The sequence below is a fragment of the Lolium perenne genome, chromosome 3, assembly GCF_019359855.2.
Source record: "Lolium perenne isolate Kyuss_39 chromosome 3, Kyuss_2.0, whole genome shotgun sequence".
NCBI classification, from domain to species: Eukaryota; Viridiplantae; Streptophyta; class Magnoliopsida; order Poales; family Poaceae; genus Lolium; species Lolium perenne.
This window is the reverse complement of record NC_067246.2, coordinates 91,305,833-91,377,921: the sequence shown is the minus strand read 5'-3', so window position 1 is coordinate 91,377,921 and position 72,089 is coordinate 91,305,833. Positions and strand designations below refer to the sequence as shown.

The 72,089-nt window shown below is 44.1% G+C and overlaps 2 protein-coding genes and 2 long non-coding RNA genes across 7 annotated transcripts; 1 reads left to right on the top strand and 3 right to left on the bottom strand.

Moving 5' to 3' along the window:
* Positions 1 to 14,691: 14,691 nt before the first annotated feature.
* On the bottom strand, positions 14,692 to 18,609 carry LOC127341938 (GDSL esterase/lipase At5g45910). Its single transcript, XM_051367878.2, has 4 exons — positions 18,209 to 18,609; positions 17,912 to 18,127; positions 17,383 to 17,811; positions 14,692 to 15,106 (listed from the first exon to the last, which is right to left on the bottom strand). Exons 1-4 carry the CDS (start codon positions 18,462 to 18,464, stop codon positions 14,871 to 14,873), a joined length of 1,137 nt encoding a protein of 378 aa, XP_051223838.1. The 5' UTR covers positions 18,465 to 18,609; the 3' UTR covers positions 14,692 to 14,870.
* A 30,448-nt stretch (positions 18,610 to 49,057) lies between these two features.
* On the top strand, positions 49,058 to 52,962 carry LOC127341939 (uncharacterized). Of its 2 annotated transcripts, none has more exons than XR_007876055.2 (3): positions 49,058 to 49,828; positions 51,206 to 51,353; positions 52,398 to 52,962. It is a non-coding gene; the product is annotated as an uncharacterized lncRNA (long non-coding RNA). The 2 variants fall into 2 exon arrangements; XR_007876054.2 differs by having other exon boundaries at positions 49,058 to 49,840.
* A 1,089-nt stretch (positions 52,963 to 54,051) lies between these two features.
* LOC127338293 (uncharacterized) lies at positions 54,052 to 55,705 on the bottom strand. 3 transcript variants are annotated; one of them, XR_007874273.2, is made up of 4 exons: positions 55,284 to 55,705; positions 54,642 to 54,820; positions 54,529 to 54,550; positions 54,052 to 54,302 (listed from the first exon to the last, which is right to left on the bottom strand). It is a non-coding gene; the product is annotated as an uncharacterized lncRNA (long non-coding RNA). The 3 variants fall into 3 exon arrangements; XR_007874274.2 differs by having other exon boundaries at positions 54,052 to 54,550; XR_011754051.1 differs by having other exon boundaries at positions 54,052 to 54,820.
* A 1,444-nt stretch (positions 55,706 to 57,149) lies between these two features.
* Positions 57,150 to 61,130, bottom strand: LOC127339496 (GDSL esterase/lipase At5g45910-like). Its single transcript, XM_051365342.2, has 6 exons — positions 61,096 to 61,130; positions 60,661 to 60,989; positions 60,344 to 60,559; positions 60,089 to 60,237; positions 59,734 to 60,007; positions 57,150 to 57,440 (listed from the first exon to the last, which is right to left on the bottom strand). The coding sequence occupies exons 1-6, from the start codon at positions 61,128 to 61,130 to the stop codon at positions 57,223 to 57,225; spliced, it is 1,221 nt and encodes a 406-aa protein (XP_051221302.1). The 3' UTR covers positions 57,150 to 57,222.
* Between the last annotated feature and the right edge of the window lie 10,959 nt (positions 61,131 to 72,089).

The following is a 72,089-nucleotide window of genomic DNA, read 5'->3' as shown; positions in this document are numbered from 1 at the left end:
TAGATACGTTTGAGACGTATCACACCTCCTCCTCGGTGAAGGGTGATGTGAGGATATCTTTTCTTCATCGGATAACTGAGCAATATCATGAGTGACTTCTTCACTCAAAGAAACGAAACTAGGTGCCGGTGCGCCAAATAGTCGTTTATAGTACTCAGTTATGAAAGTCTTGAGGTTTTCTTGACCCACGATGGTCCCCTTATCTTGTTCAAGTTGGAAGATATGTTTCTTCCTATATTTAGCATTAGCAAATTGGTGAAAATATTCTGTATTATTCCCATCTTCTTGTATATGTTTAATCTTTGCTCGTTGAGCCCACTTGCTAAACATTCATCGGCTTCTTTTTTTGCTGCCCTCTCGGCCGCATTAGGCGGGCATACTTCTGCTTTTAAATCTAATTCATCTATTAGACTAGTCATTCTTTCTTTCTCTTTCTTATAGATGGAACTTTGATTCTTTGCCCAACCTCGCAAAAATTGTCTCAAATGGCGAATTTTATACTGCCATCTTTCGATTGGGGTGGTACCAAGCTGAATGGAATTCTATTCCGTTACCACTAAATCATAAAATCCTTCCTGGCGCATCCAGGAGAGTTCAAATGAGAAGTGGCTTTTGTTACCAAGGTGAGCTGGGCCCCCTGAATCAATAAACAAAGGTGTATGATCAGACCCCGTGCGGGTCATTGCATGCACCGACATTAGTGGAAATTTGTGTTCCCATTCTACGTTGGCTAAAACACGATCAAGTTTTTCGTAGGTTGGAATTTCTCTCCTACTAGCTTAAGTAAACTATCTACCAGAGAGAATAATCTCAGGTAGATCAAGACTCTCGATGATAGCATTAAAAATAGGGATTTCTATTTGCGTGCCCCTGGTTCGTTAGTTGTACTCAGTTTCTCCCAGTCTCTTAACTTTTTCTCAGTTTTCCCCTCCCTCTAGTTTGAAACCCCTCGCATACGCTCGGACGGAAGGGTTGCCGTCTGGTCAGAGGCCTTGACCGTTACCGGTGACGGCTAGGGAGCCGTGGTGGTTGTGAATTGACCGTTGCTTTTGAATGGTGTTGACTGTTGCCCCAATGAGACATGTCGGACTAGAAGAGCTCACACAAAGCTTTCCCCTCCGCCCGAGACTGGAAGAGCTCACACACCGCCACTCCACCGCCACGCCGTCCTGCCTCCTACCTTATGGTGTTGTCTGCCCCCAAGCCGCCCCCGCCCCCACCACCACCCCCGGGAGGCGGAGAAGGCTCCGCCTCCACTAGATCTACCCCTCTCGTGGTAGAGTTTGTACAGTCGTCTTGTGTGCCGATTATGCCCCTCAACCACCGAGAATATTGGGAATCGGAGGGATCTAACACATGGATCCCATTTGGGTAAGCATCGTCTGCCTATGTGAATTAACGTAGGAAGTTTTTGAGCGCGAATAGTTGTTGCTCAACTCACTGCGTTGCTTTTCGAATAGGATTGATCCAACACTGGCTTGTTGGCTGGTGGTTAGGCTGGATACTAACTTTTTGCGTGGTTCTGAACGCAATATGAGCGGATTTTACACCCCATCGGTGGTTGCAACCACCATCTCGTTGAGGGATTTGAAAGAAAACATCTGCGATATGTACCCCTGGGGCCCTCGCGATTCAGTGGATTTCCAATGTTTCAACAATACGGCGGGAAGAAATGTTCCACTAACTTCCGACGAGGATCTGGGAATTATTTTTTTGCTTTGAATGATTCTTGTTGTGTCGGTAAAATTCGTATCCATGTGGACAGGGTCCATGCATCATCTGGTGTTGGGGCATCATCAGGTGGTCGGGCATCATGTCTTTCTACTGTTGCTCCCTCTGCTAATAGTGTGCGCCACCGCGCTCCTTGTAGGTCCACAACAACACCATCTGTCCTCAGTGCTAGTGGTAGCCAGATCGTTCATGCGGTCGATGTGGAGGACGATGCAGATATTGAGGACCAGTTTCCTCAAAATGATGAGGATGAGTTGATGTTTCCTGAATTGGTAGATCGATGCAGTAAGCAGACAATGGAGGATCAATAAATGGAAGATATTGCACAAGGTGCCAGATTTGATGACACTGATGATGAAGAGAAGGATGAGAACAATGACATCCTCGTTTTAGCCAATTATGAAGGTGATGACTTGCCAACAATTGAGTGGAACAGAGAGGATCCTGAGCTTGCAGAAGGCGTCGTATTTCAAACGATGATGGACTGCCGTAATGCAATTACTACATATTGCATTCTCACCAAGAATGATTATGAGGTTATTAAAAGTGAGCCATGTAGGTTCACAGTTAAGTGCCCATACAAGAGGTGTAGGTGGAGGCTGCATGCATCCACAATGCTCAGAAGCACCGTGGTTCATGTACTACACCAACCAGTTGTGTATTTTAGATCACGGTGTAAAATTTGTTAACTGTTACTGGCATCCCTTTATCATTATATTTCAGATAATGAAGAACACGATCGACCATACTTGTCCACCTCGAGCGGGAGAGCCAGAGGAGAAATCAAAGATAGCGAAGACTAAGTGGTTGGCAGATGCAATCATAGATTGGCTGAGAGAAACTCCATGACTTTGTCCAATAGCACTCATATCCAAGATATATGAGAAGTTTGATATAAAAATACCTTACAGGAGGATGTTCTATGCAAAGGAAATGGTTCTTGACAGGATCAATGGTCCATGGAATAAAACTTTCAGTTGCTTTACACTTTCAAAGCTGAAGTGGAAATGGCTAGTCCAGGCAGTGTTGTAGCGATAGACAAGCATACAGTTCCCTACAAATTGAAAAGCGGGAGGATAATGCAGAAGGAATGTTTTAGAAGGGCTTTTGTTTGTTTCAAAGCTTGCTGGAAAGGCTTTCTGGACGGTTGCAGGCCTTATTTGGCCGTGGATGCAACAACTCTTCATGGCAGGTTTGAAGGACAGCTAGTTGCTTCTACTGCAGTTGATGGACATAATTGGATGTTCCCTGTTCCTTATGGAGTTTTGGAGGTTGAAGCAGAGGAAAGTTGGACTTGGTTTCTGCAGAATTTGCGCGACCTTATAGGTCATCCACCAGGACTTGCTATCTACGCAGACGCTTGCAGAGGTTTGGAGAGTGCAGTAGAAGCAGTATTCCCTGGAGTGGAGCATAGGGAATGTATGCGACACTTGGTACAAAATTTTACAAATAAATTCAAGGGTAAAGTTTTTACTGACAACCTATGGCCAGCTTCATACACATGCAACAGTAGGAAGCATCTGTTTCATTTGGATGTGTTGTATAAACAAAAACCTAGGGTGAAGGAGTACTTGGATGACCATCATGGTAGGGTGTGGTCAAGAAGCAAATTCAATGAAATTTGCAAGATAGACTATGTAACAAGTAAACCGAAGAGATGAAGAAGAACAATAAAGAGGGCAAAAGGAAGGTAGACACCGGTAATATCCCTCGTAGGGTTACCCGGAGTAAGGTGGTGGACCCAGCGAGTCACACCAGTAGCAAAAGAAATATTTTATTTTGAACAATTAATTTAAATTTGTATGAACAATTTGTATTGAATTCGAACTAGTGTGACGTTCCCAAGTTTGTATGTTGAATAATCACAATAATGTATGTGTTATTGCAAGTTTTCTATGGTCATGCACCTCGAATAAGTTCATTGCTTAAGCCACATTTATCATTTTCTAAGTGACTAAACTCAAAAAATATAGGTTTGGGTTTAGTTTAATTCAAAATAATTCAAAACATGGTGGAACCTTCCCATGGTGTCTTGTTATGCTACCTACAACCTAGAGAAATAATAATGGAAAAGGAAATATAGATATATGAAGTTTTTCCCAAAACCACTTCCTAGTCCATGAGCTACTAGCTATGAAGATGCAGGGCTTTCTACTCAACACACCTCCAAAATACCCACTACGCTTACAAACTTTGTCCAAATGAGTCCAAATTCATCACACTTGTGTATCTTTCAATTCCAAACAATATCACGTCGGCCAAAATGTACTATATTGTTCAAATAAGACAATCTAACAATTTTTATGCCAAAAGTTTCAATTTCCCATACTCGCTTTATTATTTGGGTGCCCTTGTTTTACTTAGTTTTACTCAGTTTTCCCCCTCCGGGTCCACTTGTTTTACTCAATCCTACTCAGTTTTGCCCTTCCGACAAAAATTTCCTCAATTTTCCCCCTCTTAGTTCTACTCAGTTTTTCTCACTTGTACTCACTGGTTGATCTCTGATTGGTCGAGATGTATGTCACATGGATCTTGGTTGGTTGATAGCTCAACGTACGCTTGCACCGTTGGATCATTCATGATCAGATGGCCTATATATCTCTCTCTACCTTGATGGACGCATACGGAGAGAAGAGCAGAGCACATACCTATCAATCCTGGCAGTCGCATATTCCAGTCGCATCGTCCTCTCTCCTATTCCCTCTCTTACTCTGGCGGTCGCGGGGGCGCGGAACTGCAGCGTGCGTGCGGCGGCGCGGATCTAACTGTGCGGCGGCGTGGATCTAAGAGTGCCTGTGAGGATCTAACCCTAAGAAATAGTTGAAATGTCTCTCTCTGTCTCACTTTCGTTTCTCTTCTCAGATCTATTGCTGATGAAGAACACCAAGACGGCGGCCGTGCCGACAGTGGTCATCGATGCCAAGAACATTGAAGACATTGCCTACAACATCGCTGCGATGGCGGCCGTGCGAATTGATGCCAAGACGATTGAAGCCATCGTATAGAACCGCACTGCGAAGCTGCCGATCTAGCCCTCCTCAGATCTGTCGCTGATGAAGTACACCAAGACGGCAGCGGTTCCAAGAGTGGTTGCAAAGCCGCAGATCCAACCCTCCTCAGATCCGTCGCTGATGAAGTACACCAAGATGGCGCCAGTGCCAAGAGTGGTTGCGAAACCGCCGATCCATCCCTCCTCAGATCCGTCGCTGATGAAGTACAACAAGACGGCGGCGGTGCCAAGAGTGGTTGCAAAACCGCAAATCCAGCCCTCGAACATGTCTGAGTTTGCGGATGGCGCATATGACCACCCCGTAGCCGCCCGTCGTCCCGACCCTTCTAGCCCATCGCTGCGCGGCCGTGTTCGATGCCGCAAATTGGGATAAATTATGATAAATTTGTAATTTTCAATTTCAAATTGGGATAAAATTATTCGAACTACTACCTCCGTCTCAAAAAAAGCTTCTCCACTTTCTCGATGTGTCCATGTACATCCGTATGTATGATTTGAATTCTATCCCAACTTGATATGTATTTGATCCGAGAGGCTGGTACATGCTTTCACTTTTGGGATCCCTTCACTTTTATAAGATGTTCGTGCATGCTAAAATTATCGCGCGCATTACTTAGCACAACTAGGAAATTTTACGCCAAAATACAGTAGTTAGAGCCACACCAAAATACAGTGGTTAGAGCTATCTACTGAATAACAATTCTATACTATCTAAATCATCTACTACAACCACATAACTGCTTGGACAGGGATGACACCTAATAAAACTGTCCAGATAAATCTACTTTTCTCCTCTCCCATCACTTGAAGTTCATGTTCTAGATTTTCTATCACTTGATCAAATACGGCAAGATCTCTCTCAAGTATCAACTTCTCCTTGCGAATAAGCTCTGAATTCTTCTTTTCTTCCTCCATAGTACGCTTCAGCTCGAATATCATCAGGTTTTTACGGGTCAATTCATCATCTAAATTGGCCACCTTCTCAAATCCATCCTCTGGCTACACCACTGGGGTGATTCATCTTGGTATGCAATATTCCATGGATCATCGGCTTGCCTGGCAAACTGTAACAATAATGAAAAAAAGAACAACTGAAATCACTCCAACAGGCCATGGCGACACTTCAAATTCAACGGTAGTACAGATAGCAGAAGCTAGATACCTGCACTTCCGACAAGGTAGGAGAAGTAGAACGTGGCCACGACATCATTGAATCCCCACCCTCGCTGGTGTACCCGCTACGACCAGACATTGAGGACTATTTCGCACCTGCAAACTCCAATAAATTATGGGAACCGAAGCGATTAGAGAGCAGGGGAGGTAGAAGCGGAGGTCTTACCAAGCTATACTACCAAATGGTGCGCGGAACAAATCCTGGTCATCGTGGGCGACGGATCTGCTTGCGGCGGACTTTCCTACGGTGGGTACAATGCGTGCGGACGAAACAAGTGCTGGAGCCGTGGTTGACGTGCAGCGCCGCAGTCCGTCCGACACCGCCGGGGACAGAGCCGGCGGCGCGACGAGGCGCCGGCGATGGCTGCTCCGTCCGAGAGTGGGGAACGAGATGCCAGCGGTTCTCCGATGACTAATGAGATACACAACACTAGGTTCCAGCCATGTTTAGCATAAGATTCACTTTAGATTAAGCTGCGAAAATAGTCACCTGTTGGGTCTAGCTTAAGAAAAATTAATTAGCAAACTTGTTGCTTCTCTCTAACTAAAAGCAGGGATATATGCCTTTTCACTAAGGACAACCCCAGCGGTCATTGGCTGAGGCGGCCCCGTAGAGCGCATCTATATGTTTTTCTCTAAATAAATGCACGATCCCAGCGGTCATTGACTGCGACAGCCCCACATAGCGGCAATATATGTCGTTTCCTAAAAATACACGACCCCATGATGTCTACGCCCCCTCCTTTTCCTGTAGACAGTGTTGGGCCTCCAAGAGCAGAGGTTTGTAGAACAGCAGCAAGTTTCCCTTAAGTGGATCACCCAAGGTTTATCGAACTCAGGGAGGAAGAGGTCAAAGATATCCCTCTCATGCAACCCTGCAACCACAAAGCAAGAAGTCTCTTGTGTCCCCAACACACCTAGTAGGTGCACTAGTTCGGCGAAGAGATAGTGAAATACAGGTGGTATGAATATATATAAGCAGTAGCAACGGCACCAGAAAAGTGCTTTGCCCAGGACAAGAACAAGCAGTAGTAACGCAGCAGTAGTAACGCAAAGAAACAAGAACAAGCAGCGATAGCAGTATTTAGGAACAAGGCCTAGGGATCATACTTTTACTAGTGGACACTCTCAACATTGATCACATAACAGAATAGATAAATGCATACTCTACACTCTCTTTTTGGATGATGAACACATTGCGTAGGATTACACGAACCCTCAATGCCGGAGTTAACAAGCTCCACAATTCAATGTTCATATTTAAATAACCTTAGAGTGCACGACAGATCAACACAACTAAACCAAGTACTAACGTAGCATGCACACTGTCACCTTCATGCTAAGAAAGGAGGCATAGAACACATCGATACTATCATAGCAATAGTTAACTTCGCAATCTACAAGAGATCACAATCATAGCCTACGCCAAGTACTAACACGGATGCACACACTGTCACCATTACACCGTGCAGGAGGAATAAAACTACTTTAATAACATCACTAGAGTAGCACATAGATAAATTGTGACACAAAACATATTGCAATCATAAAGAGATATAAATAAGCACTTCACTATGCCATTCATAACAGTGAATAAGTATTCTGTGAAATATAGCCTAAGAGACCCACACGGTGCACACACTGTCACCTTTACACACGTGGGACAAGGAGTCTCCGGAGATCACATAAGTAAAACTCACTTGACTAGCATAATGACATCTAGATTACAAGCATCATCATATGAATCTCAATCATGTAAGGCAGCTCATGAGATTATTGTATTGAAGTACATAGGAGAGAGATGAACCATATAGCTACCGGTACAGCCCCGAGCCTCGATGGAGAACTACTCCCTCCTCATGGGATACATCAGCGTTGATGGAGATGGCGGTGGTGTCGATGGAGGAGCCTTCCGGGGGCACTTCCCCATCCCGGCGGCGTGCCGGAACAGAGACTCCTGTCCCTCAGATCTTGGCTTCGCGATGGCGGCGGCTCTGGAAGGTTTCTCGTACCGTGGCTTTTCCGTCTCGAGGTTTTAGGTCCAGTGGCTTTATATAGGCGAAGAGGCGGCGTCAGGAGGTCGAAGGGGCGCCGAAACTATAGGGCGGTGCGGCCAGGGCCTGGGCCGCGCCGGCCTATGGTCTGGGGGCCCAGTGCCCCCTCTCTGGCGGCTCTCGGGTGTTCTGGATGCTTCCGGGCAAAATAGGAACCTGGGCGTTGATTTCGTCCAATTCCGAGAATATTTCTTTACTAGGATTTCTGAAACCAAAAACAGCAGAAAACAGCAACTGGCCCTTCGGCGTCTCGTCAATAGGTTAGTTCCAGAAAATGCATAAATATGACATAAAGTATGCATAAAACATGTAGGTATCATCAATAATGTGGCATGGAACATAAGAATTTATCGATACGTCGGAGACATATCAACATCCCCAAGCTTAGTTCCTGCTCGTCCCGAGCAGGTAAACGATAAACAAAGATAATTTCTGGAGTGACATGCCATCATAACTTTGATCATACTATTGTAAACACATGTAATGAATGCAGCGATCAAAACAATGGTAATGACATGAGTAAACAAATGAATCATAAGGCAAAGACTTTTCATGAATTGTACTTCAAGACAAGCATCAATAAGTCTTGCATAAGAGTTAACTCATAAAGCAATAATTCATAGTAAAAGCATTGAAGCAACACAAAGGAAGATTAAGTTTCAGCGGTTGCTTTCAACTTATAACATGTATATCTCATGGATATTGTCAACATAGAGTAATATAACAAATGCAATATGCAAGTATGTAGGAATCAATGCATAGTTCACACAAGTGTTTGCTTCTTGAGGTGGAGAGAAATAGGTGAACTGACTCAACAATAAAAGTAAAAGAATGGTCCTTCAAAGAGGAAAGCATCGATTGCTATATTTGTGCTAGAGCTTTGGTTTTGAAAACAAGAAACAATTTTGTCAACGGTAGTAATAAAGCATATGTATCATGTAAATTATATCTTACAAGTTGCAAGCCTCATGCATAGTATACTAATAGTGCCCGCACCTTGTCCTAATTAGCTTGGACTACCGGATCATCGCAATACACATGTTTTAACCAAGTGTCACAATGGGGTACCTCCATGCCGCCTGTACAAAGGTCTAAGGAGAAAGCTCGCATTTTGGATTTCTCGCTTTTGATTATTCTCAACTTAGACATCCATACCGGGACAACATGGACAACAAATAATGGACTCCTCTTTAATGCATAAGCATGTGGCAACAATTATTATTCTCATATGAGATTGAGGATATATGTCCAAAACTGAAACTTCCACCATGAATCATGGCTTTAGTTAGCGGCCCAATGTTCTTCTCTAACAATATGCATGCTTAACCATAAGGTGGTAGATCTCTCTTACTTCAGACAAGACGGACATGCATAGCAACTCACATGATATTCAACAAAGAATAGTTGATGGCGTCCCCAGAAACATGGTTATCGCACAACAAGCAATTTAATAAGAGATAAAGTGCATAAGTACATATTCAATACCACAATAGTTTTTAAGCTATTTGTCCCATGAGCTATATATTGTAAAGGCGAATGATGGAATTTAAAGGTAGCACTCAAGCAATTTACTTTGGAATGGCGGAGAAATACCATGTAGTAGGTAGGTATGCTGGACACAAATGGCATAGTGGTTGGCTCAAGGATTTTGGATGCATGAGAAGTATTCCCTCTCGATACAAGGTTTAGGCTAGCAAGGTTATTTGAAACAAACACAAGGATGAACCGGTGCAGCAAGACTCACATAAAAGACACATTGTAAACATTATAAGACTCTACACCGTCTTCCTTGTTGTTCAAACTCAATACTAGAAATTATCTAGACTTTAGAGAGACCAAATATGCAAACCAAATTAGCAAGCTCTAGGTGTTTCTTCATTAATGGGTGCAAAGTATATGATGAAAGAGTTTAAACATGAGCACAACAATTGCCAAGTATCAAATTATCCAAGACATTATAGCAATTACTACATGTATCATTTTCCAATTCCAACCATATAACAATTTAACGAAGAAGAAACTTCGCCATGAATACTATGAGCTAAGAACACATGTGTTCATATGAACCAGCGGAGCGTGTCTCTCTCCCACACAAGCATTTATTCAAACAAAAACAAAAACAAAAGCACACAGACGCTCCAAGTAAAGTACATAAGATGTGACCGAATAAAAATATAGTTTCAGGGGAGGAACCTGATAATTTGTCGATGAAGAAGGGGATGCCTTGGGCATCCCCAAGCTTAGACGCTTGAGTCTTCTTGAAATATGCAGGGGTGAACCACCGGGGCATCCCCAAGCTTAGACTTTTCACTCTTCTTGATCATAGTATATCATCCTCCTCTCTTGACCCTTGAAAACTTCCTCCACACCAAACTTAGAACAACTTCATTAGAGGGTTAGTGCACAATCAAAAACTCACATGTTCAGAGGTGACACAATCATTCTTAACGCTTCTGGACATTGCCCAAAGCTACTGGAAGTCAATGGAACAAAGAAATCCATCCCACATAGCAAAAGAAGCAATGCGAAATAAAAGGCAGAATCTGTCAAAACAGAACAGTCCGTAAAGACGAATTTTATTGGGGCACCAGACTTGCTCAAATGAAAATGCTCAAATTGAATGAAAGTTGCGTACATATCTGAGGATAACTCACGTAAATTGGCATAATTTTCTGAGTTACCTACAGAGAATTTTGCCCAGATTCGTGACAGCAAAGAAATCTGTTTCTGCGCAGTAATCCAAATCTAGTATGAACCTTACTATCAACGACTTTACTTGGCACAACCAAACACAAAACTAAGATAAGGAGAGGTTGCTACAGTAGTAAACAACTTCCAAGACACAAATATAAAACAAAGTACTGTAGCAAAATAACACATGGGTTATCTCCCAAGAAGTTCTTTCTTTATAGCCATTAAGATGGGCTCAGCAGTTTTAATTTATCACTCGCAAGAAATAGTAGTTGAAGCAAAAGAGAGCATCAAGAGGCAAATTCAAAACACATTTAAGTCTAATATGCTTCCTATGCAAAGGAATCTTGTAAATAAACAAATTCAAGAAGAGCAAAGTAACAAGCATAGGAAGATAAAACAAGTGTACCTTCAAAAATTTCAGCACATAGAGAGGTGTTTTAGTAACATGAAAATTTCTACTACCATATTTTCCTCTCTCATAATAACTTTCAGTAGCATCATGAGCAAACTCAACAATATAACTATCACATAAAGCATTCTTATCATGAGTCTCATGCATAAAATTATTACTCTCCACATAAGCATAATCAATTTTATTAGTTGTTATGGGAGCAAATTCAACAAAGTAGCTATCATTATTATTCTCATCATCAAATATAGGAGGCATATTGTAATCATAATCAAATTTATCCTCCATAACAGGTGGCAACAAAAGACTACTATCATTATAATCATCATATATAGGAGGTAAAGTATCATCAAAGTAAATTTTCTCCTCAATGCTTGGGGGACTAAAAATATCATGCTCATCAAAGCCAGCTTCCCCAAGCTTAGAATTTTCCATAGCATTAGCAATAATAGTGTTCAAAGCATTCATATTAATAACATTCCCATTAGCATGCATATAAAGTTCCATGGGTTTTTTAATTCTCTCTTCAAACACATCATGTCCTAATTCAAGATAAAGTTCATAAAGATCTCTCATATTTTTGTTGTTTTCCATTATGCCTTACTAGTGTAAACAAGAAACAAAAAGATGCAACTGCAGGATCTAAAGGAAATAGCTTCGAGCACAAACACAATGGTGCCAGAAAAGTACTGTTACCTGGAACCGAAGTATGAGTGCCTTTTACCTTTCCTCCCCGGCAACGGCGCCAGAAAATAGCTTGATGTCTACGCCCCCTCCTTTTCCTGTAGACAGTGTTGGGCCTCCAAGAGCAGAGGTTTGTAGAACAGCAGCAAGTTTCCCTTAAGTGGATCACCCAAGGTTTATCGAACTCAGGGAGGAAGAGGTCAAAGATATCCCTCTCATGCAACCCTGCAACCACAAAGCAAGAAGTCTCTTGTGTCCCCAACACACCTAGTAGGTGCACTAGTTCGGCGAAGAGATAGTGAAATACAGGTGGTATGAATATATATAAGCAGTAGCAACGGCACCAGAAAAGTGCTTTGCCCAGGACAGTAAACAAGCAGTAGTAACGCAGCAGTAGTAACGCAATAAAACAGTAAACAAGCAGCGATAGCAGTATTTAGGAACAAGGCCTAGGGATCATACTTTCACTAGTGGACACTCTCAACATTGATCACATAACAGAATAGATAAATGCATACTCTACACTATCTTGTTGGATGATGAACACATTGCGTAGGATTACACGAACCCTCAATGCCGGAGTTAACAAGCTCCACAATTCAATGTTCATATTTAAATAACCTTAGAGTGCACGACAGATCAACACAACTAAACCAAGTACTAACGTAGCATGCACACTGTCACCTTCATGCTAAGAAAGGAGGCATAGAACACATCGATACTATCATAGCAATAGTTAACTTCGCAATCTACAAGAGATCACAATCATAGCCTACGCCAAGTACTAACACGGATGCACACACTGTCACATTACACCGTGCAGGAGGAATAAAACTACTTTAATAACATCACAAGAGTAGCACATAGATAAATTGTGACACAAAACATATTGCAATCATAAAGAGATATAAATAAGCACTTCACTATGCCATTCAGAACAGTGAATAAGTATTCTGTGAAATATAGCCTAAGAGACCCACACGGTGCACACACTGTCACCTTTACACACGTGGGACAAGGAGTCTCCGGAGATCACATAAGTAAAACTCACTTGACTAGCATAATGACATCTAGATTACAAGCATTATCATATGAATCTCAATCATGTAAGGCAGCTCATGAGATTATTGTATTGAAGTACATAGGAGAGAGATGAACCACATAGCTACCGGTACAGCCCCGAGCCTCAATGGAGAACTACTCCCTCCTCATGGGAGACAGCAGCGTTGATGGAGATGGCGGTGGCGTCGATGGAGGAGCCTTCCGGGGGCACTTCCCCGTCCCGGCGGCGTGCCGGAACAGAGACTCCTGTCCCCCAGATCTTGGCTTCGCGATGGCGGCGTCTCTGGAAGGTTTCTCGTACCGTGGCTTTTCCGTCTCGAGGTTTTAGGTCCAGGGGCTTTATATAGGCGAAGAGGCGGCGTCAGGAGGTCGAAGGGGCGCCGACACTATAGGGCGGCGTGGCCAGGGCCTGGGCCGCGCCGGCCTATGGTCTGGGGGCCCAGTGCCCCCTCTCTGGCGGCTCTCGGGTGTTCTGGATGCTTCCGGGCAAAATAGGAACCTGGGCGTTGATTTCGTCCAATTCCGAGAATATTTCTTTACTAGGATTTCTGAAACCAAAAACAGCAGAAAACAGCAACTGGCCCTTCGGCATCTCGTCAATAGGTTATTTCCAGAAAATGCATAAATATGACATAAAGTATGCATAAAACATGTAAGTATCATCAATAATGTGGCATGGAACATAAGAAATTATCGATACGTCGGAGACGTATCACCCCACTAGTCATTGGCTGTGGCAGCCCTATAGAGCGGCCCCATTTGTCATTGCTAGCACCATGTATACGATCAGGAAATAAAACGGCCCACATATCAGATGGATGGCTGCTCCGACGTGTCTCCTGACCCTACCCGTCAGCACAAGACGGTCAAGGAGGAACTGCCCCTGTGCATCCCCACCCGTCATATTAACGGTCAAGGCCTCTGACCAGACGGCAACCGGCCGTTCCAGCGTCTGCGAGGGGTTTCAAACTAGAGGGAGGGCAAAACTGAGGAAAAGTTAAGCTGCTGGAGAAAACTGAGCACAACTAAGGACCCGAGGGCACGAAAATAGAAATCCTTTAAAAATAAATGGCCAACGAGCATTAAAATTATCATCATTTTTTCCTCTTTCATTCGAATTATATTAAAATCACCACCTACCAACATAGGTAAAGTTTCAAATTTACAAATTCTAATAAGTTCCGCCAGAAAATCAGGTTTAAGTGCTTCCTGGCGGCCCCATACACACCAAAAAGAATCCACTCAAAACCATCTAACTTGGACTTAACAAAAAGCTTAACACAGAAATTCCCTGACTCCACTTTTTTGGATCAAAATGGTCTCCGTATTAATTCCAACTAGGATTCCTCCAGAACTCACATGAGGTGGTAGACAATACCAAAGAAAATCAAGACCTCGAGAGAGGTGTTTCAAAAAGGGCCCGAGAAGTTGGATCTACCAGTCTCTAATAGAATGACAAAATCCAACTTATGTTCCCGAATAGTCTCACTAATAAATAAATGTTTAGCAGGATCCCCTAACCCTTCGGAATTCCACCAAAATGTATCGTAGCATGTAATTTCTCATTGTGTAATTGTGCAATAGTACATGAATTAAAAGTGGCATTAGTGTGCAATTGCACATATGCACGTAATTGTACATCTATGTGTTATTATTACACTTACTTATATGTGTGAAATATTTGAAGTTTATATGTAATTGGGCTTTTGAGCTTGTTATTGGGCTTCTAATTGTCTATCGAAAAAAATCATTAGCCCAAAAGAGGAAGAAAAAAAAAGAGACCGATCGTCTGAGAATTAGATAATTCTCCATTATTTGAGCGCTATTCCGTGAGGTAATCCGCCGCTAAAGATTTATGAACAGACACATGTACATCTCACCCCAATGGGAGGGCACAAACCGAACCAATTAATTAATCTGCACAAGACATGTCTGTTCTTTACTCTTTTCTTTTAACATCATGTTTGTCCTTTGCCTTCTCTTCCTTTTCTCTACATACAGTAACCAATGCCAAGGTATATCATGCAGTAGGCCAAAACAATAACTCTGTACTCTATTGGTGGTTCCGGGTCTCGACGATGGCAGGCTCGGCGAATGGCCCGTAGAGCCAGCCCCTGGCGATGTGGCCGTAAGCCGCCTCCGTGAGGTGGATGCCGTCCCAGCTCCAGTGGTTGGACGGGTCCTCGCATGAGTAGGCGCCGGGCTCGCCGCACTTGGACGTGAGGTTAAAGTTGTACACCCCCACCCCCGGCGCACCGCAGCACGCCCTCGGCTTCTGCTTCAGCATACCTGCACAACATCACACAAGGAAATTAGCAAATGCGCAGTGAAGTCCAAACAAAATTGAGCCATGATTTTGCGATTCAGACTATTCATTGTTGATGAGATTAAGAATGCGTGGAATGTGGTGTTGCATTGTTTTTCTATTCCCATCCTGATTGCCCGGATCACGACTTGCGTCATACATACTTCTGGGTACTCCCCTTTTTGCCTGATCTTGCGTGGCAGATTAGGACAATCAACGGACCAGACAAAGAACATTGCGGAATACGTCTTCGCTTAAAACAGTGGTCAAATTTTGACGGAGATTAACCCATTGGGACTAGATTAAAAACGTGACATCTCAATAATCATGAATAATGTCGTGAGGAATCAGCGCACAGCTTCACACCAGCTACTTCTCCGATCTTTCTCACTTTCTCAGGGATAGAGATCGGCTAGTTGGACTGATTCTAATAATCATGTCCGAGTGGTCGTTTTCTCCCTTAATGAAAACTAGACTGATGTGTACACAAATCCGTGGTCGATCGATCCCATGTACTAGAACAGACGAGCAACTTGGCCGAATAATGCACGACTATGCCTGCCTTATTGGCTTATTATTGCTGCATGATTACTTGGTTAGAAACAGTGCTAAGGGGAGGCTTCCAAATGTGCAGAAAAGCTGCATATGCCAAGTGGGTAACCCCAAAATGATGTACTTCATCCGTCCTAGTTTGTAAGTCACAATTTTTGAATATCTTGGCCCAAGGTACTAGCTGATTGGGTCTCATTTTCTCTCTCTCATTGATGAATGCAGCCTATTTCTCTCCCTCATTTGTGCATGCATTCTCTTTCTCTCCCTCATTGGTGCATGCAATCCCTTTCTCTTCCTCATTAAATAAAATTATGCCTTAGAGGTGGGGGTTATGGGACAAATAGTTTTTGAGGATACTTCTAGTAACTGTACTTCCTAGTAGCTCCTAGTTTAACAAGTGTGCACAAACTTGGAAGTAGTAGTAGAAACTTTATATTTCAATCCAGGGTTGTTGTTGTTGTCATGACACCGGAGTAGTTGTTGTTGTAGTATAGTAATTCAGGGCCTGCCGATTCTATTTCAATTGTTTTATATTTTTCCAAGGACGACTCTTGGCTCTAACAATAAAGCCCTAACATTCCAGTTGTCTCAGTTAAATGCCAAATTGCTGCCCATGTTGTACCACTATCCGAACAGGTCAATGCTACGGATCACATGGAATCAACGATAAGGAACCAATAAGGCTGGAATGCAATTTTAAAAATAGCTGAATTTTAAAAGGAGCCAATGAGCAGCTTAGATATCTCCACCATGTGCGATGCGACAACCCAATGTGATCAAGAGAGCCGGGATAATACCTCCAATAATCTACTACAAGTAACCCTGCCAAGACAGTTCCAAGTCTTCTCGTGCCAATTAATGACATGGTCACAAGGTAATTAATTAATGTGACGGAGGAACTCGATTTTTTTCAAAACTTTGATGACGAAAGAAGAATGGAGGTTCCATTGATCGATTAACTCGTTATGTCATCGATTGTTTCGTTAGGTGTCACATCAACGCATCGTCATGACACACGTACGACTACCTACATATTAGCAGTATCTCTGTAGGATGGAGCACCACTCCTCCACATTTCTTAATCAAGTTGCAATGTTGACGACGGGAGGTAGCTTAGCTACCCCTCATCTAGACAATGACAAGTAGCCAGCGAAGCTTCTTATTAGAAACTTTATCTTGACATCCTATTCACAGGAAGAGTTCAAGGTCTTTGGACAACCTGATCACGAAACCTCATAAGAATAGGAAAGTTCTAGCTAACCACCGAGTTGGAGCGCTCGCCCGGAAATGTATGCATCTGCTCCCGTCACTCCGTTGATTCTTCTGTTCCCATGCTTATGGTGATCACGATTCACGCAACCTCATAAAATAGTTCGGCCGATTATTCGCGTACTTTTGTAGTTTAAAATTCCCTTTGCGAAAATCATGCTCGCCTAGTTGCTCCTACGGATTTCGATGTGTTATTGCACAAAATATAAATAGTTTTGGAAATTTTGTATGGAAACTTCCTTCTGTCCTTTGTTTTAAGTTTCAACCCTTTTTCACTTCCAAAAAAATGTCGGGGACAGGTGGTGGGCCCGTACGTCCACATTCCGTAACGAACCGAACTAACTGCCGAGACGCAAACTGCCGTGGCCGCAGAGCGCGCGCGAGGAGCAGAGACAAACGAAACCGAGAGAGAAGTGAAGGAAGGAGACGGTTGACTTACCCCACTTCTCGGCGTGAAGGACGAACTGGATGGCGGGCGTGTAGTAGTCGGCGTACATGATGCGCACGCCGGCGCCGGCGTGCTTCTCCCGGAGCTGGGCGATCTTGCGCTGCAGCGCGACGTTGTGCACCCAGGAGAGCGTGTTGAGGTCCTTGATGCAGCCGCTCTTGCCGCCGTACCCGTCTGCCTGCTTGCGGAAGATGGAGAGGTACACCGGGAAGCAGCCGATGGGCAGCACCCCCGGCACCACCAGCTCCACCGCCCCCTCCGCGATCAGCTTCTCGATCCCCTCGCCGATGGAGTCCACGATGTCCGGCACGAACTTGTGCACCTCCTCCAGCGGCTGGAACGCGAACAGCGGGGAGTTGTAGTCGTTGCCGCCGAACTCGCCCACGATGAACAGCGACCGTCGGAACAGGTCCTTGCACTCTGCAGATCGAACAGACAGCCGCAATGCATACATGCTGGTCAGTACATTCATACGGCAGAAATTGAGGCTTATGCACGTATCGTTCGATTGATGGCCAACCTTCGGGGGATTTGCAGATTTTAGGCTTCATCTCCTGCAGCCACTTGATCTGGGTGTGCAGGGAGCCGGAGCTCCAGATGGTTTTACCCAGCCCCTTGGCGACGAAGTACTCCCTGTCCAGCGCCGTGGCCCCGGTGATGGCGAAGTTGGCGCCGTAGTGGAAGGTGGCGTTCTTCGCCTTGGACGGCGGCAGCAGCGGCAGACCCAGCTCCTGCGCTGCTCGATCAGAGCAAGAACACGGTTCAGAACAACACGAATGGTGGCAATAACCGACGATGATCCAGCTTAATCACGTACCGATAAAGTCGACGACGAGGCGACCGTCGGAGCATCGCCCGGTGGGGTACCCGAAGTACGTCATGCCGTACGGCAGCTTGGCCGTGGCGAGGTAGTCCGGGATGCCATCAACAACCAGGTTGCCGGCGTCCACGAGGGAGTCGCCGAAGTTGAAGATGGCGGCGTACTTCTTCGCCGCCGCCTGCTGCCGGCCGGCGAGCAGCACGAGGAGCAGGAGAAGGACGCAGGCCGATGATAACTGGCTCCTCCTCGTCATGGTGGCACGCGCGCACCGCCGGCAGTGCTTGCGCGCCCCGCGAGGTTGATGTCACACACGTATCGGAGACTTTGTTCCGATCGAGCGAGCGAGCGAGCTAGCTTGCGTTGCTTTGCTGACCTCGATCGGCTCCGAGAGCTTGTTTAAATCCTCGTGCGGAGCTGGTCTACGGGTACGGTGGTGGTTAAAGTAATGGAAGGATCTCTCTCGCCTTGATCAAGGCGCGAGAGGATTGGCCCTGGTGCTTTGATTGAGTCTTGGTTTCTGGGGAGAGAGTGGGGATAGATGATTTAGTCATGAGCGCGATGGAATAATCTAATCTGTCAAGCCAGCCAGCCAGCTAGAGCGCTAGGTCAATAGTCTCCGAGATGCTCTTAGACTACCCACAATGAGAGTATCATTGGTAGTACTCCCTCCATTTTTCTTTACAGAGCGCATCTCCAAATCCCAGCGTTTTCAGAATGGAAGCCAAATTAGGCACATCTCATTAATTAAGCTAGTAATTGGAGTATCATGCATCTCATGCATGCAAAAAAGCTGATGTGGCAGTGCAATTAAAGATGAGAGAGATGGTTGTAGTATCATAGGTAGATACTGTATCATATTACGTAGTACTAGAAAACTTAATATCAAATAACATCTTATACATAGATTTGCATTGAGATTCTACAAATCAATTAATATAAAAAGACTATGATACTAGTACATGATACTATGCATTGTGGATATAGTAACATGTAAAAGTATAATCCGCGTGATACTTCTATATGATACTATGCATTATGACTAGTCTTAACGGGTTCGGGTTGCTCTTGTGATTAATTGCTAGGTGATTAACTAGACCTGATGTTTGATGTACGTACGGATACATGGATTTATGTGTACTTTGAGATGTACACATGCATCTACTATTCTACTCCCTAGCTCTTTCCTAATATGCAAAGGTAACCCAAAACTTAATCATCCCCTCAGTTCCTAAAAACATGTCCTGAAATCTTTTCAAAAAATAAATATATGGTGTAAAATTTGTCAAAGCTCATAAAAAGAACTATCAATAACTATATATACCACATTATACAACACGAAAAAATATTTCATGGTGTATCTAAGTATATTGGTTTTGTATTGTAAATGCTAATGATTTTAAAAAATGGTCAAACTTTACGTACTTTGACTTTTAAAAAGTTACAAGCCTTCTTTTGAAGAACAGAGATAGTAAGTTGAAACGTTAATTTTACTAATAAAATATTGATCATAAACCACAAAAATTACACCTTAGGTTGGCTTCGGAAATAATTTTAAAGCATCATAAATTTTATAACACATGACTCACGTACATCTTATTAGTCGGATTTCCTTACAACCAAGGAAGAAGGGAGTCAGTTAAAAAAAAAGAAGGGAGTATTTACGAATCTAACTGTCCATCGAGGTGAAAAATGAGGACACTATGTATTGGATTATCATTATATCGAGCAGCATTGCAGGGAGAGATAACGGTTGAAAACAATGAAGAAAGATAATATGGGAACACATGTTTCCAACTCTCAAAAATAAAACGTATTATTTATGTTCATAAGAAGTCTGAGATTTTATTTATCATAAATCATTTGCTTGGTCTTTGGATCAATATCCTACATTCTAATCTTCACCTTGATATATATACAACCTACAGTTAGAAGTTTGCAATAAGAATGTGACTAAAAATGGTTATCACGAACATATATAGATATACAAAAAAGAGCTAATTAATGATTTTGTCTCGTTATTTTGTGAAATAGCATGATGCCCCATGTGTGCTTTTGGTAATTAATGACTATTTCTACAGACTAATGTTTGCATTGATGTTTAGTTGAAGGATTTATCTATAGGCAGTGCTTGAATCGTATATTGGCTTCAAGGTTGAAATAATAATGAAGTGAAGAAGATCAAGCTATGACAAATGTGTTACTAAAGGAGTGATCTGAAGATTGGTCATTAGAGAGTTGAGCCTATGTCAAGTATGTCTCAAAGAAGAAGAAGATTGAACGACCTCTCATGTGTAACTTCAAGACATCAACATAATAAAGAAAGAAAAAAAAAAGTGCACAATCATCCCAAAGACATCATTTATTTGTTTGAAGCTTTCCGTCCTTATGGTGATTACTGATTGATGCATGTAAAATGCATACATGAACTTTGTAGGTTATTGCCACATATTCCCACATATTTTCATCTTATATAATGTTATTTCCATGTTTCATATTGTTTTCGGGAATTTTCTAAACAATCTCTTCTCCTCTGATTTTAACTCTATCTAACAGAAAACACCTTATGTTAGTATTTTTGACTTTTCAGGAGCTACGAGACTCGAAAAGGGCAAGGTCAGGGGCCCTGTTTCGGAATTTTCGAGACGAACAAAATGTGATAAAGTGGGACACCAGGAGGTCAATGGGCTGGAAGAAATGGCATGTGGCGTGATCGGTAAGGGGAAACTCTACCGGAATCGCCTCCGGTGGACTCCACCCACCTCCGGCGTGGTCATCATCATGTTCATCAACACCCTCAACACTATCTTCGTCTACCCTTGTAATCTCATGGCAAACATGATGTGTGAGGCAATATATCATTTTCCCATGATGTATTGTACCTCTATGTATTTGTTTGAGTAGTGACTTGTTCTTGGCAATTGTGAGATAACTTGTTGATGGTTGCATATACGTATTTGTTATCTTCTATGATGATTTCTTATATTGATATATGAGTTCACACATATGTTTGGGAATGCATGAGGTTATCACCGTTTCATAATGATAGGAGGAGGGACAACTGGATCTTGACAGAAACCATGTCCCAGTTCTTAGATATTCATATTATATTAATTCATGGTTAATCAATGGGGGTATAACTATGGAGACCTTTAAACTTACAGCTCTGGTTGGACTTTATTCCTTAATAATTCCCTTGCTTACTATTAATTAGCCTTGGGAACAATCACTAGCGGTGTATTTGCTCATTTATATGGTTACACCTATATATGGCTCCTATCTAGAAGACACACAAAAAATACTATACCGAGCTTCACTAATTGTGACAACCACACAAATGAAATAGTAATTTTTCGGAACACTTACTCCCTTGAGTTACTCCAGTTCACTTTAATTTACTACACTTGTTTTTCTTGCATTAGTTTTACTCCTTGCATTTTATTTTCAGCACTCATAGTTTATAGCAAAAACCACTTCACACACACACACTATAGATCCTAGCATTGCACAGAAGGCCATATAAGTGGGTTATACGGATCTAGAGAATAGATAGTTTAGCTTCAGCTCCTCCTAGGTTCAACACTCATACACTTATCGAACTGTACTTTGGTGATCCTCTGCACTTGAGAGTTATCACTGATATATACAAGATATGACCAAAGAAAAGGCTCTCCCATAGTGGATTATGGGGAGAATTTGGCAAGACTTCACCGAGGAAGCGCAATCAAGAAATGCGGTTCAACTTTAGGATGTCTCTTAATAATATATCTCAATTGGAATGTGCAAGGCAAAGATTTAACCCTGATGGATTTTATATTTTACCGGTCTCATGTTCGTAGTTGGGAGACCAGGTTATAGAATTGATCGTCAGACTATCATGGGGGTGCACGAGTGAGTATTTGGTCGTATCGTTCATAGAGAGATCAAACCTTTTTATCACTGACATCATCTTCTTGGTTCCTATCCATGTGAGGATTTGTATCTTGTGGTTATTATCATGACAAACTCTAGTTCATCAAAAACAGATTTCTTATGAAAAACATGTTTTGTTGTCGACGTTCCAGTTTTTGTAGGTTGTTAGATGAAGGAGGCTCCACGCCTCTAAATTTTTGGTAATTTTTCCCTTCTTGATTCTTAGTATTTCCAATAAAATTGGTTTAATCCTATTCAGAGTTTGGATTCGAAAGATCCTCTAGTTTTGGTTTTAGATGTTTTTAGATTTCTCAGTCAAGAGGCTCCAATGTCCCTAGATCGGAGACTCCTGTGTGCCAACCCCGGAGATTTTGGCCTAAGGAGCCAAAGACTCCAGCCAAAGTCTCCAACCTTGCAGTCTAATTGAAGCACAAAGTTGTCTATCTGTTGCTATTTCGGAGACTTTTGTGTTGGTTTTCTATTTTTTGGGAGGCGCAAAAGATCCCCCTTCTTCCCCAATGGTTGGTTGCTTCTCTCCACTCACTCTCGCCTCCATTGTTGAGCTTGAAGAGCTTTTCCTAACTCTCTATTCCTCCTATGATTCTTCCATCTTTTTGAGGAAAAGATAGAGCAGATCAACCACCAATAAATATATTCTATCAGTGGGGGGAACCTATTGGATCTAGATCTTGGAATCTTTTCTGAATTTCGTCGTTTTGTCTTCCTCTTATATTACTCCATAGCATTTGAGAAGGACTTGAGAACTTCCAGTGTTCTTGTCATTGCATTTGGTGCATCGGTTTAAGTTTTCCATCGAGATTTGGTTGGTCAAAATTCATGAGCTTATTGCTCTCGGGTGCTTTTATCCAGATCTTGTTTCTCTTGGGTTGAGATTACTTGAGAGCCTCCAATTAAGTCGGGAAGATTGCGGCAACCTTGTGGCATTTGTGGTGATTACTTGGAAGCCTCCAATTGAGTTGTGGATATTGCTTCGTGCTTGTGCAAGTTCATTAACCAGCCATAGTATGAATGGGAGGGGCCGACTTGGTGGTCCACTAACGGGAGGACTACTCCTCCTCCCAACCGGAAATGCTTACTCCTCCTCCACCATCGAAGATGGCAGCTCAACACAGAGATAGTGCATCGGCCGACACTTCCAAACGCAACAGATGTGAGCGGTCTCTGAAATGAAACGTGTGGGATGACACACCACTATATTGACATTTATTCCAGCGTGCGATGCCTTTTTCATGCCCCCCAAATATATGTCGTGTGCGATTATCATACAAATTAGACCATACTTTCAGATAATTTCCAAGTTTTACTAACTTTCGAGTTTGCTAGATAATTTCCTCACATTTAGATGAATTAATTTTGATTTATTGAAAATATGGAAATTTTGTGTATGACAGAGTGCTCATGAAAATTAGAAAAAAATCATTTTAAGGTACCCAAATGTTGACTGTATCGTAGATCCACTGATAGTTTTAAAAGATTCAACTTTTAGATATGAATTCTCACGTGGACAAATTTGACCACGTTTTGAAAATATTCTAGGAAAATGAAAAAAAATGAAAAATTTGGGAAAGGAGTCTCTAATATGCACTAGTTTCCATGAACACTGATAAAGTTAAAAGTTGAAAACTTTTGAAAGAACTTGCTTCACAATATGGTCTATGATGTATGAACATTCTTGGCATCTAAGCTAGATGACCAAGGCTTCATGGCCATATCTATGCTATAGATTGTGATAATGTGCCAATATTTGGCACATGAGTCATCTTGGTATGTAAAATAATGTTTCCTAAGGAAGTTATCATGTTTTTATGTACAAGAAAATTATTTTCCAATTTTCAAGTGCCAAAATTGTTTATTTATTAAGAGAGTACACATAATACGGTTCAAAATGAAATAGATCATACTTCATGGATAATTTCTAAATTTTACTACTTTTTGAGTTTTTTTATCTAATTTTCCCACATGTAGATAACTCTATGTCGATTTACCAAAAATATGGCTTTGAACTACAAGTGTGTGATAGACCGCTGGTGAAAATCGGCAAAAAAATAATTTTGTGGTACCCAAGTAGTGAATATATCATAGATCCAATGATAGTTCTAAAAGATTCAACTTCTAGGTATGATTTCTCATGCGAACAAATTTCACTCCTCTTTAAAAACAGTCAAAGAAAATGAAAAAAAAAATGAAAACTCATGTAAGGTCTCCCGTAATGTAAACAACTTTCCATGAATTGTAGGCATATATGAACTTTGATAACTTTGGAAAAAAACTTGCTTCACAATATGGCTTATCATATATAAACATTGTAGGCACTCAAAATACTACCACCCCATTTTTCACACGCATTTGACCATATTTTACAAATAACTAGTCAAGGCTAGTGTGGCGGCAGGCCGAGCCCATCCTACTACCATTGGCGTGTAAATATGTGCTAACCTTATCACCATCCACCTAGGTCTGTAGGAAAGGTGCGACCCGCGCGAACATTAGAGCACTTCCGGGCCAGGACCAATGAAAACTACATAAGCAACAATTTTCATGGAGGGAAGGCCAGAAGAGCGCAGAACTGCCAACGAACGGCAAAGCGTTATACGCATGTAGGAGCGCGGGAGACGCTTGGGTAATATGACGCCACGAGAGTAGACCTTTTATGTCTGGGTGGCTTGTAATCATACCTCTAAAACTCTTCTTATTTGATGAAGTACGACAAAATATTTTTTCTTTTCTTTATAAAAAATTGTACCAAATCTTGCAGCTAATGTTGGAAGAAACCAACATGATGCATTGTTGAGCGAGATACAAACAATAGCCGCCGTGCATGCACATGTTTTTGATTGAACAACGTGGGCAAGGAAAGTATACGCCACCAAACTGGGTCGCCGGGCACCGTGAGTTTTAGCCACTTAGTACAGGCTCATTGACGGTGCTTCTCTCGCGAGGGAAAACCTAGTCAACATGTATGTCACGTTAGACTCAACCAATAGCTAAAATTCTAGTCTTTATACTCAATTGTTCTTAATATTCATTTAACTATCATATTTAAGATCAAGTCATCTGGTTTGGAAGGATGAAAGGAGTTGATGTAGAAAAATAAAATTGCATTAAGAATAATGAGATGCCAGTTTTAAACTAGCTGCACATTTGCTCCATGACTTAAACATTTCAGATATTCAGAAGAATGAAAGGAATTGTCATGGCAATGTTTCAAGTGTTATCATCGGCATAAGGTACCATGCATACATGCTATAACTTATAACATAAGTAGCTGGCATTAAGAATGATCAGATGTCTGAACTAGACCAACCGAATACTTGGTACATGACGTAATCATTTCAGATTTTGAGAAACACAGTAAAGCGCGGATGGAATTGTCATGGGAATAAATTATGAGTCATCACTGTCAGAAGGTACCAAGCATACATGTTATAGTGTATAACATAAGTAAGCTAGCATTAAAAATGACAGATGTCCGTTTTAACCAACGGGGCGTTTTGTGCATGATTTAAGAATTTCAAATTGTCGGAAACAAAATAAAGAATGATGGAGTAGTTGTGGCAAGATTTTAAGTGTTATATCAGGCATAAAGTACAAGTTATAAATTTTAACATTAGTAACTGGACAAAATTACCAAACAAGAACTTAGATTTGAATCTTATCTGACTTTAATTTTCCTAGTGTTAGTGGTTCTAAGAGCGGTTCACATGACCGGGGTAACAAGTGAAAAAAAAAGCATCACCAAGTTATTCTTGTAAAATACAAGACCCAATATGCACACAAACATAGCTTTGCAAGCATGGAGAAAAGAAATGCAGAAAAAAATAGCTATCGAATAATGATTTGGTATAAGATCAACCATATGCATATAGGAAGTAACTAATATGTGGTATATGACCAACCATACGCAAATGCATATAAAGTACCAATAAGCAAGAGTGAGATGGTAGCAACCAGATAATACTTTTAGATCTTATTAATACCAACTAGATGCGATGACATCAAGATGTTTCATGGCATACGAGAGTAGAAAGTAAATATCCGAACAATGATTAAAGAAGTTGACACGATCTAACAGACCAGAGACTTACCACCCTGGGGCGGGGCGGTAGCTAGGAATTTCAGCGTTGGTGAACGTGTGAGATGTTGAAACGGATCCAGTTCAGTAGAAGCGATGTTGGTGAAGTAGATCCCATGCGGTGGATGCGAGCGTTGGTGAAGTATATCCATTTGGTGCGCAGAGGTAATGAAATAGATCGGGTGTTGTGGACGCAGCTGTTGATGAAGTAGACTTGTGTGGTCGACGAGGGTATGGGTTGAGTGGATTTGGTCCATGGACATGATAGGCGGTGAAGAAGTTACAATGTGCAGGAGGAGGCTAGTGGTGAGGTAGATCTGGTGCAATGGATGAGGTGGCGTTGAAGTGGATCCGATGCATGGATAGGAAAGGGTGTGAAGGCTATGAGGGCAGCAGCGAAACGGATCAAACTGGTGGACAAAGGCGGGGGCGGGCCAGATCCGGTGAGGTCGGCTATGAAGCAGAACTAGTACGATGGAGGAAGGATATTTGGGGGGGGGGGGGGGGGGCTGGGGGGCACATTGGTGTTTCTCAAAATTGGGCATGCAATATTTGCATGGATGCGCGGGATTCATTGCCGTGCAATCAAAAAATTAAGTTTAAAGCTACTAGTATATCTATCCAGAACAAGGTTTCTCTAACCTAGGCTAAACTCACCTGGGAACACTGACATAAGTGTCCACCACACATGAACCCACATGTCAGCGACGTAGCCTTCTAGGTCAATTTTCCAAAAACACGGCGTATTTGAACTACAAGTGTATGATAGAATGCTCACAAAAATCGATAAAATCATTTTTAAGATACACAAGTCGTCATTATATTGTAGATTCACTGATGAAAGGATCGTATGCCGCACCTAGAGGGGGGGGGGGGGGGGTGAATAGGTGCTAACCAATTTTTAGTTCTTTTTCAATTTAGGCTTGACACAAAAGGTAAATTCTCTAGATATGCAACTAAGTGAATTTACCTATATGACAAGGCTAACAACTAAGCAAGATATAGCTAAGCAATATAGGAGATAGAATAGGATAGAGGTAACCGAGAGTGGAGCACGCGATGACACGGAGATGATTCCCGTAGTTCCCTTCCTTTGCAAGAAGGTACGTCTACGTTTGGAGGAGTGTGGTTGCTACGAAAGCCAAACCAACAGCCACGAAGGCTTCACTCAGATCTCCGGTGAGCAACGCCACGAAGGCCTAGCTCACTTCCACTAAGGGATTTCCTCGAGGCAGAAACCGGGCCTTTACAAGGTTCTTGGGGCACACATCCACAACCGAATTGGAGGCTCCCAAATCTGTTACAACACAACAATCAACAACAATACATCAACACAAATCAACTAGGGAACCAAATAGGAACACTAGCATGAGATCCCTCAAACAAGAGAGGGGGAAATGAGAATCGCTTCGGTGAGGATGTAGATCGGTGTCTTCTCCTTCGAATCTCCAAAGATCAAGAGCTTTGGTTGGGGGAGGAAGGAGATCTTGCAAATCTTGTGTTTCTTGAGGTGGCTCTAATGGAGGTGGCTTGGCAGATTTCTTGTGCAATGATTGAGCAAGCATCCAAGGTAGAAGAAGGGGGGTATTTATACTCCCCCCAGAAAATGAGCCGTTGCAGCTTCCGGGGGGGCGGATATTCCGGCCTAAGTAAGGGCCGGATAATCCGCCCCCCCCCCCCCCCGGATAATCCGGCCTCTGGGACAAAACCGTGACAAAATCTGGCCAAATGTCCGGCCCCATGCCAGACTTGTTTTTCTTCAGGTCCTTAGCCAAATTCGAGGGGGCCGGATATTTCCAAAATATCCGGCCCGGATATTCCGGCCCTGGTACAAAACCGGGACAATATCCGGGCAAATGTCCGGCCCCTATACTGCGCTGCTTTTCCTCAAAGACTTAGCCAAATTCGAGGGGGCCGGATATTTCCAAAATATCCGGCCCGGATATTCCGGCCCTGGTACAAAACCGGGACAATATCCGGGCAAATGTCCGGCCCCTATACTGCGCTGCTTTTCCTCAAAGACTTAGCCAAAAACTGGGGGCCGGATATTTCCACAATATCCGGCCCGGATAATCCGGCCTGACCAACATTTTGCTGTTTTCTTTTGACAGACCGACCATATCCAACACACAAGAACATGTATCTATGTAATCCCTGTACCACTTAAACAAACATTAGTGTATCACATATATTGACACCAAACACACAAAACATAATGTGAGAGATGTTCTTTCAATCTCCCCCTTTTTGGTGTTTGATGACAATATACGGATTTGCAAGAGAATCACTATAGAGACAAGCATGATGGCAAAACATAGAGGCACTCCCCCTACATGTGTGCATATAAGTAATTTGCATTTGAATACAAATACACAACACATAGGAGCGAAGTGCCTCAACACAAGAGGTATCCAACATGAGCTCTAACAAGAGACATAGACATATATGAAGTTGAGATAGGATGCTAGAAATCATACCCATGTGTAGATATATAATACGGAGATATAGCATCACACATAATGTAATATCCTTGATCTCAACAAATAGAAATCCGAAAACCATAACAATGTCTCACACCACATAGCACATAGTTTTGAACGGCACACAAACAAACCAAATAGTTCAAATAAGAGGGAACACAAGCAATATAAGAATGATAAACGCATATGCTTGTGCCCAAACCATGCAAATCCCCGAGAGTCCTAATAGAACACTTCTCCCCCTTTGGCATCGAGACGCCAAAAAGGGGACAAGCGCGATGCTACACGTCCCATGGGAATCACTCGGAGGCATCTTCATCACCGGACTGGTGTGCCGCTTCCTCATCTTCATCTTCAGTGTCAGTTGCATCCGGAGAGCGGCGAGTGAGGTTGGACCTTTGAAGGCAATCATCAAGATCACTCCATGGAACCTGTGCAGAATGACATCCACTGTAACCTTGGTGAGCTGGAGGCTGAGGCGGGGGGTCCTTGATCACCACTGAGCTTGTGTAGAATAACCTCCTGAGTATGCTTAATCTCAGAACGCTCACGACTGGCCGCATAGTTCTCCTTATGGATCTCAATGTTCATGCAAAGGATGTGACGCTGAAACCAACTAAGCCGGCTCACTTGCTTCCTCATAGCCGGAACGTCAGGATGGCGAGCAGGAGCAAAACCACTAGAACGAGCATCACCCATGAAAGAGTCAGGTGCAGGTATAGCAGAAGAGACTGGCTTAAGTTTGTAAGCCTTCTTGACACCGTGCTTCATCAAAGGGTACCCGCTCAAGTCTTCACCACCCAAAGCCACAGAGTTGTTGATGAGAAGCTGGATGTAGGGAGCATAAGGTATGGTGGTCCGGGAGACCATGGCATCATGGATCTCATGGAAGATGAAGTCCATGACATCAACAGTGTAGTTCCGTTCCTCATTAACATCACGAGCACACTTAAAGCTGAGGTGCATAAGGTCCACAAGGGCTCCCCGGAGAGCATTATTGTTACCACCACTTGGGAAAATGGTTGCCCGAAAGAACCGGAGCAACTGACTGTAGATGGGAAGCAGCCCCTTGGCATAACCAACTTTTCCCGCTGAGGTATAGAGATCCACCAGTGCATTCTTATCTGTCTTCTGTGGTCCATGAAGGCGACGACCCCCTTCTGCAGGAACTCCAAGAATACCGGCAAATCGGCGCAGAGTGGCACTACAGTGAGAGGAGCCAGTCATCCATTCCATAGTGCGTTCCTCATCTTTCTTGATTGCCAAAGTGGCAAAGAATTGCTTCACCAAATCTGGGCTATAGTCACATTGAATCTTCATGATATCAACCAAGCCCAACCTGCCAGCTACCCAGATTGCATCTTCAAAGTGATTGTTGACAGCCAGAATGTCCACATCGATAGCTTGCATGGGTCTCAGATTCTTCATGGGCTCACAGATGTCCCTGTAGATGAAATCCTGCTCCATGCACCAGTATCTCCTGCCCTCAATCTCTTCATCCCTTGGGAGGTCTTCATACCAGTTCTTCATGCGGATAGCGGAATAAGAGATAGGGTCCATGGCCTTGTAGTTCTCCCTCACTTCCTTGTTCTTCCGCCTTGAAGCGACGGACTTGCGAGGTGCATTGGGTGCAAACTCGTCACTTGATCGATCATGCCTAGAGCGTCTCCGACCACCCCGAGAAGCACCACCTGTGAGAAGCAAAGGCGGGTAGCAAAGAGAAGGTAATGCTCATAAGTCATGTAAGATACAGTAATATACTCGAGAAACATACTATAAGTCGGTACAAATCTAGACATGATAGATTGAAGCAAAAACTGCAGCGGCGATGAAGCTCCAGGCCGGATAATCCGGTGTCCCCTGGGGGCCGGATAATCCGGCCCTGTGAAACTTGCAGTTTTCCAATCAAAAGCTTGTCTAAGACTAGATCGGCCTCATAGCATGCAAGAGGAGTACACTACACTTGATTTGGAACAACTAGACACCAATTCCACCAAGAAAATAGCACATATAAAACACAACATCTAGGGTTAGAGATTGTGAATCATACCCACATCCATTGTGGAAACCACTTGGAGGAGAAGGTAGCTAGGGAGGAGATGCACCTGATCCACCCAAGAACTCCGAGAGGGAGTGGACGGAGCGTCTCCGGCGAGGAGGAAGAGGTCCGGCGAACTTGAGAGGAGAGAGAGGAGAGAGAGGCGCGTGGGGGTGGTGTGAACCGTTTGCCCCCCCCGCGGCCTCGTCCTCAACCCTTTCAAGATCTGCCCAGGCCGGATAATCCGGCCCTAGCTTAGGGCGGATAATCCGGCCCGGCCGGATTTTCCGGGGTGTCCTGGGGCCGGATTATCCGGGGTTCTGGAAAATTCCAGAATCACCGGGAATCCGGCCCATCTTTCGTTGGTTATTTGCATGACCCATATGCGATGCAATAATGTATCACGTCACATATAAGGTGCAAATTTACCAATAAGATGGAGCAACCTAGATCATCCGACCGAAAAACCTCAAACTCCAAGTTTTTTACCAAACATGACAAATGAGCAAGATGGAAATGGCTTATAGGAGAGAGTAGGCTTAGGTTTTAGAAGATACAAACTGTTAATGGTACATGGTCACTCAAGTTTGCAAGATATGAGCAAATAAGGCCAAACTAGAGTGATTTCCCATAAGAACATGGAGTTGTCAAATAAAAGGCGATAAGATCCAAATAACTCCAACTCTTCACAAAGAAGAGTGTGGTGGCCTAGGCCACCATATATGAGTGTTGTGGCATGGCACCGCGAAGATATATCTTGGGTCCAAGCCACTACTCATCATTGAAGCTCACATATCAACATATGATATAAAGAGAATGATTTCTTAATGTTGGCATTATGGGGGGAGGGATAGCTCAATAATTTAAACCGCACTCCCCTTATTTCCATGCCCACATCTAAACAAAATAAAGCTTTGAGACGAAGGTGTGTTTGCAAGATGGTCAAGCTATACTCCTTGAATCAATGATATTTAGCTCATTCCTCAAATAAGTGAACCTTGCTTCATCAAGAGGCTTCGTGAATATATCGGCAAGTTGATCTTTGGTAGGAACATAGATAAGCTCAATATCACCACGGGCAACATGATCCCTAATGAAATGATTCCGGATCTCAATATGCTTCGTTCTTGAATGTTGCACCGGATTATAGGCAATCTTGATAGCACTTTCATTGTCACATAATAGAGGCACTTTGTCACAAATGACACCGTATTCCTTTAAAGTTTGCCTCATCCATAACAATTGAGTGCATCCACTTGCGGCGGCAACATATTCGGCTTCGGCGGTGGAGAGAGATATACAATTTTGCTTCTTAGATGACCAACACACCAAGGACCTACCAAGAAATTGGCAAGCCCCGGAGGTTGATTTCCTATCATCCTTGTCTCCCGCCCAATCCGCATTGGTGTATCCATTGAGAATAAAACTTGAGCCTTTGGGGTACCAAATACCATATCTTGGGGTATCAACCAAATATCGAAAGATTCTCTTGAGAGCTATCATGTGGCTCTCCTTAGGAGAAGCTTGATACCTTGCACACACACCAACACTCAACACTATGTCCGGTCTAGATGCACAAAGGTAAAGCAAGGATCCAATCATGGAGCGATATACCTTTTGATCCACCTCTTTACCATTGAGATCAAGTGCAAGATGACATTTGGTAACCATAGGAGTGGCAACACCTTTCATCTCGGTCATCTTGAACCTCTTGAGCATGTCTTGGAGATATTTTGCTTGGTTGATGAAGGTTCCTCCTCTCAATTGCTTGATCTCAAAACCAAGGAAGAACTTCATCTCTCCCATCATAGACATCTCAAACCTATCGGTCATAAGCTTTGAGAATTCATCATTGAAAGCTTTGTTAGTAGAGCCAAAGATAATATCATCAACATATAATTGGCAAACGAAAAGCTCCCCATTGACCCTCTTAGTAAAAAGAGTGGGATAGATTAGCCCAACATCAAACCCACGGTCTACCAATAATTCCTTAAGGTGCTCATACCAAGCTCTAGGAGCTTGTTTGAGACCATAAAGAGCTTTATCGAGCTTGTAGACATGGTTAGGAAAGTTGAGATCCTCGAACCCCGGGGGTTGCTTAACATAAACCTCTTCATGCAAATGACCATTAAGAAATGCACTTTTCACATCCATTTGTTGTAACTTAAAGTTATGATGCGATGCATAAGCAAGAAGGATACGGATGGACTCAAGGCGAGCCACGGGAGCATAGGTTTCTCCAAAGTCAATTCCCTCAACTTGAGAGAACCCTTGAGCCACCAATCTTGCCTTGTTCCTCACAACATTTCCAAACTCATCTTGCTTGTTCTTGAATATCCATTTAGTGCCAGTAACATTGCGGCACCCCTTTGGCTTCTCTACTAAGGTCCACACTTTGTTGCGCTTGAAGTTGTTGAGTTCTTCGCGCATAGCTTCCAACCAATCCGAATCTTCAAGGGCTTCAAATACTTTCTTGGGTTCCACTAAGGAGATATAAGCATGATGGTTGCTAAAATTAGCCAATTGCCTTCGTGTGGAAACCTTTGCCCTTATATCACCAAGAACCTTATCATGAGTGTGATCACGAAGCTCAAGGTTCCTTTCTCTTCTTGCTAGACGACGGGCCTCGATCTCCTCCTTGGTTCTTCTTGGCCTTGGAGGTATCACTTGATCAACTTGATCTTTTGGGTCCCCGTCTTGACCTTCAACTTGAGCAACTACAATTTCTTGTGGGTGCTCAACATCATGTGCTTGATCTTGGACATCATTTGGTGCGGAGCAAATATCCAATGGATACTCGCCGGAACCATCATGAATTCTTGGTTGATCTTGACCTTGATCTTGTCCTTGATCTTGCCCTTGATCTTGTCCTTGATCTTGCACACTAGAGGGAGGGTTTTGTTCTTGTTCTTGGGTTGGTGCATCATTTGCTTCACTTGATGGGGTTTGTTGATGTTGAGAAGATGAGGGCTCCACCGTGGTAGAGCATAGTCCTTCCCGAGACGCCACACCGTGTCCCTCAACGGGGCGGAAAAATCCCACACCCATTCTTACTATGGCATCTTGAGGTATTTCATCACCTGCACATACATCAACTTGCCCCACTTGGGAGCCATCATTTTCTTCGAACTTCACACTACAAGATTCAATGATAATCCCAGAGGCTATATCAAAGATTCTATAAGTGTGAGACTCGGCACCGTAACCAACAAATATACCCTCCAAAGCTTTAGGAGCGAATTTAGATAAACGAACCCCTTTGATTTTGTAGAAACACTTACACTCGAACACCTTGAAGTATGAGATATTAGGCTTGTTCCCGGTGAGTATTTCATATGGAGTCTTGTTCAAGCCCTTGCGGAGATAGATCCGGTTGGAGGAGTGACAAGCGGTGGAGATGGCTTCGGCCCAAAAGTTATAGCGGGATTTATACTCCGCCATCATAGACCTTTCCATATCCATAAGAGTCCGGTTCTTCCTCTCCGCAACACCATTTTGTTGAGGGGTGTAAGCAGCGGAATATTGATGACGAATCCCCTCATCACTAAGAAAATCATTGAGTGTGTAGTTCTTGAACTCGGAGCCGTTGTCACTTCTTATTGCCATAATGAGGAGGTTGTGTTGGCGTTGCACCTCGGTAGCAAAGTCAATGAATATTTGTTGAGTCTCATCTTTCGTCTTGAGAAAGTAGACCCAAGTGTATCTTGAGTAGTCATCGACAATCACCAAGCAATGTTTCTTCGCACGAAGACTTGCATGAGTAACGGGACCAAAGAGATCCACATGAAGGAGCTCCAAGATCCTCTTGGAAGAGATGATGGTCTTGCTTGGGTGCGGAGAGTCATGCATTTTTCCTTCAACACAAGCCCTACAAACACGATCTTTGGCAAAAGACACATTTTCCATTAGTCCCACAATATGGTTCCCCTTGTGAAGACTTTGCAAAGTTCTCATGTTGACATGGGCTAGGCGGCGATGCCACAACCAACCCACGTCCGCCTTTCCGAATAGGCACATCGCACTTGTCGTGGTGGACCCCGAAAAGTCCACCACATACAAGTTGTGTTCGCGATACCCAACAAAAGCGACTTTTAGAGTCTTGCTCCACAAGAGGACCACAATATCATTATCAATAAAGACGGCGAAACCCATCTTGCCAAGGGCGGAAACGGAAAGAAAAGTGTAACCAAGGGTTTTGACAAGCATGACATCCACAAGAGTAATGTTGTGTGCAACCACAACCTTGCCAAAACCCAATACCTCGGATGTAGAATTATCGCCAAAGGAGACGGTGATATGGTTTATGTTGGGCCTCAACTCCTTGACGAGGTTCTTGCCGCCGGTCATATGACTTGTACATCCACTATCAAGTACCCATTTTGAACCTCCGGCGGCATAGTCCTACATGAGATCAATTCTTGGATTTAGGTACCCATTTTTCAATGGGTCCTCTTTTGTTAGCAACAAGGGTCTTTGGGACCCAAATAGACCAAGCAACATAACCATCATATGGACCAACATATTTAGCATAAACATCACCATAATAATCTTTAAAGAGAACATAGTGAGGGTTATCTATTCCCGCACCATCATCATTAATGGTTTTGCCCTTTCGGGTTTCACCATTAGCTTTCTCATGTGCGGGTTTAGCCTTTTTCTTGTTGGCATTCTTAGCCTTGGTATTAAAACCAAGTCCCTCCTTCCCATTGTTTGACCTTTGCTTACTCAAAAGATCATCCAAGGAAAGTTTACTTTGGGGAGAGGAGGCCTTAGCAAGTTCATCTTTCAACCTAGCATTTTCCTCAATAATATTTGCATGTTCACATGAAGGAGTAGAGGTACTAGGTATGTCATATGAAGCAAGCCTAATTTGAAGTTGCTCATAAGACTCGGAGAGGAGAGAGTATTCACTCTTCAAGGCTTTGTGAGCCTTGTCTAGTTCATCTAGATCCTTCACAAGTTTCTCATGATCAACACCAAATTTCGCCTTTTCCTTTATAAGCACTTTAGTCTTAGCTCTAGCAAGATCTCTATATTTAGTGAGCTTGTTAAGTTTATCTTGAGGTTCTTCAAGATTTTCTAGCTTCTCTTCAAGAGATGCTATAGTTTCTTGACATTCCTCAAGAGCATTTTTAAGAGCATGTATTTCTAGAGAGTCTTCTCTCTCTATTTGGCACTTTTTCTCAAGAGTATCATTTAGTTGAGCCATACGTACCATGAGACTTGAAACATACTTCTTAGTGTTACCTTGTAGGTTACTAATGAAATCATCAAACTCTAGCATTTCTTGTTTCACTTTTATACTAGCGGGGTCAACCCCTAGATCATTAGAAATGTTAGGCATAGAGGGGTTAAGAGATGATACCTCGGAAGATTTAGCCATGAGGCAACTTTCTTCCTCCACATGAATGACTTCATTGGGAGATTCACTTGTTGATGAAGAGTTAGTAGAGAGGGAGGCAAGGGCAACCAATCCATTTGAGGTTGCATCTTCTTCATCATCAACATCTTCATCTCCGGAGGTATACTCTTCTTGAGTTGATAGCACAATAGATGTGTCCAAGGTGGACCTTGCCATGAAGCAATGTGCATTCTTGCGTTGAGGGTTCTCATTGGGTGAATCAAAGAGAGAGGAAGAGGGAATGTTGGTGGTGACAATGGCGGCCACTTCTCTTGAGCTTTCCTCTTCATCATCACTAGCACTTGCAATCTCATCGAAAGAGTATTCTTCATTAGCAACAAGCACAATCCTTGAGGGCCTCTTGCCCTTCTTGTTCTTGTTATAGAATTTCTTGTTGGGGGGCTTTGAATATTTGCCCTTTGAGTCTTTGCTCTTGTCCTTGGGGATGAGCCTTCCACCATGAGTCTCCCTATTCTCATAGGGACATTCGGCAATGAAATGGCGCTTGTCATTGCAATTGTAGCAAGATCTTGTTCTTGGGCCCGAGCTTGAGGGACCCCTTGAGTTGTTTCTCTTGATGTTTTCCTCCTTGGCCTTGGAAGGATCAATCCAAAAGGTGTTTGCATGGAATGTCATGTGGTCATGGTAGTGGTGTTCCAAGTCTTCCGGATAGGTCATGCTCCAAGATGCCCTATAAGATTCTTGAGGAATCACTTCTTGCACGGGGTCAACCACCAAGGCAAGGTTGGACCCTTTTGTCATCCCAATGGCACGATTGCGGGAATCATGAGAGTTTTGCTCAAGCACCTTGAGAGCTTGCATCTCGTGCACGGCTTGTTGAGAGGTGAGAGAGGCATAGCATTCTCTTCCGACAAGAGTCTTGACATCAATAGGCTCGAACGGCATCATGCACTCAATGTACTTCTCCTTGATCCAAGAGTCATTAATGTGAGTGGCTCCAACAATCCGAAAGGCGTCGGCAACGGTGAGGAGTCTTCCATACATATCTTCATGATCTTCATCCGGAAGCCTCATGAATCCTTCGGCTTTATTCCGAAGGGCATTATACTTGTTCCTTCTTGTGCTCTCACTTCCAATGCAACTCGTGGCCAAAGCATCCCAAGCATCCTTGGCGGTGGTGAAATGCCGAACACGAGACAACTCCTTTATCCCCACGGCAGTTTGAATCATGTGCAAGGCGGTGTTGTTGAGTTGACTATCAACCGCTTCTCTTCTAGTCAACTTCTTGGGGTTGTAAGGATTGAATCCTTCCTCGATGATTCTCCAAAGTTCATTGGAGGCACTGCGAACATGAGAGCTAAACTCAAATTGCCAAGTATCGTAATCATTAACGGAAAACTTAGGTGGGTCGCCCCGGATGTTTATATGAGGATGGGGAACCAGTATATCGGGTGATTGGAAAGGTGGAGGTACTCGATTGTAGCTCTCACTTGCACTAGTTCCCTTGGGAGATGCAATGGGGGGTTTGATAGTGTTTAAGTTATCACCATCCATGGGTGTGGTAGCGGAAGGTAATACCGAAGTATCACCCTCTACAACCGCATCCGTGATATTAACCTCTATGGTGGGAGCCACGGGACGGGGAGGAGCCAAAAGCTCGGAAATCATTTTTCTCATGCTTTCCATTTGAGCATCCATGGATGACTTCAACGAATTGATATCCTCCATGGTGACCGGCCTAGTCTCCCCTTCCGAAGGTCCATCGTCCGGCATACTCTTAGGCGGTTAAGCCCGAAATAAGAGCCGAGGCTCTGATACCAATTGAAAGGATCGTATGCCGCACCTAGAGGGGGGGGGGGGGGGTGAATAGGTGCTAACCAATTTTTAGCTCTTTTTCAATTTAGGGTTGACACAAAAGGTAAATTCTCTAGATATGCAACTAAGTGAATTTACCTATATGACAAGGCTAACAACTAAGCAAGATATAGCTAAGCAATATAGGAGATAGAATAGGATAGATGTAACCGAGAGTGGAGCACGCGATGACACGGAGATGATTCCCGTAGTTCCCTTCCTTTGCAAGAAGGTACGTCTACGTTTGGAGGAGTGTGGTTGCTACGAAAGCCAAACCAACAGCCACGAAGGCTTCACTCAGATCTCCGGTGAGCAACGCCACGAAGGCCTAGCTCACTTCCACTAAGGGATTTCCTCGAGGCGGAAACCGGGCCTTTACAAGGTTCTTGGGGCACACATCCACAACCGAATTGGAGGCTCCCAAATCTGTTACAACACAACAATCAACAACAATACATCAACACAAATCAACTAGGGAACCAAATAGGAACACTAGCATGAGATCCCTCAAACAAGAGAGGGGGAAATGAGAATCGCTTCGGTGAGGATGTAGATCGGTGTCTTCTCCTTCGAATCTCCAAAGATCAAGAGCTTTGGTTGGGGGAGGAAGGAGATCTTGCAAATCTTGTGTTTCTTGAGGTGGCTCTAATGGAGGTGGCTTGGCAGATTTCTTGTGCAATGATTGAGCAAGCATCCAAGGTAGAAGAAGGGGGTATTTATACTCCCCCCAGAAAATGAGCCGTTGCAGCTTCCGGGGTGGGCGGATATTCCGGCCTAAGTAAGGGCCGGATAATCCGCCCCCCCCCCCCCCCGGATAATCCGGCCTCTGGGACAAAACCGTGACAAAATCTGGCCAAATGTCCGGCCCCATGCCAGACTTGTTTTTCTTCAGGTCCTTAGCCAAATTCGAGGGGGCCGGATATTTCCAAAATATCCGGCCCGGATATTCCGGCCCTGGTACAAAACCGGGACAATATCCGGGCAAATGTCCGGCCCCTATACTGTGCTGCTTTTCCTCAAAGACTTAGCCAAATTCGAGGGGGCCGGATATTTCCAAAATATCCGGCCCGGATATTCCGGCCCTGGTACAAAACCGGGACAATATCCGGGCAAATGTCCGGCCCCTATACTGCGCTGCTTTTCCTCAAAGACTTAGCCAAAAACTGGGGGCCGGATATTTCCACAATATCCGGCCCGGATAATCCGGCCTGACCAACATTTTGCTGTTTTCTTTTGACAGACCGACCATATCCAACACACAAGAACATGTATCTATATAATCCCTGTACCACTTAAACAAACATTAGTGTATCACATATATTGACATCAAACACACAAAACATAATGTGAGAGATGTTCTTTCAACTGATAGTTTTGAAAGATTCAAATTTTAGGTATGAATGCCCATATGGACATATTGACCCAATTTTATGAAAAAATTAAGAAAATTAAGAAAAATAAAAAAATATATGATAAACTTGCACAATGAGTTCTCTAATGTGCACTAATTTCCGTGAATGCTGATAAACTTACAAGTTGACAATTTTTAAAAAACTTGCTTCACAATACGGCCTATCATATATGAATATTCTTAGGATTCAAGCCAGATGACCAAGGTCATGGCCATATCTACATCATAAATTGTGATGTTGTGCCCATATTTGGTAGATGGGTGCATCTTGATATGTAAAACAACGTTGCCAAATGGAGTTACCAACTTTTATGTACACACAAATTATTTATTTTCCAATTTCCAAGTGCAAAAATGTTTTTTTATGAAGGAAGAACACAAGATACTACTCAAAATGGTGCCAACTCAATTTTCACACAAACTAGACCATACTTCATGGATAATTCTCAAGTTTTACTATTTTTTGACATTTAGATGTCTTTATGTCAATTTACCAAAAAATATGGTCATGTGAACTACAAGTTTCTGATAGACTCTTCAAAAAAAAGGGAAAAATAATTTTGAGGTACCCAAGTACTGGCTATATCATAGATCCACTGATAGTTTTGGAAGATTCAACTTCTAGATACAAATGCTCATGCGGACAAATTTAATCCCATTTACATAGTCAAAGAAAATCAAAATCAAAATAAAAAAAAAACTTACGCATGGAGTCCTCAAATATCCACTGGTTTGAACATCCTTGGGATTCAAGACAAATGACTAAGAACATGGGAATATCCTTGGCATAGATTGTGATAATGTGCTCATATTTGGTACATTGTGCATCTTGGCATCCACATAATGTTGCCAAAGGGCGTTACCAACTTGTATGTACAAGAAATTTGTTTTCCAATTTCCAAGTGCCAAAATGTGTTTTTTTTTTATGAAGAGTGTACACACAATACGGTTTAAAATGGTACCAGCCCAATTTTCATACGAAGTAGTATTATACTTTAGGTAAATTTGTAAGTTTTACTAATTTTCAAGTTTCCTAGCTAAATTCTCCATATTTAGATGATTGTATGTTGATTTAGCAAAAATATGACTAATTTGAATTACAAGTGTGTGATAGATTGCTCATAAAAATCTGCAAAAAATTATCTTAAGGTACCCAAGTTATGACTATATCATAGATCCGCTGATAGTTATAAAAGATTCAACTTGCAGGTAAAAATGATCATGCGAATAAATTATACACATGTAGAAGCGTGAGAGATAGTCTTGGGTAATTTACTGCCGTGAGAGTACCCTTTCGTGTGTGGGTGGCTTGTAATCAAACCTAAAACTCTTCTTCTTATTCGATGAAGTAGAAAAAATATTTTGCCTTTCTTTATAAAAATAATGTACTACTACCAAATCTCTTGCAGCTAATGTCATAAGAAACCAACTTGCTGCGTTGTTGAGCGAGATTCGAACAAGAGCCGCCGTGCACGTGTTTTTTTTGGTTTGGCAGCGTGGTCGCGGAAAGTACACGTCGCCAACCCGTATCGTCGGGCACCGTGAGTTTTATCCACTGGATTTCGTCTGGAAGTGTGGAATCGGAAGATTGTTCACCATATATGTAGCCCGAATCAATCGTCGAATTACCGATCCGGTGCCTCTGACCCGAATACGGCGGGGCGGCTGCGCTTCCTCGCAAGTTGCGAGCTCGCGGCCAAGAAACGAGCTGGAGAGAAACTCCGTGGCACATCAGCACATGCCCGGCGGCCAATGGCCGGAAACCTGCACGCACGTACGCCCACGTACGCTTCCATCGTCGGGGGAGAAGGTCCCATCGGTGGTTACGCCGTTCCTGTCATGGCCTCACGGGCAGTGACGTCTCCCGTCTGAGCTGGCCATATGCAACGAGGGATCGCTGAATTTCTGAAAATTAACCCAAGTGTCATGGGAGACAACTCCGATATCTCGATCAGGCTCGTGTGCTTTGACCTTGGGCGCTGCTCTCCGGTCACTTGTCTGCTACCTCTTCCCCTCTACTACTATTTTTGGATGCCCAGCCCAAGTGTGCGGGATAGCTCTGACTATGAACATTCTTCGCCTATGCACACTGCGTAGCAGAGGGCACGATTAATTGGGAAGAGAGCACGTCGTGCTGTGTGTACAACAAAACAACACATTTTTAGGTTTTGCTCGAGGTGATCAAAAGGAGTGCTAATTACTACGTCTTGACTTGTGTATGATCGATCGACGACTTTGAGCGGTTAGAGAAAACAATTTCTGACATAAGTTATTTTACTACGATGGCCAGGATTTTAGAAACGAGCAACTTGCGACAGATTGTAAAGGGGAGGCACGATCGACGCACGAAATACAGATTCCAGCCAAGTAGCCAAGTAGCTCTAGTACATTTGCAATGCTCCAATAAAACGTTGTCCGCGATTGATCTATCGTTCTCATCGTCTCACGTTGCCAAGTCTGCGTCCAGGATTATCTATGGCTATCAGTAGTGTCCAGCAGTTCCTCGCCTGCACAAAATGACATACCTATACATTCCATCCATGTACTGACTACTGCTTGGAAGAACGGAGGATTTTTTTCCATAAAAAGATACGAGTGTCACGGGCTATAGCTAGCATACACGGCGGCTTAGACTGGTTCTTGGATGCGTCCTAGCTACAGGCCTACAGCTACAAAATTGAAATCTGACACAATATATATATCCTTCGAATCAATATAGAATATCACAGTAGTCGTCAGCACTTGATTGAGTTAACTCCTCAATTAGTCTTGGTGGTTGCCCCTTGTTAGGTAGCAGGGGGTTTAACAGATCGAAAATGATTGTACAACAAATAATGGATACACACTCGGACCGTACAGGACGGGGAGTGACCGATCGCGGCGTGTTGGCACGGCACAATGGCACATGATTGAATGTACCAACTCTCACCACGATTGCTCGAGCTCCATCGGTACTTGGAGGGATTCCAGTTTGCAGCTAAACTGCACATCATGCATGGTCGAGGAATAAATCAGCTCCGTTCATGGATTTTCCGAGAGAGAGAAGCAAGACAACTCTCTCTCAGAAAAAAAGAAAGAGAAGCAAGACAATCATTTGGGACGGGTCGCTAGCTTGCTTGTGGCATCGGCTCACTCATCCGAATTCCAGCTCCGCGCGCGCGACGAGCTCTGGGGCCTGCAATGGCGACGGGCTGGCTGGCCGTGACTGTAACGGCACTAGGGAACAGCGAGAAGAACTGGGGAGGTTCAGCTCCGGCGGTTGATTGGTCGCGGTCCCGGAGGGAACTGTAGTTCGTAGCCCGACGTGCTCCCTCCGTCGCTCTCAGGAGAGAAGATTCAAAGGCCTTTGGATCTGATTTGTCGCTATACGGTTTACTTGCGGGTGTCTTGCAACCACCTGTTACAACTCTGATGACATGTGAAAGAACACGATCTCTACCTTCTTCTTTTCTTAAAGGAGAAAAGGGGCCATAATATGAACCGTGGAACCTTGCTGTTGCTTTCGCAAGGCTAGAAATTAGAACCCGCAAGCTTGTGCTTCAGCTTTTGTTTGGTTTGTCACCTTCAACCCTACTATTCACCACCGGACATGTCTCTCACGAGTTGATGCCCTTACCTGTAAGCAATCTTGGTTTTGCACGAAACCTCGATGAAAGGCATCACAACTAATCTGCCTAAGCATGCAGTATAATTACCGAAACAATGATTGACCCCGTATGGGTAAGAAAGTTTGTTATCTAAACAGAACTCTTCTGATTAAAAGCTCAGACATGGCAACATGTAAGATAATCACACTTTATCATTGTGTTGTGTGTCACGCCACCGGCATGCCAGCAAGAAGTTATTTTGTATGCTTCTGTGACACTTATATTTTCTCTCTCATCGCTATGTATCGGCTTATTAATTTACTACTACCTCCGTTCTAAAATATAAGATATTTTTGTAGGCTATATTTTAGAACGTCTTACATCATGCAACAGAGAAAATAGTAACTGGTAACGTGTACAGTAGTTCATTAGTTCACGGACTAAGGAAAGTTGCCCCTGATCTTTCGAATGATAATGGTTTGATACTTTGATGGTGTCATTGTGGCCGGAACCTAAATGATGGAGCTGCGAAGTGATCCCGCCAAAGGTTTTAGCTTTGTTTTTCCTATTTGGGCTCACTTGGCAGGATCAGATACTCAGCTTACATCTAGACTAATATAAAAAGACACAGAGTGGCAGATCCAAAGAATCTCAACCATCCAATAATCTAATCTATTGGCTCAGATTAGCACTAAAACAGTGTTAGACGCAACCCCACGCATAATCAAATCAACGCGTGGAAAGACGTCTTTTCTTCCCAACGCGCGACACCCTGCCGCGCGTCGACTTGCACACGACCTCCAGGCCGCCGCAATAACCGCCGCGCACGCTGCCGACGCACACGACCTGCACGCCGCCGTAATAATTGTCGCGTATGCCAGCGGTAGCCGCCGACGTACACGACCTGCTCGCCGCCGCAATAACCGCCACGCACTCCCGCGAAAGCCACCGACGCACACGCCGCCGCGCCACCCGCCGCCCGGCCTCGCCCCGTCGTCGCGCCGCACGCCGAAGCCTCCTCTGCACCTGCCGTCCCCTAAGCCCAGCTCAACTGCCCCACGTCGTTGCCTCCGTCTGCTCCCAGCTCCTCCAAGGCCAGATCCTCCAAGGTCCAGCTCCTCCAAGGTCCAGCTCATCCAAGGCCCAGCTCGACCGCGTTTCCTCCTAGAATCCTGAAGGTATCTGCTTATTTTATGATTCTCCAATCCGTGCTTTGGATTTCTCCTGTGGGAATTTGATTAGTATTAGAGTTGTAGTCATCTCTCTATTATTACCACCACGCTTTGTTACAAGCTTTACATAGCGTATACATACATGCATTTGTTGCTCTTCTTTGGCACAATTTACAGTTACAGCAAGTGAGTGCGTAGTCTCAATAATTGGTTTTTCTGTTTTACATTAAGATTATGTGTTTTTGTTTGTACATCACTCGGGTATCAGTGCATTGTGCATATCGCTAATAGAGTGCTTTAGAGGTTCAGTATTGTCATTTTACTCTTCAGTCAGGGATTAGTTCTACGAACAGGATACAAACACGGGTTCTACCAAATCTTGAGAACAAGAAAGAGAATAAAATTGTGAACTCAAGGTGGAATTCCGAAAAAGAAGACGGAGCTGTGGGATAATTGGAAATACCCTGTGATGGTAAACGCATGTATGATCTGACCTTGATGCTCTGTTTTCTTTCTTGTTTGACAATCCATTATGCATTACATTACAATTTTGCCATCAATTAATTTGTTGCATGTAGCAAGATCATATCGTTAGTCAGAGTGATATGTAGATTAGTGAATTTCGCTGACTCGCAGTTTACACATGCGAGTTCAAATATTTTCCTAGGATGCTTCCTTCTGGTTTTTACTGATATGCTTGGGCTAACCCTATAACTGTTACTGCATTTAACTTCAATTTTTCATGAGACCTATCTAATTGTGATCTTGCATAGGTTTTGCATGAGGGTAACTTTGCAAGAAATGCTGCAAGTTGTTTACATTAATCGGTAAGTTTTGACAAATCTTCGTTTATACTTCTGATTGCCATGGTAGTAATGGTCAGTATTGCATAAATCATGTGTCTACCAAATATTCCATTCATTTTCATTTTGTGGTATTAAATGGAACACTTAAATGATGGTAACCTGAACTTCGGAACTATTTTTTGGACATACTATGGATGTACCTGCGGTCGCCTTGGCATCCACCTGGAGCAGGTGAGTCCGGCCAGCCACAGACCCGACCATGATCGTTGATCTCTTGGGGCGTACGTTGTTTTATTAAAGGTATGTTTCTACCGTCGTATATGGTGTATCCTAGAAGTTAGGTTATTTTCCGAAGCCATTGATTTGGCTTATATTGTGTATAACCAAAGATTTGCTAACTTGAAGATGGTATTTGAATATGGTAAGATTAACATGGCTTATTGGATGGTACATAGGTTGTAATTTGGATCTATTTTTTGCATACAGTGGTTGCTATTGGAAATGAAAAGATTAGGCATGCAAGCTCAGTTTGCTTAGAGGAAAAGTTCGATGGATCACCAAAATCCATAATGGAGAAATATTAAGTATGATTCATCAAGTTCATTCACATGTAGTTGGGTATAAAATATGTCTTCCTAATAATATGTAGATACTGATGATCTCATTTTTTCTTGGTGTAATGGTGTATACTCATGATATTGAAAAAGCATGAAATAGCATATAGATATGCCTTAGTGTAATGTATCGAGTTACCTTAGAAGTGTTTTTTACAGAGTAGTCATGCAGATCTTGAAGTTGTCCTTATGCTGAAGCTATTCTGAACTTGAGGTAAGAAGATGTAAAATCTTTGCTGGTAGCAACCAACTACAATTTAAGGTGTGTGCTCTATGGCCAGCTGATGGTATTGCCCTAGCGCTATATATATTTACGTACGACTGTCTGGCTTTCTTAAAGAGGACAGTGAAAAAAGTTGCCTTTCTTCTAATTTTTTTTGAAGATGTGTTTTTTAATTTCAGACTAGGACGTATACATTTATTGGTGCTACATTGGTCCAACTATGGCATTTAAATTAGAAGAAAGATGTGTACATACTTACACGAAAGTCAGTTTGAGCACCTCTTTTTTTTTAGTTTTCTCAATAAGGCAAACCATCAGACTACGGATAAGTTGTTTTTGGAACATTACATGGTTGCAAATTCACTTTTATATGGAACTTTTTTATATACTGTTGTTTGCAGAGATGGAGTGTATATACATTCAGAGGTCAAGAAGGTCAAATTTGTCAAGAAGGTCAAATTACTCTGAAGCAACAAGGGAGGTCAAAAAATGATGGTTAAGTTAACCTCTGGGTACTTTTTCGTCATTTTTACTACTCAGTTAGTTTTATCGTCTTCTTCTATTGTGCTATTTTTGGCTACGGTAACTTCTGATCCGCAACTGTTCATTAATTACAGTGTTTCCTGATGATTTTAAGATTCCATTTTGTTTTCATCACAGGCATAGTACATGAAGAATATCTGTCCAGCTGCGTCACCATTTGGATCAGGGGAGTGTTCCCCGTTTAAAGAGCATGTATGGCTTCAGGTGCATTTTGAACTGATGTACATACTTCTACTATGTATGTATGGTATCAGGTGCATCTTCTAACAATAGCGGCGTATGAGGGAACAACATACCATCATATTATCTGATCAATCTGACATAGTGTACATAGAGGTCTTTCAGGCAATTGCATAGTTACAAATGACCAAACTAGCAGCAGCTATACTGTACCATCTTGTTTGGATTCAGAGAGAAATCAAGTTTAAACTCAATCTAGCAGTAACTTGCAAGTGATTAAACGAGGAAACAATTTAAATAGCATCAGTGCATTTTCTTAAAATAATTATGGCATGCAAGTTTTCTCTTTATTTCCATGTATTACTTGTTAATAAAATATATGCAGGTTTATCCGAGGGATAACAAAGATGGAATGGTTCAAAAAACAAGACATAAGGAAAAAATATGCTTATATCAATACGGTAGCCTACCACTACCAGGTTTTCTCGAATACTGCAATTTTCAATTGATTTTCAGTATGGTGTGCGATGTATTTCCTTTTAATTTATTATGTTCGTTGAGATGACATGAACGGTATGAAAATGTGTACACTGTGAAACTAATATGTATACTTTTAGTGCTACTCTCCAGCACTTTGTATTCTTTCTTTATACCCAAAATCAATAAAAATATATGCAGTGAGGAAACTCACTGTACAGCTTCAAAAAAAAAACTAATATGTATATTGTTGGAAGTTTTTTAAAAATGGAATCTACAAATAATGTAGCGTATCTAACTAATATAGTTGACAATGTACGTGTGATTTTCATGTGTAACACAACCAAGTATATCTAGATGTTTCTTGAAAGATGAGATGATGTGATTTTCTTGTGTACAATGTATGTGATTTTCATGTGAAATAAGACGACTCTCAGACCGGTTGTTTCTTGTCAAATGGGATGAGGTGCACTCTATGAAATTACTTGCTTGTTGTATGAAAAAATATGTATCACTGGTATTTTTAGAACGATCGAGTAGTTGGCATGTCAGCCTGAAAAAGAACTTGGAATTTTTTTCTTATTTTACTAGAGAGGAACGGGCCATTTGTAACATATTTGTGGGGATGAGAATTTGCTTACATATAATCATCACTGCAAAAAAAATCTTCTCTCTTCCATATTGCTGATAACACAATTGTTATTCATGCCCTAAAATAAAATAATAATGACCATAATCATCACATTAATGAGATTACATGGCTGCATCATCGTAGTATAACAATAATATAAATAATTAAACTTGGTTGTTGACTTCTTATTTAGAACGGGTAAAACATTTACGGTGCAGGGATCCCGGGCACAGAACACAGCCCTCCCCTGTCCTATAATAAATCATAGAAGGTTCACACCACAATTACACATTTCCCCCTAAATTCACTCCAATATAGTTCTCATTGGGTAAAGGAAATACTCGCAATCTCACTCCAATAGAGTCTCATCGGGTAAAGGAAATACTCGCAATCATGCGTCGAATGCAGGAATGCTATCCAACGACAAAGTTTGTTGATTTTAGGATGAGCAAAGAATTTTCTATTTATTTTATACGTGTGTTGCACGTGCAATTTTACTAGTGAGAAAATAAGGCCCACGGCTTACCATCTTTCTGCAGAGACGCCCAATTATAGGACTTTTCTTAGTGAGGCCATATTATTGGTTGGCCAACAATGGTTTGTGGATATGGGCAAATTCCTAATGGCCGCCCAATGACCAGGAACCAAATGCGTGCTGCGCACCCTCCCTTTTAGGCCGGCCTTGTTTGTGTCTTTATTCTCTTCTCCATATTACAGTTTTGAGTGCCTTTTTAGTTTCTATTGTTTTCTTTTGATTTGTAATCTTCTATGAAATACATGAACCGGTCGTAAATATGTCAACAATTTTTATCTAAATGATACTAATATAGATCATAAAACAACTAAAATTAAAATGAACGAAGTTCTTGAAATTGTCATCTCATAGAACCGCTTTGTTTCCTTTCAGCACCAACAAGTCTTACATGGTGTCATAAAATTGGGGACAACCCCAGTCTTAAAAAAGTATTAAATCGATTCGCAAAAAAAAGTATTAAATCGGGTGATCTTGGACACGGATGTTGTGATCTTAGCATGTGAATTCACATCGGCTTTATATTAGTGTTGTCCCATAGAAGCCTTGGTGCCCTATGCCGTTCGTGCGGAGAAAATGTAGTTTTCAACTCTCTACCTGATATACATGTTTGATTGATATGATTGATGATAGTAAGCAAAGAAGCACTCTAAATTTCATCAACAATTCTATCATTGTTGGCTCCCGGAGTATATGGAACCATAGGAATAGAATCACCTTCGAGCAAGAGGTCAAAGATCTTTCGATTTGCCTGGCGATGCTGAACAAATATTTTTCACAGATCATACATAGAGCAAAAACCAGCCTAAAGGAAGGAATGCAGGACCGGATATTCTTGTAATTATACCTATATATAATGAAAATGGCACAGTAGGATCTTCCCTACTGTTTATGGTATAAAAAAAATACAACTTTTACTGTGGTTGGGGAATTTAGGAGCCGTTCACCCTAGTTAATCCTATGGTGGGAAAATCAGTAGTACTGAAAAGAACTGAAAATTAAGTACTGGAAAGTACTGGTAAGTACTGAAATTATTTATTTATTTTAATTTAATAAAAGGGCAGTTATGTAATTCACGTCCAGATGCACTCCATCCTCTGACTTCTCCCTCCTCTCGTCGCCGCTCCATCCCATTCCCATCGCACCATGGAGTCGGCCGCCGCCCTGTCGCCTCCCCTGGCCGCCTCCCTGATGCTGACGCCCCGTTCTCCCCTCCCAACACAACCCCCTCCCCGCCGGAATACTGCCTCGCCGCCCGTCCGCGCTCGCTCACTACCACCACCCCCTAGCCCCTGCAAAAATTCCCCTTCCCGACAGCCCTCTCTGGCCGCCACTCCGGCACCGTGCTGGACGGTGGCCACACCTCGTACCGTGCCGTGCAGCTCCGCGCGGGATTCGTTGCCCATGACGACGTGATCCACCCGCAGCTCATCGCCTGCAAGACGTGGAGCTCTCCAACTACCTCCAGGTCACCACCGGTGGACCGCCGGGGCGAGGCAAAGTAGTTGTAGCCAGATGTAGCCATCGAGCGTGGCATAGAAGTTGCGGGTGTCCGGGCCGCCACAGGACTAGCCGCCTGCTCTACATCGCGCCAGGCCAAGGCAGACGAGGTGGAGCCCATGGTAGCCGCCAAGCGCGGTGTCGAAGTTGGGGGTGGCCAGCGCGACGTGTCAGAGGCACTGGTGGCGGTGACGATGATGATCAGGTGCTATCTCAGGTGTGTCCGATCCACTACAACACTTTTTTTTGGGTTCAGTTGCTAAGGGCATCTCCAGCGGCGCGACGCATTTCGGCGCCCAAAAGTGGTCGGCAGCGTCCGTTTGCGTCACCCAGCGGACATATTTTGACCGCGCGTCCGTTTGCGTCTGGGTGTGCTCCCACCGGGGCGACCCATTTTTGAATTGCAACATAGTTTGATCTTCATACAATTCCTTTGGTTTTCTACCACGAGCGATTGATTACATATGAAAACCAAACATAGAAAGTACATAAAAACTATACAAGACCTAGACTACTTGGTTCCTGACGGGCCGGCACCATCGTTGCGTCGCTCCGTGGCCTGCTTCTCCGCCGCCTCCCGCGCGGCCGCTATGGCTCGGTGCGCCGCCGCATCCTCTTGCAGTGCCTGCTCCAGCCTCGCGTTGGTGGCCTCGTCCTTGAGCGTCTCGAAAGACTCGACGAGGGCCCGCTGCTCCGCCGCCTTCTCCTCCGGCGTCGGCGCATCAGGGTCATCGGATGACCATGAAATCTCCGAGTCAGAGTCCTCGGCTGCAGCGGCGGCCGCCAGCCTGCGCTGTTCCAGCTCGGCGTCGACAGCCGCATGGGCCGCCCGCTCCTCCTCTGCTTCCTTCTCCGCTTCAGCCAGGTCCGCGGCGTCCCTGACCGGGTGGAGGAGGTCGGTGCTGTCGTCGGAGTCGAACCCGTCGTCGGAGCTCGAGGCCGGGGGAGGTGGAGTGGGAGGTGAAGGTGGAGGTGGAGGCGCGGTAGCCTGGCCGCGCCCGGCGCTGCTCATGGTGGATCTACTGAGTGGCGCTACGGCAGCGGTGGCTAGGGTTTAGTGCGGAGATGAGATGCTGGCGCCCCTGTTTATATAGGTCGGAGGCAGGGCGACGGCCGCGCCACGCGGGGCATCGCCATTACTATGCGCGGCACGCGAGGCAGCCGCAGACTGCCAAAGCGACGCCTCGCTTCCAGTACTGGCGGAGAAGACGCATCGACGCTGCGTCTGCTAGCTGCGCACGCTCGCGGAAGCCGAGGCAAGCCATTAACGCGGCCCTGCAAAGGCTGCGGCGCGCCGCCCGCAAGTAATGCCGCCGAAGACGAAGCAGTTATGACGCTGCCAGGCGGGCCCGTGCCAGGACCAAGCGGTCACTTTGCGCGTCCGCGCAGCGTCCGCCGAGACGCAAACCTGGCGCATATTTGGGCCAGGTTTGCGTCTCTGCGGACGGCCCGGTCACTTTGCGTCGCGCTGCTGGAGAGGGTGCACGACGCATTTTCGGTCATGACGGACACAAACGGTCGCTCAGCGTCCGTTTGCGTCGCGCCGCTGGAGATGCCCTAATGCATTGATTGACATGTGCAGCAAGAATGGTTGCTTCGCCAAGGTGAATGGATCCCCGTCCTGAATGGAGCTAGTGTTCGTTGATTACAATGGTTGCTTGACCAAGGTGAATGGATCCCTGTCCTGAATGGAGCTAGTGTTCGTTGATTACAATGGTTGCTTGGCCAAGGTGAATGGATCACTGTCCTGAATGGAGCTAGTGTTCGTTGATTTTTTCTTGTATCTAGAATTATAAATTCAGTAGGGATGCTGCATATGGTTTCAAACTCATTTTCTGACAGTCACAACTACTCTGAATGCCACATGAGAATATAACCGTAAAGTGCTGGTTAAGCATGAGTTAATCCCACTACCTGTCGATTGCAGTCAATATAACTACTGTAAGAATAAGTTTTTGGCAGCAAATAATTAGGCTAAGTGTATCATGGCATCTATTGATTTATTAGATGTGCAAAATATCATACTGGCTCATAGTTGTTGCTATATTGTCTTACTAAAATTCATTGACTATATCTGGTAACAATATATCACTTTCTGTATTTGCATAATTGTTCGGATCTGTTTTGCTTTTGCTTGATGTCTAGGTAGTATTCAGTAGTAGGTTCAAAGGCATGTGCGGATTCTTCATTATTTTTTGCGCTTATAAAGCTCAAACAATTACTAATTTCATCTGCTAATGAAGCTAAGTACATCCATTGCATCTTGCGTAATTCAGAAAAGCAAATTCAACTATACTTACATGCTGGGTTAGGCTAAGAAGCACAATTAACTTATGAGCTATTATTATAGTGCTACTTCTGTTGTCTTGGAGCGTGTTTCAGCTTAAGAATATTAATAATATTGTGGTGCTTTCTAGTTAGCTTTTTTGACAATTTCTGATTCATGCCGCGTACAAGTCATGTTCATTTTAATAGCCTCTTGTTTACCTGCAAGTAATCAAGTCTATGGTATATGATCTGTGTTTTTAAATCTGTAGTAGATTTAGAAAATGAAGCACTCTCTTCAGACCTTGAAAGACTGAAAATTTGTATGTAGGTAGCTCACGTTGGCTGTTTTGAATACTAGTCCTGCAACCTGAATAATTGTAGGTACGCAGCCCATTAGATCAATGGTACTAAATGGAAAATATACCTGGTTTTACTATGCACAGAATTTGACCTCTTGTTGTTCACCAAATGAAGAATTAAAATTAACTGAATGCCACATTTTGTAGGGACCATGGATTCAAAGGTGTGTCACAACAATGTGGGGGTGGATACACATGTGCATCACGAGGGTGACGATATGGACAAGAGGGTGCAGTGCGAGCGTGATGAGATGGACAAGAAGGTGAGGCAAGAAATTGCAGCCATGGACAGGGTGATGAAGCAGGAGTGCAAGAAGCTGGAGCGGAAGTTCAAAAGCACGAGGAGATGGACCGGAAGGTGATGGAAGAACATCCGGCCACGGATCGGGTGTTGAAGTAGGAGCATGAGAAATTGGAGAAAGATGGGTCGTCACCAAGGACGGAGCAACCTGAACTGAACACTCATAAGAGGGCATTGAACTTTATCAGTTCCGATGAGCACATGCACACATAGTCTCTACTCTTGTTGACAAAAACTGTAATTCAACCACTCATCTTTGTTCACTTTACCCTACACAGATTACTCTACTCCTATTTGTGATTTTACAGATGATATTTGGGTGCTATTTTTTAGTATTTTTATTCTGAACAAATGTGGGTGCGAATGGTTAAAACTTTTATGAGCAGTTCAACTGCTAGATTGTTTTCATAACATGTATGTCTACCATGTATTTTGTGTTCTCTTATTTGGAAGGTGTCTCCAGTGCATTGGCATATTTCATTAGAACTCTTGGAAATCAACCGAAGATTAACTCATTTTGAAGTAGTTCCGTAGGTTAAGCATTTACATGCTGGTGGTCTCGAGTTAAAACTATGATTTTTCTTCACTTAAAGCAATCTCAGATCGTGTAAAAAATCAAATAAAACCTGTAGGTAGCATATCCATGGTATGGTTAAAAAATTATGAGGATCTTGAGTTAGCAGTCTACTTTTTAGTCAGCCAACAATGGCCTTGATCAGAGAAAGTAGTGATATTGCTGACGTCACTTTTACATGAAAGTGTTGGTATAGCTACAAACATCCCTATATAACCTGGAGTTGACATGCGCTGAAAGATCGGCTACTAAGCTTGACTTGATAAGTGGCTTGATTCTCAGTTTAGTATTGTTGCATAATAGTACAACTATATCCAGAATCACACTACGCAAAAGCCCGCTAAGTTCTATCAGGTAGCACAGTTCAGTTTACGGAATTTAACTAATTTCTCCAAAGGGGAAAACTGAGAATTTATCCAAACCATTTGGACTGGTATGGAATTTAACTACTTCCTCCAAAGGGGAAAACTGAGAATGCAATTTTTGCCTTTTTCTGTTGCAGAAATTGATAGCAGTGCTGCCACATGTATATTGAATTCAATGTTAACATCATCTATATTTCAAAATATTAGCAGGCCAGAAATTTCAACAATCTTATGTACAAAAAAAAAAGCTCTTCCAGACAGGTTTTTCCTTTCAACCCTGAAATAACATAATTATCCTCATTTGTCATCTACTTGTCCTTCAAACAATGACCAGCATCCACCAGTAGCAAGACAGCCAGATTGTTCAGGATTCTGAAACCAACACTAGCAGCAGCATGCAGCGAGAGCCCAGGATCTAGGGAGATTAAGAAGTTAGGGAACACATATACATGCTTCAGGGAATGGTATTAAATGAAAATAGATTCATTGTAACACTCCGTGCATGTTTAAACTAAAACTATGTCATGTAAGAAAAGGCAATTGCGATCAGGTGTTCCACAGTTCCAGCATGATCCTTATCATTCTTCCCAGAACCCCAAAGCTACAAAATACTTGTGCAGTCTGTAGGAAATGTGATAAAACATTGCTAACTAAGAGCACTGTAGTGTAAATTTCTAGAAAATTTAGGCAAATAATCCGTGGAAAAGGAATTCCTAGACAAAGTGAGGCAATAGCTAAGCATGTCCTGATCCAAGAAGCATTTGTAGACTCCGATATTAGCCTCCCTTATTGGATTGAAAGATCACCAACGCCTGCACACAAGCAACACTAGTCATGGTCAGTGATTTAAAGCATCTTCTGAGCATTGCACCCATGGCTCGAAATTTCAAAGCATCAAAGGCGAAGTAGGAAGGTGGTTCACACAATTTTGTGTATGCACTTATATTTTCAGAACTTAACAACAAAAGTAAAGTAATCATCTAGGATTATTCAAAAAAAAAAACCCCTAAGACAAAGCCCAAAGTGTAGAGAGCTAACAAGGTTCCGCCAGATTGTTGTCCTGCACAGCAAAAACACAATTAATTCCACTCACTATATTTACAAGTCAACCATATGCAAAAAAACAACTTTTGTAGTGTATAATTTACTACCTCTATCCGCTTGGTGCATTTACACCGATTGTGACCCTCCACCCTGCAATAGCCGCATTTTGAGTTCAAACTTTTCCACTTCTTTGGCTTCAGTCCTCTTGTACCTGCACAACATCCTCAACTGGTGTTTTTTTTTATTTCTTCCCGATTGTAAATACAACGTTGAATTCTTAATGTGTCTGTAGGAAGCAAAAGGGGAGAGGATGAGAACATGCAGGAGAGCATGGCATTCATATCTCATGGATTTCCAAAATTACAAAGAACTATCCCTTTCTTCACTATATATTTCTCCAAGAATATTTAATACTGCATACTTTAACCATGTACATATGGTATCAAATGACAAGTTTAGCTCTGATTATTGTTTCTCCAGGAATATTCAGTTGTTGGATGGCAACAAAAAAATGGACTCTGGTTACTGTTTCTGGTCGTTTCATAGAATACATATCTTCAGATTGTTTCCTGTAAGAAAATACTACTCCTATGGTTGTGTATATGCATGAACTTGTGATTAGTCTGTGTGCACTGGTTGCAGTGAATACTAATAAGGGCATCCATGTTGCACAAACAACTGAGATATGACATGATCCTGTACCACAATCCCAAAAAAAAAATGCAAGCTGATTTGGGTTAAATGTGTACCTAGATGTCTTTGAGGACCTCTGCACTTTCAGGTGGAGATCACTGGCGTGAACGTGGCTCTGGAGTGAACGGCCGTGGCCGCCGCGGGGGTTCGGAGTGGGAGATCCCCGGCGGTTCCGGTGCAGTGCACCTTCCGAGAGGTTCGAGCAACCTCCTGCACGAAGCGGACGATCTCGAGTGCGAGCAGGCCGAGCTCCTAGGTGAGGAAGGCGATCCGGGAGAGGTGCAGAAATGGATGCGGAGGCGGAGCGCTGATTCATTGGCGCGTCAGTGAGCGTCTCCGTATCCGGCGAGCGGCGGCGGGTAAGGGTAAGAAACGGAGGCGAGGCAGGGGGCGCTTCCGCGTCCGGCGAGCGGCTGCTCGTTCGGCGAGCGGCGGCGGCTAAGGGGAGGAAACAGAGGCGAGGCAGGGGCGGCGCGGGGAGTGGTCACGACTCACGAGGTCTGGTCGTGCGGGGCAGTTATGTAGTCTGAAGTTACCATAATACCCCTCGGAATGTTAATTTAAGAATTAAATTAATTAGGCTCATCGGACGGACAGAAATAATCGCAACGGTAGTACCAGACTACCAGGTAGTACTCTATAGTACTACCCAATCACCGTAACACAGCTCAAAAAAAAATGTAACAGTTGGCTAAATCAATGAAGATTTTTGAAAAATAGAAGAAATGTACCAATATATGAAGCAATCCTCTTTTGTACAAGACGTAAGTAGACATATATTTCTGTTATCAGTTATTTTCTATGGTTTTATCATATATATTTTAATGTAAAGAAGAGAATGGTTGTGAGTCCAGATGGTGGTAGAAAATGTGTTATTAACCATGAGGTGTACTTTCAAGTTACACAAATCCATTAATACGTTTGCATAGAGAGGTATCCGTTGTTTTACTCTCATCCTACAATTATGTATTTGGACACCATAGCGAACTCCTATCTCTACAGAAAGATCATTCGCCCAAGACGTCGTCGCTCAGTGGTCTTCCGCGTCTCCCAGGAGGCGGCGGCGGAAATTTTTTTCCTGCTCCAATCTCCGGCGTCTGCGTTGGGCCCCTCTCCTTCCGCTTGCCGCTCCGGCGGTAGGAGGGAGGGGGACCCCTTTTTTGCATGGTACTTAGGGCTAGGAGTTCTCTGGCATGGCGCGCCGTTGGGGTGGTGGGAGCGGCGCCCGGGCAAATAAATCTGCCTCAACTCTTTTCCCACACCGGCGTTGTCCTTCATGGCGGCGTCTCGGAGTTGGTGGCACTGTGTGCTTGCCGATCTTTCAGATCGGTGGCTTTAGGGTTCATGGATGGTGTCGGCGAGGCGGCGGCGGCGACTCCATCAGATGGTTTTTTCCTCCTGCTCTGTCCCCGTTGCTGCGGCGTTGTCTCCGGCGCCAAGGTGGAGCAGAGAGGATTCGTCCAGGAGTACGTGCAGACGGTGGTCTTCACTTGTGACATCTGGAAGATGGTGCACCTTGTGGTGGGTTCGTGGTTGAAGGGTGATGGTTACGGTTCCCTACTCCGACATCATCGTGCGTGGGTGCCGATCTTTGAAGTTCGATGGCGTGTCCAGGGACATGCTGCCCTGGTCTGATTCTTTCAACGGCAATGGTTTGTCCTATGGCAAACTACATTGGAGGTCCGAAAAGCTGATGATCAGCGATGGAGCCGCGTCGAGCTCAGGTGAAGAGGTGATCTGTCCATTTTTTCCTTGGTGGCTGCTACGGTGGTGCCAAAGAAGATGGATAGGCGTTGTTTTGTCACATAGGTTTATCCTATCTTTCCAGATCTGTAAGATCGGTGTATACGTACTTTGTATCTCGTCTTTGATTTATCAATGAGAATCGTATTACCATGCAAAAAAAAAAGATCATTCGCCATTATTTACGTTCTTCATAACATTCCATAGCATTATTACCGTGGGCGTGATATACATTATTGTTGACCGGTAAGTTCAATGCAGAATGGCAGGGGTGCAGTAGGGCCCCGTGAGCCACCCATACGCGATCGAACGGTAGGCAGCCTCGGTCAAGTGAATGCCGTCCCAGTTCAAGTAGTTCTCGGGATCCTCACAGGCACTTGAGCCGGACATGCCACACCTCGCCTGGTTGTTGTAGTTGTAGGACCCTTCCCCGCTCGCGCCGCAGCAAACTTTCAGGCCGTATTTCAATCCTGAAAAACACCGTGCAATGTGAATCTAGGGTAGCATTGGTGAAGAATCTAGTGAAAGTTGCATGAAATTAAAATATACATTTCAGTTTTTTGCGAGGGAAATAAATTGAAGCCTTTTCCAAATAGATTTTCTCCCTACTATATAAATATAACAATCACACGGTACAAACGAGCATTGTGGGGGCGACAACACAAACAAGCCCAAAAGAAAAGACCCACAAAGAAAAAAGAAACTAATGCCTACACTGGAAGATCGACGTAAACAAAGATGGCCCGTAACTGCCGCGTCCTCCGGAGAAGTCCCACCATGCTCCTACCACACTGAAACACCACATACCAAGCAACACCCTTTAACAAACAAGCAACGACAACGCCACTGCTGCCCCAACTAGTCCTAGGGTTTTGCCCGGTATGTGGAGGGGAGTGGTAGGGGTACACCCGGTGCCTTCCAGGAAGGAAATGGGGCACCCGCGGGCGTCACTGGGTTGGTATCAGACGAGCCGATGGTGATTCCTCCCGACCCCCAAAACCACAACCCCAGACGATCTGGAGTGCTTCACCCAACCTGCGGCCAACTAGCACACGCCACCACGGTCTTGAAACCACCCTCGTTGTCTCACCATGGTCACCATCATGAGGCTCGTGGTAGTGCAACCAATGGGTCCACCCGCATTTTGGAGTGGGAATACATACCCCGCCCAATCCTTTGATGGCTGCTCTGGCTTCTCTTCTTTCATTGACGGCACTTGCCCTGGCTCTGATGGCTCCTCGTACTGCTCGTAGTCGTCGTTGTTGAGGCCCTCCATGTGGGCCTTGATGGATTGACGATGATCTTCATGTGATGCTTGGAACCATTGCGCCCACAAAGATGGATCGACGGTGGAGGTGGGGTCCTGCTGCAGATCCGACGGGAGAAAGGCCCGGTGTCGCATGATCTCTCGACGATGAGTCGGGCCACGTGTGGGGATGGTTGGCACCGACACACGTGCCTGCTTCATATGCCGTTGTGGGACGTTTGGCCATGGCAGCGGGTGGCCTTCCTCCGCGAGCTACCGTGTGATCTTGACGTCCATGTACATGCGGTGCTGAGAGCGGGTGCCCCATTTCCTTCCTGGAAGGCACCGGGTGTACCCCTACCACTCCCCTCCACATACCGGGCAAAACCCTAGGACTAGTTGGGGCAGCAGTGGCGTTGTCGTTGCTTGTTTGTTAAAGGGTGTTGCTTGGTATGTGGTGTTTCAGTTGCTTGGCCTGGCCACTGGCGGGCGGAAGAAACATCGGCCGCCACTGCTAAAAGAGGACCCCACCTCGTGGTCATTGCGACCGGGAAAGAACCAACGACCCCTTCGCCCTTGCTACGTATATCCAAGGTTTTTGTGCGGGCTAGGATTTGAGTGGAGATGCAGAATGAAGTGGAGTTGGAAGTGGTGGGGATGACAAGTTGACATCCCCATTTAAGAAGCACCAGGAGGTGGGTGACCGTGTGGACCCACGCCAATTCCTCTCCAACGGTCGCCGATGCACGGGCTCACGAAGCCCAAGGGAGGATAAGGCTAAAGCAAAGCCAATTGTTTGCAGTTTGTCGTTGGACCTTGCCATGATTCCGCGCAAATAGATTCAGATACCATCTACCCGATTGTGGGCCTCCGTTCGAGATGCCCTATTGTCTATACAGCATCTCCCCGCAACATCTCGTGACACCAACGTCTGCGATATCAGTCTACCACTTCTCCTCCCTATTTCTCTATTTCCAGCAGTTACAATATGACGCCCGTTTGATCGATGCCGTCCCCTTCAGCGCTAACATCGTAACTCGTGAGCTCGCCACCGACCATTCTCTCCTATATCCGTTTAATTTGGATAAATCTGACAACGTCACAGCAGCCGCTTGCTGCTTTTCTTTGCGCATATAGGGAAGGAGAAATTAATGCCCTACAGCTATAAGGGTTTGGTGATGTCTTTTTTCGCCTCTTTCCTGCTAGACTGGTGTACAACTGTACTATACACACCGTGTACATATCTGGGGAGAAACGATCATGCGTAGGACACTTGCAAGCGCGAAGCCAAACAAGCTGCCCGGCCTGTGACAATTCGGACACCTCCACTGACGTCCGCGTATCGATCTACTCGCAGGAGGCAGCCGGTGCTTTTTTTTTTTTTTTTTTTTTGCGGTGGAACTGGTGCTTACGTTAACTGCTTAATTACTGGAGTACGTATACTATTTTTGCTAATGCCACGAAAATAGGTTCATTGTGTGGAGTAGATGCGACGGCGTGATCGAGCATGTACTTACCGAAGCTCACAGGAGAGCGGACCATCTCCGTGACCTGCGAGTAGAAGTCACCGTACATGAGCCTGACTCCGGTGTGCTTGCTCTGGAGGTCGCAGATCCCCTGCCTGAGCAGCTGGTTATGGTAGATGGACAGGTCGTTGAAGCGCTTCAGGCAGCCGTCGCCGTCGTAGTCGCTCTGGTTCGAGCTCCCGTATAGCGTCAGGTACATAGGGAAGCACCCGATCGGCAGCACGCCCGGCACCACTACTTCCACCGCGCCCAGCCCGATCAGCGTCTGTGTAATTTCCCGCGTGTACGTACTTACTTAAAGAATTGGCCTATATGTTGGCTCATAAGTTTTCAGGAATTACTGTACCTCTACACCGCCTGTGATCTTGTCGATGATTTGCGGCACGTAGCTGATGGCCTCGTCGACGCCCTTGCCGCCGAAGATCGGGGCGTTGTAGTCGTTGCCCCCGAACTCGCCCAAGATGAACAGAGAGCCGTTCAGGTAGCTCTTGCAATCTGCAGACACAGAGTGGCTCAGTGCTACTGCATTTAGGCACATTCCTTATATGCCGCATGATCAAGCTCTGTGAAATCGTGAATCGAAGACGTGGAGCGCACTCACCGGCGGCGCTGCCGCAGATGGAAGGCAGGAGCTGCCGGAACCACTGGATTTGGGTGTCCAGGGCGCCGTTGTTCCATATCCTGCTGCCTAGGCCGCGAGACTGGAAGAAGTCCAAGTTCATGCTGGTGGCGCCGATGATGGCCATGTTCGCGCCTTTCTTGAAGTCGGTGCCGTTCGCCTTGGACGGCGGGAGCAGGGGCAGACCGAAGAACTCAGCTGCACAAGTACAGTACACAAGATCGTACTACTCCTTAGTCCATACTCCACAATTGACAGTTGATATGTACACTGCACAGATGCGCGCCAAGGTTACATACCTAAGAAATCGACGAAGACCCGGCCATCGGAGCAGCGTCCGGTTGGGCGGCCGAAGTAGGTGTCGCCGTACGGAGGCTGACCGTTGGTGAGCCACGACGGACAGCCGCCCGTGCAGAGGTTGCCGGTGTCGGAGATGGAGTCGCCGAAGTTGTATATCGCGTTGTAGCTCCGGGAGGAGGAACCATGCCGGGCGACGGTGAGGAGGAAGATCAGGACGGACACCACTGCCTTGGTCAGCATTTTTGCTAACTTGCGTGACAGAGATAGAGATGGCGTACAGAACGTTTGCAGCTTTGTGCTTGTCTGATCCTCTAGCTCTCTGGGCTGCCTGGAGTTGAAGATGCATCGAGATTTATAGGCTCGATCGGAAGTACAAGTACGTCACTGTAGATTTGAACTTTACGTGTGTCACTCTCGCCGTTCCTCGGTGGTACGTTGATCGATTGATCCACACGGACCACGTCCACATGGGCGGAGTGCGCTGGAGTGCTGGTTGACGTGAAAACTTTGCAGCAGGTTTTCCAATTCTGATTTGAATCCGATTATAAAATGGATACTAACAGAATAACAGAATTTTACATGTATCTCGGCCGCGGTTGACGTCAAAACTTTGCCATCAAGTTTCTTACTCTAATTGGAACCCAGTTCGGAGATTCTGGTGCCCTCCATGCCCCGCATGCATAAATAGCCCACGGAGGAGACGCAGGACGTGCTCGGCCTTGACCTCTCACACAGAGAAACTCCATCCAGCAAACCCTAGCTAGCAAGGCGCGCCATGGAGGAAACGCAGGACGTGCGCGGCCTTGGCCTCTCACCGGGGTTCAAGTTCGACCCTGACGACGACGAGCTGGTGGAGCTGTACCTGCTGCGTCGGATTCTTCGCCAGCCGCTCCCCTTAGAGCGCGTGATCTGCGAGGAGGACGATCTGCTGAGCGCGGCGCCATGGGACCTCCTGGAGAAACACAAGCGGGAGGGCGACGCCTTCTTCTTCGCCAACGGACACACGAAGCACGACAAAGGAAATCGGCAGAAGCGAACCTGCGTCGACGGGTCTTGGGAAGGGCAGAAGCCCCTCGTGGACGGCGAGAGGCTGCGCGTCCCCGGCATCGGCGGCACGGATGAGATCACCTGGAGGAAATACATGCTCAACTTCCACCGCAAAGGCGAGAAAGGTAGCACGGGATGGGTCATGCACGAGTACTCCATCACGGCCCCGGACCATCTGGCCTCGTCGTCGCAGAGGCTGTACCGTATCCGGCTCAGTGGACATGGCAAGAACTCAAGGAGGGAGCGCGGCGAAGACGGTAGCGCGCACGAGACAGCAGAGCCCGACCTCATCTCTGCGGCCAACCCTGTCTTCCCTGCAGCGGAAGTGGTAGATGATGAAGATGGTGGCAGCGCATGGCCGGCTACTACGGCGTATTCAGATCAAGTCTACGAGTACGAGTACGGTTGGAGCTTTCCAGGTGCGGACGTTGGAGGATATGCATGGCCTGGCGCACCAGGCGTGATGAATGAGTACGATGGTGCAGCAGCGCAAGTGGTGGATCTTGTAGATGATGAAGATGACGGCAGCGCAAGGCCAGCCGCGACGTCGTGCTCAAATCAAGTCTACGACTACGGTTGGAGCTTCCCTGACGCGGACGATGGAGGATACGCAGGTCCTGGAGCTACAGCATCACAAGATCAAGGAGCCCCAAGCATGATGAATGAGTACGGTGGTGCAGCGCCGGCGGTAGAGATGGTACCGTTTGGTCAAGGATCATTCTCCGGCGATGAGTCGGTCATGGATTTTGAGCTGCCGGATCAGCAGGACTTCAACATCGACGACGAGTTCACGGATTTCGAGTTGCCAGATCAGCTGAACTTCAGTATCGACGAGTTACTTGGCTTTCTAGCCCCACCTGCTGGTTCGGAGGCACTTATCCTTGATCAGTATTCCAGCGCTGGCGTGCAAACGCAATCTTCGATGCCCGCGCAAGGCATGTCGTTGTAGCTTGATTATTGAGCGGCACGGGAGTTAGTGTGTGTATTAATTGTGTAACGTAGCTAACGATTTGGCTTACACTTCTTTGTAATGCTATGCACGACGGCTAGCAACAAGCAAGGAATTCGTTGTAACCTTTCGTGAACTCTGTGAATGACATGTTGGTGTATTAATACCCGATCATCAATATATTTTCAGATTGCAATACTTACATCAGCATCTTTTTCTCTTAATTTATTTTCTGAAAGCATCGGTACTTGATGGATGATGAAATATATTTTGGGAGTGTGATGTGCATGATGCAAGCTCATGAGCAAGTGTTCATTTGGTGTGTATCCTTATGCTCCTTTTGTTATATTCTGATCCAAATTTATATACTAAATGGAGGCTAACTTCTGACGAGCGGAGCGAAGCCCATCGCGGGACGGATCGTTATCACCGCCTATGTATACATCTTGTAAACTGCCGGCTATGATTTATCAGATTATAAGATAACCACCGGCGTTTGTAAATACTCCCCGATATAGTGAAGTACTTGCTGGCTTGCGCCCGTGATTTTCACTACGGGAAAAAAGGCCAGTGCCGTGCAGCCCTCTTTGCCGTGTGCTGCCAGCACCCTTTGCCGTGCGAAGATTCTTTGCCGTGCGCCTCGCGCACGGCAATGAAATCTTTGTCGTGCAGCTTTGGGTCGACGCACGGCAAACAATAGGCTCACGGCAAAGCGCCATCTCAGCGCTCGGCAAAGGCAGCAGCCAACGGCAAACAATTAAAAAACGCACGGCAAAGTAACCTGCACGGCAACGAGGAAGCCAAGGCGCACGGCAAAGACACTGGGCACGGCAAAGAATCCTTTGCCGTGCACACCATCCCTTTGCCGTGTGTTTTTGCACGGCACAGAGGGCAGTTTTATTTCTTTTCCTTCTTTTGTAGTATTTATATTTATATTAATACTTATATTTGTTGTAAAATTAGTTTTTACTTTTTGTAGACTATTTGTTAGTGTTACTTAATACAATCTGTACATACCGATAAAACAATTAATCTACATCTTCATCGACCCTCTCCCCAAACATATCAGGGTTTCGGAGCAAATTAACGGGGTTCGGTGAATCTACTAAGTGTTATCGCCCCCACATATTTGGTGCAATTTCTTGCAGCTTTACACCTTAAACGACACTTCCAAACATATTCTAGGTCCACATGCAAGTTTCGCTGGGATTCAACTGCTCTAGAGGTCTCCCCCCCCCAAACAGCGGTCTACGGGCCCCGGCGGTCTACCCTCCTAGATTTCACCGCGCGAGGTTCCACCAACATACTTTTGATAGGTTTGGTTTTGGTTAGTCCATATACACATGGAAAGCAAGGTTTGGCACCATTTGGCACATTATAGCCTCCGGTATACCCGCAGCGGGACACTTCAGCCTACAAGTCGAGGAATCTTCCAAGTGTTATCGCCCGAAAGAGAGGAATGTCACACATGGGAGCTATGCCTTGCACCATTTGGTGAATCACACCTTCCACCACACTTTCACACATATCCTAGGTCCACATGCAAGTTTTGGTGGCATTCCGGTGCTCCGGCGGTCTTCCCCCCCCCCCCCCCCCCCGAAAACGGCCGTCTACGTGCCTCGGGGGGTCTACCCCCCTAGATTTCACCGCGTGAGGTTCCACCAACATACTTTTTGATAGGTTTGGTTTTGGTTAGGCCATATACACATGGAAAGCTAGGTTTGACACCATTTGGCACACTATAGCCTCCGGTATACCCGCAGCGGGACACTTCAGCCTACAAGTCGAGGAATCTTCCAAGTGTTATCGCCCGAAAGAGAGGAATCTCACACATGGGAGCTATGCCTTGCACCATTTGGTGAATCACACCTTCCAACACACTTTCAAACATATCCTAGGTCCACTTGCAAGTTTTGGTGGCATTCCGGTGCCCCGGCGATCGTTCCCCCCCGAAAACGGCGGTCTGCGTGCCTCGGGGGGTCTACCCCCTAGATTTCTCCGCGCGAGGTTACACCAACATACTTTTTGATAGGTTTAGTTTTGTTTAGGACATATACACACGGAAAGCTAGGTTTGGCACACTCTGGCACATTATAGCCACCGGTATACCCGCAGCGGGACACTTCAGCCTTACAAGTCGAGGAATGTTATCGCCCGAAAGAGAGGAATGTCACACATGAGAGAAATGCCTTGCACCATTTGGTGAATAACACCTTCCACCACACTTTCACACATATCCTAGGTCCACATGCAAGTTTTGGTGGCATTCCGGTGCTCCGGCGGTCGTTCTCTCCCGAAAACGGCGGTATGCGTGCCTCGGGGGGTCTACCCCCCTAGATTTCTCCGGGCGAGGTTCGACCAACATACTTTTTGATAGGTTTGGTTTTGATTAGGTCATATACACATGGAAAGCTAGGTTTGGCACACTATGGCACATTGTAGCCACCGGTATACCCGCAGCGGGACACTTCAGCCTACAAGGCAAGGAATCTTCCAAGTGCTATCGCCTGAAAGAGAGGAATCTCACACTTGGGAGCAATGCCTTGCACCATTTGGTGAATCACACCTTCCACCACACTTTCACACATATCCTAGGTCCACATGCAAGTGTTGGTGGCATTACGGTGCTCCGGTGGTCGTTCCCTGATACGTCTCCAACGTATCCATAATTTATGATGTTCCATGCTTGTTTTATGACAATACTTACATGTTTTGCTTGCACTTTATAATGTTTTTATGCATTTTACGGAACTAACCTATTAACAAGATGCCACAGTGCCAGTTCCTGTTTTCTGCTGTTTTTGGTTCCAGAAAGGCTATTCGGGCAATATTCTCGGAATTGGACGAAATCAACGCCAAACATCTTATTTTTCCCGAACCTTCCAGAAAGTCAGAGGAGGGCCAGAGGGGTGCCCTGGGGGCCCCACACGTGTGGCCGGCGCGGCCCAGGAGGGGGGCGCGCCGCCCTAGTGTGAGGAGGCCCCGTGGCCCCTCCGACTCCGACTCTTCGCCTATTTAAGCCCTTTCGACCTAAAAACGCAGTACCAATTGACGAAACTCCAGAAAGACTCCAGGGGCGCCGCCACCATCGTGAAACTCCAATTTGGGGGACAGAAGTCTCTGTTCCGGCACCCTGCCGGGATGGGGAAGTGCCCCCGGAAGCCATCTCCATCGACGCCACCGCCTCCATCATGCTCCGTGAGTAGTTCCCCCATGGACTACGGGTTCTAGCAGTAGCTAGTTGGTACTCTCTATACTATGTACTTCAATACAATGATCTCATGAGCTGCCTTACATGATTGAGATCCATCTGATGTAATCGGTGTTGTGTTTGTTGGGATCCGATGGATGATACATTATGATTAGTCTATCTATAAAGTTTGTGAAGTTATTGTTGCTGCAATCTTGTTATGTTTAATGCTTGTCACTAGGGCCCGAGTGGCATGATCTTAGATTTAAGCTCTATACTTATTGCTCAGATTGTATCTACAAGTTGTATGCACATGTCACTGTCCGGAACCAAAGGCCCCGAAGTGACAGAAATCGGGACAACCGGAGGGGATGGCGGTGATGTGAGGATCACATGTTTTCACGGAGTGTTAATGCTTTGCTCCGGTGCTCTATTAAAAGGAGTACCTTAATATCCAGTAGATTCCCTTGAGGCCCGGCTGCCACCGGCTGGTAGGACAATAGATGTTGTGCAAGTTTCTCATTGCGAGCACGTACAACTATATATGGAAAACATGCCTACATGATTAATGAATTGATGTTCTTTCTTAATGCCTTATCAATCCTATCAATTGCCCAACTGTAATTTGTTCACCCAACACTTGTCACTTATTATTGGAGAGTTACCACTAGTGTAGATCGCTGGGAACCCCGGTCCATATCTCATCATCATATACTCGTTCTACATGTCATTAGAAGTAGTATCAACTATCTTCTGGTGCCATTACCTCTGTGTTACTATTACTGCTGCTGTGTTACTGTTACTATTGCTCTCATATCACTGCTACTTTCACATCACCCCTGCTACTAGTGTTTTTCCAGGTGCAGCTGAATTGACAACTCAGTTGTTAAGGCTTATAAGTATTCTTTACCTCCCCTTGTGTCGAATCAATAAATTTGGGTTTTACTTCCCTCGAAGACTGCTGCGATCCCCTATACTTGTGGGTTATCAAGACTGTTTTCTGGCGCCGTTGCCGGGGAGGCATAGCTCTACTCATAAGTTCACCTGGGGAGTACACTCTACCTCTCTCTCTGTTTTATTTTATTTTGATTTGCTTAGTTTACCTTTTCCTAGTTTACTTGTGCTTAGTTTATTTCTGTCTAGTATTATTTTGCTTAGTTTACTTTTGCTTAGTTTCTTTTTGTCTTGTTTTATTTTATACCCAAAAATCCATAAAAATTTGAAAAATCTAAAAATTAAAAAACTGTTGTTATGGGAGAACCAACAACCTACTTGGAGCTTATAGAATGTTATAATAATTATAGGAAATCAAGAGCGGGTGAAGTAATGAGTGCTATGATAGAAAAATTGAATACAATTGCTAAAATCTTGCTTAAACGCCATGGTATAAACTGTTGCTCTCAACAGGATACTAAACATCTTAAATTTCAATGTGGCTTTAGTGAGGAATTTTTTATTAAGAACTATAATCGGAATTGCTATATTCATTATGGGTTCGAAGAGGTAGAACAATTTGTCTTATTTATGGGAGCCTCCGAGATAGAATCCTTCATGGTTAAGAATTATGAAACCTGTGTTGCTTGTAAGGACCTTAAAGATTATGTCTCTACTATCCTTAATTCTTGCGTAGAATGCTACAGTGATAATCCTTATATCATTGATTATAAAGAGAGACTCATTAATGCACAAGAATGCACTCACAATTTGCAGGAACCCGTGGAAGAAGAAACTAATGAACCTGAAAGCTCATTGGATGAAAAAGAGGAGGAAATTGATGAACCTAAAAGCTCATTGGATGAAAAAGAAGAGGAGAGTGATGAACAAAAGGAGGAAGAATGGATTAGCTACCCATGCCAACCTTCTAATGAGAGTAACTCTTTATCTCTTACACTATTTGATTGTCCTCTATGCTTACCGAAAGAGGTTGAATGTTATGTTCCTGTGGATTCTCTTGAAATATTCCCTATGAGTAAAACTTGTGAAAATAATTATGCTACTATTATTTATGATAATCCATGCTACTTTGATAAATCTTATGATAATGCTTTGTTTGTGCCTGATGTCGAAATGCATGGTACTAAAGAATTTTGCTTGGCAAATGTTTATGATAAAGCTCTAGATGATGGTCCTATGTTACTTGATAATATTAATTGTACTACTAATGAAAATGGGATTGGAGAGTTCTTGACTTATTCTATGAGTCCCATATCTCTTGAGATTGATCAACTACCTTGTTATATTATTAATAAAAGTAAGTTTGAAAGTTTTAATTCCACTATTCTTGAACTTGATAAAAATTATGTGTTTGGAAATCATGAAAAGTATGCTGCATGTGATAGTTATATTGTTGAGTTTATTCATGAAGCTACTGAAAATTATTATGAGAGAGGAAAATATGGTTGTAGAAATTTGCATGGTACTAAAACACCTCTCTATATGTCTAAAAATTTGAAGTTACTCTTCTTTTATCTTCTTATGCCTGCTACTTCGTTCTTCATGAATTTATTTGTGTACAAGGTTCCTATGCATAGGAAGTGGGTTAGACTTAAATGTTTTATGGATTTGCCTCTTGATGCTCTCTTTTGTTTCAAATACTATTTCTTGCGAGTGCATCATTAAAACTGCTGAGCCCATCTTAATGGCTGTAAAGAAAGAACTTCTTGGGAGATAACCCATGTGTTATTTTGCTACAGTACTTTGTTTTATATTTGTGTCTTGGAAGTTGTTTACTACTGTAGCAACCTCTCCTTATCTTAGTTTTGTGTTTTGTTGTGCCAAGTGAAGCCTCTAATCGAAGGTTGATACTAGATTTGGATTTCTGCGCAGAAACAGATTTCTATCTGTCACGAATCTGGGCTGTTTTCTCTGTAGGTAACTCAGAAAAATATGCCAATTTACGTGCGTGTTCCTCAGATATGTACGCAACTTTCATTAGTTTTGAGTTTTCTGATTTGAGCAACGTAAGTATTTATTAAAAATTTGTCTTTACTGGCTGTTCTGTTTTGGCAGATTCTGTCTCTGTTTTTTGCATTGTCTCTTGTGGACTTTAAGCAAGGCTTTCTACACGTGGAGAGCTGTAGCTAATGTTTTATTGAGTTCTTGCAATGTGTCACTACAGGACCAAGGTGGATTCAAGTTTTTTTGAGTACTAATCCCTCTAATGAAGTTTATGAGAAGTTTGGTGTGAAGGAAGTTTTGAAGGGTCAAGAGAGGAGGATGATATATGATCAAGAAGAGTGAAAAGTCAAAGCTTGGGGATGCCTCCGTGGTTCATCCCTGCATATTTCAAGAAGACTCAAGCATCTAAGCTTGGGGATGCCCAAGGCATCCCCTTCTTCATCAACTTATCAGGTTTCTTCTATTGAAACTATATTTTTATTCGGTCACATCTTGTGTGCTTTGCTTGGAGCGTCTGTGTGCTTTTATTTTCGTTTGTTTGTGTTTGAATAAATTCGGATCCTAGCAATCCTTGTGTGGGAGAGAGACACGCTCCGCTTTTTCATATGAACGCTTGTTCTTCGTTTTACTTTTAATGTTCAATGATAAAAGTTGGAAGCTACAATACTTATTTTTATTTGGTTGGAAACAGAAAATGCCTCATAATGTCTTGGATAATTTGACACTTGGCAATTGTTTTGAGCTCTCAAGTAGATCATGATTAAGTTTTTTTTCATGTAGTTTAAACCTATTAGTGGAGAACTACCGTAGAGCTTGTTGAAATTGGTTTGCATGATTGGTCTCTCTTAAGGTCTAGATATTTTCTGGTAAAAGTGTTTGAGCAACAAGGAAGACAGTGTAGAGTATTATAATGCTTGCAATATGTTCTTATGTAAGTTTTGCTGTACCGGTTCATACTTGTGTTTGCTTCAAATAACCTTGCTAGCCAAAGCCTTGTACTGAGAGGGAATACTTCTCGTGCATCCAAAATCCTTGAGCCAAAAACTATGCCATTTGTGTCCACCATACCTACCTACTATGTGGTATTTCCTGCCATTCCAAGTAAATACTTCATGTGCTACCTTTAAACAATTCAAAATTTACTATCTCTTATTTGTGTCAATGTTTTATAGCTCATGAGGAAGTATGTGGTGTTTTATCTTTCAACCTTGTCATTTACTCTTGACAGACTTTCCAATGGACTAGTGGCTTCATCCGCTTATCCAATAATTTTGCAAAAAGAGCTGGCAATGGGGTTCCCAGCCCCAATTAATTAAACTTCATTAATAATTCTCTTCACATGTTTTGCTCTGATTCATCAGTAAGCAACTTAATTTTGCAAATAGACACTCCTCCATGGTATGAGATTGATTGGAAGGCACCCGAGGATTCGGTTAGCCATGGCTTGTGTAAACAAAGGTTGGGAGGAGTGTCAACCATAAATAAAACTAAAGTACATGTGTAAACAAAAGAGAAGAGGGATGATCTATCTTGCTGGTAGAGATAACGTCCTTCATGGGAGCCGCTCTTGAAAGTCTGGTTGGCGAGGTAGTTTGAGTACCCATTACCATTCGTTGACAACAACAAACACCTCTCAAAACTTTACTTTTATGCTCTATATATGATTTCAAAAACTTAAAAAGCTCTAGCACATGATTTAATCCCTGCTTCCCTCTGCGAAGGGCCTTTCTTTTTACTTTTATGTTGAGTCAGTTTACCTACTTCCTTCCATCTTAGAAGCAAACACTTGTGTCAACTGTGCATTGATTCTTACATACTTGCTTATTTGCATTCATCATATTACTTTATGTTGACAATTATCCATGAGATATGCATGTTGAAAGTTGAAAGCAATCGCTGAAACTTATATCTTCCTTTGTGTTGCTTCGATGCCTTTACTTTGAATCTATTGCTTTATGAGTTAACTCTTGTGCAAGACTTTTGATGCTTGTCTTGAAAGTACTCTTCATGAAAAGTTTTGCTATATGTTATCTATTTGTTAGCAACTATAGATCATTGCCTTGAGTCACTTCATTCATTTCATATGCTTTGTAATAGTATGATCAAGGTTATGTAAGTAGCATGTCACTACAGAAATTATTCTTTTTATCGTTTACCTGCTCGGGACGAGCAGAACTAAGCAGGGATGCTGATACGTCTCCAACGTATCCATAATTTTTGATGTTCCATGCTTGTTTTATGACAATACTTACATGTTTTGCTTGCACTTTATAATGTTTTTATGCATTTTACGGAACTAACCTATTAACAAGATGCCACAGTGCCAGTTCCTGTTTTCTGCTGTTTTTGGTTCCAGAAAGGCTGTTCGGGCAATATTCTCGGAATTGGACGAAATCAACGCCAAACATCTTATTTTTCCCGGAACCTTCCAGAAAGTCAGAGGAGGGCCAGAGGGGTGCCCTGGGGGCCCCACACGTGTGGCCGGCGCGGCCCAGGAGGGGGGCGCGCCGCCCTAGTGTGAGGAGGCCCCGTGGCCCCTCCGACTCCGACTCTTCGCCTATTTAAGCCCTTTCGACCTAAAAACGCAGTACCAATTGACGAAACTCCAGAAAGACTCCAGGGGCGCTGCCACCATCGCGAAACTCCAATTCGGGGGACAGAAGTCTCTGTTCCGGCACCCTGCCGGGACGGGGAAGTGCCCCCGGAAGCCATCTCCATTGACGCCACCGCCTCCATCATGCTCCGTGAGTAGTTCCCCCATGGACTACGGGTTCTAGCAGTAGCTAGTTGGTACTCTCTATCCTATGTACTTCAATACAATGATCTCATGAGCTGCCTTACATGATTGAGATCCATCTGATGTAATCGGTGTTGTGTTTGTTGGGATCCGATGGATGATACATTATGATTAGTCTATCTATAAAGTTTGTGAAGTTATTGTTGCTGCAATCTTGTTATGTTTAATGCTTGTCACTAGGGCCCGAGTGGCATGATCTTAGATTTAAACTCTGTACTTATTGCTTAGATTGTATCTACAAGTTGTATGCACATGTCACTGTCCGGAACCAAAGGCCCCGAAGTGACAGAAATCGGGACAACCGGAGGGGATGGCGGTGATGTGAGGATCACATGTTTTCACGGAGTGTTAATGCTTTGCTCCGGTGCTTTATTAAAAGGAGTACCTTAATATCCAGTAGATTACCTTGAGGCCCGGCTGCCACCGGCTGGTAGGACAATAGATGTTGTGCAAGTTTCTCATTGCGAGCACGTACGACTATATATGGAAAACATGCCTACATGATTAATGAATTGATGTTCTTTCTTAATGCCTTATCAATCCTATC

Excerpts from the sequence above, each read along its gene's own strand:
- LOC127341938 (XM_051367878.2), bottom strand. The coding sequence starts at position 18,464 with ATGACGAGGAGGAGCCAGTTATCATCGGCCTGCGTCCTTCTCCTGCTC. Across the intron at positions 17,812-17,911 it reads AATCTGCAAATCCCCCGAAG|AGTGCAAGGACCTGTTCCGA; the intron begins GTTGGCCATCAA and ends TTCGATCTGCAG. Across the intron at positions 15,107-17,382 it reads CCTTCACGCCGAGAAGTGGG|GTATGCTGAAGCAGAAGCCG; the intron begins GTAAGTCAACCG and ends GATGTTGTGCAG.
- LOC127339496 (XM_051365342.2), bottom strand. The coding sequence starts at position 61,130 with ATGTGGACGTGGTCCGTGTGGATCAATCGATCAAC. Across the intron at positions 60,008-60,088 it reads AGATCACAGGCGGTGTAGAG|ACGCTGATCGGGCTGGGCGC; the intron begins GTACAGTAATTC and ends GAAATTACACAG. Across the intron at positions 57,441-59,733 it reads CCGCTCTCCTGTGAGCTTCG|GATTGAAATACGGCCTGAAA; the intron begins GTAAGTACATGC and ends GGTGTTTTTCAG.